Source organism: Triticum urartu, chromosome 3, assembly GCF_003073215.2.
Source record: "Triticum urartu cultivar G1812 chromosome 3, Tu2.1, whole genome shotgun sequence".
In the NCBI taxonomy this organism is placed as follows: Eukaryota; Viridiplantae; Streptophyta; class Magnoliopsida; order Poales; family Poaceae; genus Triticum; species Triticum urartu.
In genome coordinates, this window is record NC_053024.1 from 317,728,028 (window position 1) to 317,800,116 (window position 72,089).

Here is a 72,089-nt window from a genome sequence, read left to right on the forward strand (position 1 = left end):
ATGAAGAAGAAAGATTATTGAAAACTCTGAAGAAGCATCGTGCTGCTATTGGATATACTCTTGATGATCTTAAGGGCATTAGTCCCACTCTATGTCAACATAAAATAAATTTGGAAGCAGATGCCAAACCAGTTCATGATCCTCAACGACGTCTGAATCCTAAAATGAAAGAAGTGGTAAGAAAAGAAATACTCAAGCTTCTGGAGGCAGGTATAATTTATCCCGTTGCTGATAGTCAGTGGGTAAGTCCTGTCCATTGTGTCCCTAAGAAGGGAGGTATTACTGTTGTTCCTAATGATAAAGATGAATTGATTCCACAAAGAATTATCACAGGTTATAGGATGGTAATTGATTTCCGCAAATTAAATAAGGCTACTAAGAAAGATCATTACCCCTTACCTTATATCGATCAAATGCTAGAAAGATTATGCAAACATACACACTATTTCTTTCTAGATGGTTATTCTGGTTTCTCTCAAATACCTGTGTCGGCTAGAGGTCAATCAAAGACTACTTTTACATTCCCTTTTGGTACTTTTGCTTATAGACGTATGCCTTTTGGTTTATGTAATGCACCTGCTACCTTTCGAAGATGCATGATGGTTATATTCTCTGACTTTTGTGAAAAGATTTGTGAGGTTTTCATGGACAACTTTTCCGTCTATGGTTCCTCCTTTGATGATTGCTTGAGCAATCTTGATCGAGTTTTGCAGAGATGTGAAGAAACTAATCTTGTCTTGAATTGGGAAAAGTGCCACTTTATGGTTAATGAAGGTATTATCTTGGGGCACAAAGTTTCTGAAAGAGGTATTAAAGTTGATAAAGCCAAGGTTGATGCTATTGAAAAGATGCCATGTCCCAAGGACATCAAAGGTATAACAAGTTTCCTTGGTCATGCCGGTTTTTACAGGAGGTTCATTAAGGACTTCTCAAAAATCTCTCAGCCTCTGACTAATTTATTGCAAAAAGATATACCATTTGTCTTTAATGATGATTGTGTAGAAGCATTTGAAACACTTAAGAAAGCATTAGTCTCTACACATGTTGTTCAGCCACCTGATTGGAATTTACCCTTTGAAATTATGTGTGATGCTAGTGATTATGCTGTAGGTGCTGTTCTAGGGCAAAGAGTTGATAAGAAATTAAATGTTATTCATTATGCTAGTAAGACTCTAGACAATGCTCAAAGAAATTATGCTACTACTGAAAAAGAGCTTTTAGCAGTTGTATTTGCTTGTGATAAGTTCAGACCTTATATTGTTGATTCTAAAGTAACGATTCACACTGATCATGCTGCTATTAAATACCTTATGGAAAAGAAAGATGCTAAACCTAGACTTATTAGATGGGTTCTCTTGCTACAAGAATTTGATTTGCATATTGTTGATAGAAAGGGAGCTGAGAACCCCGTTGCAGACAACTTGTCTAGGTTAGAGAATGTTCTTGATGACCCACTACCCATTAATGATAACTTTCCTGATGAACAATTAAATGTTATAAGTACTTCTCATAGTACTCCATGGTATGTTGATTATGCTAATTATATTGTTGCTAAGTTTATACCACCTAGCTTCACATACCAGCAAAAGAAAAAGGTTTTCTATGATTTTAGACATTACTTTTGGGATAACCCACATCTTTATAAAGGAGGAGTAGATGGTGTTATTAGACGTTGTGTACCTGAGCATGAACGGGAACAGATCCTACGCAAGTGTCATTCCAAGTCTTATGGAGGACACCACGCTGGAAATAGAAGTGCACATAAGGTATTGCAATCTGGTTTTTATTGGCCTACTCTCTTCATGGATGCCCGTAAGTTTGTCTTGTCTTGTGATGAATGTCAAAGAATCGGTAATATTAGTAGACGTCAAGAAATGCCTATGAATTATTCACTTGTTATTGAACCATTTGATGTTTGGGGCTTTGATTATATGGGACCTTTTCCTGCCTCTAATGGATACACACATATTTTAGTTGTTGATGATTACGTTACTAAGTGGGTAGAAGCTATTCCAACTAGTAGTGCTGATCATAACACTTCTATTAAAATGCTTAAAGAAGTTATTTTTCCGAGGTTTGGAGTCCCTAGATATTTAATGACTGATGATGGTTCACACTTTATTCATGGTGCCTTCCGTAAAATGCTAGCTAAATATGATGTTAATCATAGAATTGCATCTCCTTATCACCCATAGTCTAGTGGTCAAGTAGAGTTGAGCAATAGAGAGCTCAAATTAATTTTGCAAAAGACTGTGAATAGGTCTAGAAAGAATTGGTCCAAAAAACTTGATGATGCATTATGGGCTTATAGAACTGCATATAAAAATCCTATGCGTATGTCTCCGTATAAAATGGTTTATGGAAAAGCATGTCACTTACCTCTCGAACTAGAACATAAGGCATATTGGGTTATTAAAGAGCTTAACTATGATTTCAAACTTGCCGGTGAGAAGAGGTTATTTGATATTAGCTCACTTGATGAATGGAGAACCCAAGCTTATGAAAATGCCAAGTTGTTTAAAGAAAAAGTTAAAAGATGGCATGACAAAAGGATACAAAAGCGTGAGTTTAATGTAGGTGATTATGTATTGCTATACAACTCTCGTTTAAGATTTTTTGTCGGAAAACTTCTCTCTAAATGGGAAGGCCCCTATGTTATCAAAGAGGTCTATTGTTCCGGTGCCATAAAAATCAACAACTTCGAGGGCACAAATCCGAAGGTGCTAAACGGTCAAATAATCAAACATTATATCTCAGGTAATCCCATAAATGTTGAAACCGTAACCCTGGAGGAATACATAAGGGACACTTTCCGGAACGTTTCAGACTCCGAAAAGGAATATGTATGTGGTACGGTAAGTAAACCGACTCCAAAACAATTTTTAAGGCAATATTTCTCCGTTTTGGAATATTTAGACAAATAGAAAAATAAGTAGCAGTCCGGGAAGGACACGAGGGCCCCATGAGGGTGGTGGGCGCGCCCCCTACCTCGTGAGCACCTCGTGTGCCTTCCGGACTCCATTTTCTTGCATGATACATATTTTGGACGGTAAAAATTCATTATGTAACCTCCCGAAGGTTTTGACTCCCGTATCATGCAATTCTCCTCTGTTCTTGTTTCGAGCTGTTTTTCTGACAGATCTAGGTTATCATGACGGCCCCAAGCGCCTCCAAGGACAAGTTCTTCGAGAAGGTCATCAACCCTTACCTCGCGGAGGTGCTGTGACACCCTCAAACCATTGAGTTGCGTGATGGGTTGCTGCACATCCGCGATGAAGAGGGACCAAAGGGGACCGAAAGCATGGAGACGAGGCTCGAAGTAGTGGAGCAACAAGTTTTCAAGTGCCAAAAGATGGTGGAACGGGGACTCAACTCTAGCCACATGATGATCACGGAGTTCACTAGCAACCACAAGTTGGATGCTGACAACATCAGGGGGCTATCTTCAAGCTTCATGAGAAGATCGAGCACCTCCAAGCCCAAATCTATGACCTGCAAAACCAAAACTGTGAGTATGAATATAGATTCAAAAGGATGAGTTTGGCTGCAGATTTGAGGATCCCGGAGACTCGATCATCTTTCTATGATGGAGAACCTATGCCTTGGAAGATGGACGCAAGGCCCGCATCATCTACAACACCTCCACCTTCTTCACCGACAAAGGAGATATAATCACATGGGTATGGGCACTCCCCTTGGAAACTGCCAAGCTTGGGGGAGGTGCCCCGGTATCGTATCACAATCACAACTCCTATCTTCATCATTTTTCTTAGTTCGATCCTATTAGAAGTATCTTGATCTAGTAGAATAAAGTTTATGGCATGATCTAGTTTTGAGTTTTGCTTTATGATCTCTATTTGTAATTGAGTCCGTGAGCTATATATAATAAAGATTAGTGTTGAGTCAAGGGCTTGATTTTTTTGCCATGATCTTGGGTGAATAAGAGAAAGAAGAAAAGAATAAAAAGAAACAAAAAGTTCATATTGATCTTATTGGGAGTAATGACTTCACATAGAAAGAGTATGATGATTAAAAGTTGTTGGGAGTTGGCAGACATAGCTTTGGTCATTGTTGCAATTAATAGGAAGTAATAAGGAAAGAGAGGTTTTCACATATAGATATATTATCATTGACATCTTTTATGATTGGGAGCACTCGTTAAAATATGACATGCTAAAGAGTTGATGTTGGACAAGGAAGACAACGTAATGAGTTATGCATTTCTTATATCTGAGATAAAGTAAGTTGTCATGGATCCTCTAACTTGTTGAGCTTGCCTTCCCCCTCATGCTAGCCAATTTCTCAGCACCAAGTAGAAATACTACTTGTGCTTCCAAAATCCCTAAACCAGTTTTGCCATGAGAGTCCACCATATCTACCTATGGATTGAGTAAGATCCTTCAAGTAAGTTGTCATCGGTGCAAAGCAATAAAAATTGCTCTAAATATGTATGATTGATTTGTGTGGGAGAAATAAGCTTTATACGATCTTGTGATGTGGAAGTAATAAAAGCGACGGACTGCATAATAAAGGTTCATATCACAAGGGGCAATATAAAGTGACGTTCTTTCGCATTGAGATTTTATGCATCCAACCATAAAAGCGCATGGCAACCTCTGCTTCCCTCTGCAAAGGGCCTATCCTTTATTATTATCTTCTACCTTATGCAAGAGTCATGGTGATCTTCACATTTTCTTTTTCATTTTATCCTTTGGCAAGCTCAGCATGTTGGAAAGAACATGATATATATATATATAATTGGATGTAGGGGAGCATGAACCATCATTGTTGACATTACCCTTTAGGTAAAAGGTTGTGGGGCAAAACTATAAGCCCCTATCTTTCTCTGTGTCTGATTAAAACTCCGTAACCACAAGAATTGCGTGAGTGTTAGCAATTATGGAGGACTAAATGATAGTTGCGTATGTGGACTTGCTTTTTAGCTCTGACATCAACTCTTTCCGATGTTATGATAAATTGCAATTGCTTTGATGACTGAGATTATAGTTTGTCGGAGCCCAATAAGGTTTATGATTTATACTTTTGCATTGTGAATAGATCATCACTTGAACATAAGTAATCATATGACAAAATCTATATATGTTGCTGTTATGAGAATAATCATGATGCCGTCATGTCCATATTTTATTTTTATCGATGCCTCTACCTCTAAACATGAGGACATATTTATTGTTATCGGCTTTTCGCTTGAGGACAAGCGAGGTCTAAGCTTGGGGGAGTTGATACGTCCATTTTGCATCATGCTTTTATATCAATATTTATTGCATTATGGGCTCTTATTTCACTTTATGTCACAATACATATGGCTATTCTCTCTTATTTTACAAGGTTTACATAAGGAGGGAGAATGCCAGCAGCTGGAATTCTGGGCTGGAAAAGGAGCAAATATTAGAGACCTATTCTGCGCAACTCCAAAAGTCCGGAAACTCCACGGAACGTCTTAAAATAAATAAAGAAAAATCCTCGCCAAAGATGAAGGCTAGGGGGCCCACACCCTGCTCACGAGGGTGGGGGGCGCCCCCCCCCTAGGGCGCGCCCCCTACCTCATGGGCCCCCTGGTGGCTCTCCGATGCCCATCTTCTCCTATATGAAGTCTTTCGATGAGAAAAAATAAGAAGGAACTTTTCGGGACGAGACTCCGCCGCCACGAGGCGGAACCTTGGCGGATCCAATCTAGAGTTCCGGCAGAGCTGTTCTGCCGGGGATACTTCCCTCCCAGAGGGGGAAATCATCACCATCTTCATCACCAATGCTCCTCTCATCGGGAGAGGGCAATCTCCATCAACATCTTCACCAGCACCATCTCATCTCCAAACCCTAGTTCATCTCTTGTATCCAATTCTTGTCTGAAAGTCCGGGATTGGTGCTAGTAGATTGCTAGTAGTGTTGATTACTCCTTGTAGTTGATGCTAGTTGGTTTATTTGGTGAAAGATCATATGTTCAGATCCTATATGCATATTATTACCCCTCTGATTATGAACATGAATATGCTTTGTGAGTAATTACGTTTGTTCCTGAGGACAAGGGAGAAGTCTTGCTGTTATTAGTCATGTGAATTTGGTATTCGTTTGATATTTTGATAAGATGTATGTTGTCTAGCCTCTAGTGGTTTTATGTGAACGACTACATAACACTTCACCATTATTTGGGCCTAGAGGAAGGCATTGGGAAGTAATAAGTAGATGATGGGTTGCTAGAGTGACAGAAGCTTAATCCCTAGTTTATGCGTTGCTTCGTAAGGCGCTGATTTGGATCCACATGTTTCATGCTATGGTTAGGTTTACCTTAATACTTTTGTTGTAGTCGTGGATGCTTGCAATAGAGGTTAATCATAAGTGGGATGCTTGTTCAAGTAAGAACAGCACCCAAGCACCGGTCCAGACACATATCAAATTATCAAAGTATCGAACGCGAATCATATGAACATGATGAAAACTAGCTTGACGATATTCCCATGTGTCCTCGGGAGCGCTTTTCCTTATATAAGAGTTTGTTCCGGCTTGTCTTTTGCTACAAAAAGGATTGGGCCACCTTGCTGCACTTTACTTACTTTTGTTACTTGTTGCTCGCTACAATTTATCTTATCACAAAACTATTTGTTACCACTTATTTCAGTACTTGCAGAGAATACCTTGCTGAAAACCGCTTATCATTTCCTTCTGCTCCTCGTTGGGTTCGACACTCTTACTTATTGAAAGGACTATGATAGATCCCCTATACTTGTGGGTCATCATGGCTCCACCAAGCCCATCCCGAGCAGCTCGGATATATGCATCCGCAGAGTTGAGGGCATGGAACGCCTCTGTAACATCCCAAAATTCTAAATTTTGGAATGTTATATTAAATAGATAGATTTGATTGATTGACTGAAAGTGAGTGAATTTGAAACTTTTTGAAAGTTAAATGAGGGGGAATAGAAGGACTTTCCCAAACTTTCATTTTGCATTTTGATCTCCGTGATTGAAATTCTTTTCAAATAAAAAACCCTCAAGAGAAGATGATATGACTTCTTCCATTTAATTAAGTGAAAAGGGGTTTCTGAAAAGATTTGAATTTTATTTGAAAATATTTTCAATTCATAAATTTCAAGCAACTCAGTGATTTTCATGAGAGAAGATAAAATGACTTCTTCAAAATATATGAAATATGAGTTGGAAGTTAAAAGGATCAAATTCAAAGTCCTTTTGGAAATTATTTTCAATTTGGAGTTATTTGGGTTTTATTCAAATTATTTTTCTCCAAAAATAGAATATACGGAAAATAGGGTAACATGATTCCCTACAATAGAAAATTGGAGAAAAATTAATTTGAAATCATTTTGGTTTTTAAATGATTTTATTGAGTTTTTATTGCACCAGTAGCACTCTTTGAATTATCTGAATTTGTGTGAATTTTATTTGACTCTAGAAAAATGTTCATGTTGTAGGAAATCTTTTTCTGAAAATTTTGATATATTATATGCCTATATAATATATATTTTTCTGTTTTTATTTGTTTAAGGAAATGTTTAAAAAAACTTTCCCTTTCCGACTGGGCCGGCCCAACCAACCGGGCCAGGCCGCAGCCTAGCGCCCCACCGCCTCCGCCTTCGTCTTCGAGCAGAACTCCGCTCGGAGCACCGCCGCGCCGCCGTGGGAGATCGGGACTCCTCCCAAGGTTCGCCACCCCCCCTCCTCTATATAAACCCGAGGCCCAGCCCCCTCTCTCTCCTCTCGCCGCCGTTCTCGCCCGCATCTCGCGCCGCCGCCACAGATCACCGCATCACCGCCCGCGCCCGATCCAAACCGCCGCCGCCGCTTTGGTTCGTTGCCTGCTGCCGCCGACGCCGCTACCGCTGCCTCGCGCCGCGTAGCCGCCCCGCGCCGCCTCCTGCCGCTGTTGTCGCCTCACCGGAACCGCTGCGCCGCCTTGCCTCGCTGTCGCCGGAGTTAACCGCCCCGACCGGTAAAACCGTTGCCCCGGTTTGATTCGGTTCTTTTGATTAAAACCGATTTTTCTTAATAACCTAGTTAAGTAGTGAACGTTCGTTGTTTTAGTCTTCGCAGCGAACGTTTTCGTCATATAAGTTTCTGTAGCGAACGTTCGCTATTTAGTCTTTTTCTTTTATTTTAGTTTTAGTTTTCGGCCAGGGACTCATCTATGAATTCTTTCTTCACAGTTTAGTCCCTCTGCTTCAAACGATCACTACTTTTTACCCGTTTAACCAAATCCAATGAAACCAACACCCACTTATTCATTATGATGTCCACTATCCAGCAAAACAACTTAAACTTGTTTTTGAAATTTTAAAATTTGAATTAGATCAGATTTAGATTCAAACTTCGTTTGATCATAACTTGAGTTTCGTAGCTCCGTTTGAGTTGATTCTTTTTGCAAATTAAAGCTCTTGACCCACACTTTCTGATAAGGCCAAATTGACATAATTTTGGTACTGTTAGAAATTGTTTTATGTTGCAAGAGTTATTTGGTTTTGATGTTTTCCGAATCGTCTTCTTCGTTCTTTCTGATCTATTGAGTGATTGCTTATGTGTGGTTCTATTGCTTGCGTACGATAGATTGACCGGAGTGTGACGAGTGGATCTATCAAGAGTTATGACTGCGAATCACCTTCATCAACATTGCAGGCAAGTTCACACTTTGATCATATCCCTTTCATACCCAGTTTTTATGCATTAGTTTCAACCCTCAAACATTGCATGGTTAGGATGTTATTAACATGTGGGTTGGGAAGTAGTTGATGAGGTAGAACCTATTGCCCTGTTACATTCAAACCCTTGGGAGTTACTTCTATGTGTTGCTTATATTGCTATGCTATGCTCGTAGACGTGGTTTGGGTGAGTGAAATTCATGAAAGATGTGAGATTGTTAATTAATGGTTCAACTTAAGGTGGCAACTTAAACACACATCTGGGTGGATTGAGGCACCTGCAGTACCCAGTGTTGCCTGTATTTTTGGAAATCCTGGAGTACCCGTGTGATCTTCCTATGGACCGCCGCCCAGGCTCAAAGGGATCATAAGATTATTCATGCTAGAAACTTCCGTGTGCAGCCACAAGCTATTATGGGCTCTAGCATAGTTGAGTAAGTTGCGTGAGGCTCCTGAAGAGGTGGATCAGCAGGTAGTGGGATGTAGGTTTGGTATGGTCTGCCCGGAGTAAGGGGTTAATGATTCTGAAAGACTGTGTCTCAGTCATCCGTTTCTCAAACACCATGTAGTGCGAGAAATCCAACGGAGGAGATTGGGTCTTGTGGGGAAAAGTGCGCAAACCTCTGCAGAGTGTACAAACTAATCATGGTTAGCCGTGTCCCCGGTTATGGAGATCTTGAGTATCTGGTTCTTGATTATCATATTGATCTCATCACATTACTTAAATAATTTGTTGGGTTATTGATGTTAATTTGGGATTGAGTTGGAGGAACCTTCTCAATATTTTCAACCAACTTTGTAGTTAAATAAATTATATTCCTTTGCAGTAGGGAAAATTTGGCTTTTCGCAAAACCATTATAACCATAGAGCCTTTCCACCAGCCAAATATGCATGTAGTGATAGCCTTTATTCATCATTATCCTATGGTGTGAATTTGCCAGTACATTCAATGTACTGACCCTTTGTGGCTGCAACGTCTCATGTTGCAGGATTCTTACGATGAGTAAGTGATACGTTAGGGTTAAGATTTCTACACTCAACTTTGCCGTTGGTGTTGATGGGAATCCACAACCTTGTTGTTACTTCCACTATTGGATTGAGGTAATAGTATTTACGTTATTTTATACATGTGATTTACCTCTGCTATAAATCCTCGAGTATTGTGTGTGTCAGCATACCGATCCAGGGATGACACATAAGCACAGAGACTTGACCGTCTGAGGTCGGGTCGCTACAGCCTCTACAGTAAAACTGGGATCACGCATGGCTTCTTTCCTCCGTCGATGATTCATCGCGCTCTCCACTTCGGAATTGGTGACAGATACATTATCCGAATCCTCTTGGAGATGACAATCCGGCATTTTATCCATATCAACTCTGGTCCTTACGGCAGGGTCCGGGGCCGGATTGGTCGATGCACGGCCGACGAGGTCCCCGGATGTAGTCCGGCGTATGCTCTTCCTGCAAGATGGCCCAACAGAAAACATCACAATTCGGTCCGCCCACCAGGTGCGTGTTAAGAACTATACCTCTTTGGTGAAGGCGGGAGCGCAGCAGTATCACCATTGTCCTTTCTTTTTAAAGACTCGCCCTGCGCAGGTGTCGCCTTCCTAGAAGACACCTTCGATACAGCTCAGCGAGACGAGCGTCGCCCCTTCGGAGCATGAGATAGTGCGGTGGGTGAGGTGCGATGGAAAAACTCTTTCAGAGGAGACGTCTCCTGGGTACTTACGTGGGAGGAGGGGAGAAAGCCAGGGTAGTCGGCTATAATGGCCACTTCCGTGCCGTCGTAGCTCGCCTGATAAAAAACTCCCTCCTTAGGCTCTATAAATATGTTCGGATCTTCTTCAAATCCGGGATCTAGGTCCCGATTATGATCCTCTGGCTGCAGAGCGGGGCTGTTGATCCCCTTGACGGTCTTTCTCCATTCCTATTAGAAGCAGACAGATTAAATTCGACTAGCATAACTCTGAAAAAGGGTTGAGTATCATCAAAACTTACCCAGTCGATGGGGTTTGTACATGGAAAAACCTTCCCGACACTTCAAGCGAGTGAAGTCTTCCTTCTCCCCTTTGAAAAGATCAGCTAAGATGGTGGTCAGGGCGGCAAAGTTGTCCGAACCCTTGCGTAAACAACGGGATGCATCCTCCTCCCCGTTGTAATGCCACATGGGAAAACCCCTAGATTGGAGCGGTTGAACGCATCGCGTTATTGAAATTTCCATTACCTCAATTATTGATAGACCGGAGTTGGCAAGTATTATGATCTTACTTGCTAGTCTTGAAACTTCCGCACTATCTTCTTCTTTGTTAGAATAAATCCGAGGCATACCTCGATCATCCGAGGACCAAGCAATCACACGAGCACGACACCAGGATTTGTTAACGAAGTTCACCGATATGGCTACGTCCTCGGGGCTTGACTACGGGCGCTCCTCCCTGTGACACCGTCACAATACCGCACCCGGTCGCCCTGGACACCGTCACATGCCACCGGCTTCCCCTGCGTTCTGGTGCTATTATGTTGGTATAGGTTACATCATGTGTCTACCCCCGCTATATAAGAGAGACCTAGGACACAAGTGTCCTACTAGGACACGACTCCATATCCTATCTAAACACAATACAATTACAAGTCCAACTGTAACCTACCTTGTACACTATATTTGACACAACTCTGACAAACTCCACCTTGGCGAATATTCTCCACCACCTTGAATTCGTTAATGCGTCAAACTTCCATGTACATTGGACTTGAGCTTATCCCGTGAGCACCGCTGCTACTCCAAGACTCCATGTGAATCCACCTGCAACTTGTAGTCCCTTCTTTTATTAACCACAGTCAACACTCGAGCAAAATTAAGTTCCTTGTTACTCTAGTCTGTGCTCCCAACTTCCAGAGTATCCGTCCAATGTCATCACACACTGATCACTGACATGCGTGAAAGTGAACAACTCACATATTGGGTGTCACACGTAAGAGTTACCAGAACTCAACACCATCGCTCCTTTCTTAACCACCTGTCTGAAACTTGAAGAAATTTCACCGCTGCTTATAGTCATCCTGAGTCAAATTCGTAGTTGTCTCACCACATGTATGACCACCAGAGCCCTGGACTGTCTCCATGCCTCATGCATACCGCACGCCTCGCCGCTATTACCGCGTCGAGCCTCCACTGTCCTGGTCGAGTCTCAAGGGTCGCGAACCCACACCACTCAACCCCCACTGCAGAGTACCACCGATCATCACCAACCGATGACGATCTTCATGCTTCCATTAGACCACGGGGCTCCAGTCCAAACTGCATATCACTCGCTTTTCCCGCTGAAATAGGCTTTGACTCTCTGATGTCTTACACCGTAGCCCCTCAATCAGCACCGAGTGAAGTCTTCCGTCAGACTCTAGCTCCACCTTCAACATGACTCCATGGAAGATGATCAGTCCACCCCTGTGCCTCATTGACTTCAAGCTCCATGTATACACCACCTTGAATCAATCCCGCGCCATAGTCTTGTTGAAGCCGCACAAGCCTGGGGCATGTGCACCATGTGTTTCCACGCCCAGAAGTCGGCCACCATTAGCATCACACTCCTATGTCATCGTCGCCAATCCCACCACCGTATTATGTTCCAACCGACTCACGTCGATCCCGTAAGACTGTCCAGTCTGACCCAGCCGAACTTATCTGACTGCACGACATGCTTCACACTCCATGAGCCTTGTGCGCACATCATCTGTCTTGATTTCTTTTGGGCCATCATGCCAAACAACGCGTCGCTGCATCTGTACCATACACGATCCACATACAAAGCAAATAACTCCAAAGAAATAGCACCCTAGCCTTCTTATTTGCCTGTAGCAAACCACCTTAGCTATCCCGAACTATTTTCTTCTTCCTTTGCACACGTACTTAATCAATCCAATTTGGTAGCCATCAAGTCAATGCTTCAGTGACAAGACAAACACCAAGGCAACACCCTTGACTGTAGCGGAACGAAGTCCTTTTTTCACCAAAACAAATCTCGCATTGTGCTCCTGGACTTCAGCCCCAATTGTGTCAACCCTGCTCGTGTGGCATAGCAGCCCAATGTGTGCCTCGAAGACACTGTTGTATGGGCCTCCTCCTGCCTAAGGGTCCCCTAGGCCGCTGCCTGTAACTTGTTGCTGCACCGGCCACACCTGGCTGCACACGCCCATGCTCGGGACTCCTCTTGCCGCACGCTGCACCTGGACGTGATCCAATCTCGCCGAGTCCTCCGGAACTCACGCCACCGCCAACTTCAATTGCTTTTTTGTTCGATCCGATACGCTTTCTAAGTTCCCGTAGATTTACATGCCTCCCGTCGACTTTAACCTCTTCCGAGCTTCGTTGCTCGCGATCCTTCGACTATAGGTTAAATCCAACTATCTCTTTTATGTATTCAGCATTTTCATATTTCGCTAAGAACCACGCCGCATCAGCTGCATCTCAACTCAATCCTTCCTCTAAATCAACATCCGCACCTTAAATCGAACCTTGCTCATGACACCACTTGTTAGAATAAATCTGAGGCATACCGTCGATCATCTAAGGACCAAGCAATCACACGAGCACGACACTGAGATTTGTTAACGAGGTTCACCGATATGGCTACATCCCCAGGGCTTGACTACGGGCGCTCCTCCCCGTGACACCGTCACAATACCGCACCCGGTCACCCTGGACACCGTCACATGCCGCCGGCTTCCCCCGCGTTCCGGTGCCATTATGTTGGTATAGGTTACATTGTGTGTCTACCCCCGCTATATAAGAGAGGCCTAGGATACAAGTGTCCTACTAGGACACGACTCCATATCCTATCTAAACACAATACAACTACAAGTCCAACTGCAACCTACCTTATACACTATATTCGACACAACTCTAACATTCCTCGAGGCTTCAGGGACGCCAGCTGGCGTACTTCTTTAAAGGAGCACTAGAGAATTCAGGAAGACCACGCCGGATTGGGTCCGGAAGAATGACGTCTTCAATATAAAACCACTCTGAGGGCCACTCTTCGGATGCCTTCTTTGGAGTGTCGGACGGGTATCCAGTCCTGACTATGCGCCATACTTCGGTGCCGCCAACCTCGAATATGGATTCCTTTTGGGAGCGGGGGACGAGGCAGAAAAATTTCCACCATAGCTCGAAATGGGCCTCGCAACCCAGGAACAGCTCGCAGAGAGCAACGAAACCCGCGATATGCATGATGGAGCCTGGCGTCAGATTGTGCAGTTGAAGGCCATAATACTCTAGTAGACCTCTGAGGAAAGGATGAATAGGAAATCCTATGCCTCTCAAGAGGAAGGAGACGAAGCACACCCACTCCTCTTTAGAAGGATTCAGGAAATTTTCCGCTAGGGCTTCGCCGTTGATGGAAGTTAATCCAGCCCGAACGGAGACTAGATCTGCGTGCGGAAGATATCCCTACGTCTCAAGCTCGCTCAGATGGGCGTGGGATATCGAACAACTTTCCCAGTCACCTTTTTGAGGGCCATTGGGGCGCGAGGAAGAGCTAGGAGCACTAGCCATGTTTGGGCGATTTCCTATGTCGAGTTCTAAGGATTTTCGCGGGGTGGGGAATGGTCTCTGAGATCTAATCTCTTTAAATAGGCGCCTTTCCCACATAGTCAATGGGTTATTTGTAAAAAAACACCTGGACTGTGTACATTCGTTTGACACATGGAAGCCGAGGCGACGACAGCAAAGAAATGATAGAAAATGGTATTTAATGTGCAGCCGAACTATCGTCAGTCAGGAGTACAATGGAGAACCCGCCTTGCAAAGCCGAAGACATAAGCCAGTTACTGCATCGTCATTGAAGGCAAGTTCAGGGGCTACTGAGGGAGTCCTGGATTAAGGGGTCCTCGGATGGTCCGGCTATGTGACATGGGCCGGACTAATCAGCCGTGAAGGTAAAAGATGAAGACTTTTCCCCGTGTCTGGATGGGACTCTCCTTGGCGTGGATTGCAAGCTTGGTGGCTAGTCGCATAGTTTCCTTTCTCTGTAAACCGACTTTGTACAACCCTGTCCGGTGTCTATATAAACCGGAGGGTTTAGTCCGTACAGTCAATCACAATCATACAGGTTAGACATCTAGGGTTTAGCCATTACGATCTTGAGGTAGACCAACTCTTGTAACCCCTATACTCATCAAAGTCAATCAAGTAGGAGTAGGGTATTACCTCCATTAAGAGGGCCCGAACCTGGGTAAACATCATGTCCCCTGCCTCATGTTACCTTCGATCCTCAGACACACAGTTCGGGGCCCCCTACCCGAGATCGGCCTGTTTTGACACCGACACCCCTCATATATATAGGTTGGAGGGGAGGAGAGGCAGCCAAGGGGGCACCCCAAGTAGGAGGAATCCTACTTGGCCGCCTCCCAATTCAGCCTCCCCCCTTCCATATTCATCTGGAGGGGGAAGGAACAAGGAGGAAGGAGAGAAGGAAGGGGCAGGCCGAATTGCTCCCCTTCCTTTCTCTCTTCCCCTCTTTCCTTTTCCCTTATTTCGGCCTACATGGGGCACACCGGCCCCCTAGGGGCTGGTCTGTCCCCTTCTTGGCCCATTAGGCCCATGTAGTTGCCAGGGGGATGCGCGGAACCCCTTCCGGCGACCCGATATGTACCCGGTACGCCCGGAACACTTCCGATGTCCGAATATCATTGTCCAATATATGAATCTTTACCTCTCAACCATTTCGAGACTACTCGTCATGTCCGTGATCTCATCCGGGACTCCGAACAACATTCGGTGAGCAAATAACATACCTCATATAATACAAAATCGTTATCGTACGTTAAGCGTGCGGACCCTACGGGTTCGAGAACTATGTAGACATGACCAAGACACCTCTGTGGTCAATAACCAACAACGGAACCTGGATGCTCATATTGGTTCGCACATATTCTACGAAGATATTTATCGGTCGTACCGTAATGACAACATATGTTATTCCCTTTGTCATCGGTATGTTACTTGCCCGAGATTCGATCGTGGGTATCTTAATACCTAGTTCAATCTCATTACCGGCAAGACTCTTTACTCGTTTTGTAATACATCATCTCATAACTAGATCATTAGTCACATTGATTGCAAGGCTTATCATGATGTGTATTGCCGAGAGGGCCCAGAGATACCTCTCCGATACTCGGAGTCACAAATCCTAATCTCGATCTATGACAACCCAATAAACACCTTTGGAGATACCTGTAGAGCATCTTTATAATCACCCAGTTACAATGTGACGTTTGATAGCACACAAGGTATTCCTCCGGTATCCGGGAGTTGCATAATCGCATAGTCAAAGGAATATGTATATGACATGAAGAAAGCAATAACAATAAAACTTAACGATCATTATGCTAAGCTAACGGATGGGTCTTGTCCATCACATCATTCTCCAAATGATGTGATCCCGTTCATCAAATGACAACACATGTCCATGGTTAGGAAACTTAACCATCTTTGATTAATGAGCTAGTCTAGTAGAGGCTTACTAGGGACATGGTGTTTTGTCTATGTATCCACACATGTATCAAGTTTCCGGTTAATACAATTCTAGCATGAATAATAAACATTTATCATGATATAAGGAAATATAAATAACAACTTTATTATTGCCTCTAGGGCATATTTCCTTCAGGATAGTGACCCATCAGTGACCCCCACCTTGTCCTTGTTGCCCCTTCTTCATCATCGACGACTCGATCAACGTGATCGATGACCAGAGACCGACACATCACTTCACACCCCCTAGTTGTACGACTGTGCAGAGCTACCATCGAGTGCTGAGGGTGATACCTCATAACGCACTCTTGTTGTTAACTCTGTAGTGTTGCTACTCGATCATGGCCATCGAGGGTGATTTCTCCTTCACCACTCCTGATATGACTCTGTCGTGCAACACCTCAAGTGTGAACCTCGAGGGTGATTCCTCATATGTTCACCTTGATGATTACATCGAATCGAATCCATCGAGGGTGATTCCTTGGGGATTCCCCCTTGATGTTATGGACACACAGTTACCTGGACTTTACTTGAGACCATTGTTGAAGTCGGGTCAGCCCTGAGGGGTACCCGCGAGTTGATGTAAAAGTCGAGCAGGCCCAGAGAGCACCCGCGAGATAATTACGTGGCACGACCGGGCGTTTTGGGCCCTTGCCGTAAGTCCACAAGACGGGGCGATGAGGTCACATCGACCGTGAGTCTCTGCTCGTCTTCGCGAGCTCCTAATACACTAAAGGTTTGGGTATTTGTTCTGAGTTGGCCACTAGCCTTTACGCACTAACCACCTAGCGGGAATAGTTATGGGCCTCGGGGTCGTAGTATCAGCCGAATCTTTGTCAGACGTCTGGTTCAGGATTGCGGCATGGTCGGATCGTGCTGACCATTTGAGGTGGTGCTGGTATCCACCCTACTCATAATGACCCGAAGTGCAACGGGTGATGGGCCTAAGACCCCGAAGTGCTTAGGATGTAGACCGGCGGGGACCTCTCTACTAAGCTTTGGTAGGGCTGCGACGTGTTGATCTTCGGAGGTCGGGCATTGACCCAGAAAGGTGTGTCTGGCCAGAGTAATCAAGCGTGTTGGGTAACATGGTGCACCCTTGCAGGGAAGTTATCTATTCGAATACCGTGTCCATGGTAATGGACGTTCAAACTGGTATCCTGATCTATTATAACTAGAACTAGTTACTTGAGACATGTGATGGATATGTTGGCTCCGGGATTGCTTTCTCGCAGGGAGTCGAGGAAGGATCCCTGGGCGTTAATGCTACAACATGCTTGTTAATTATAATATGCTATTCTTTACTCTTCTGAATGTTGCAAGATGCTAGTCTTTGATAGGCTAGGCTTTCCCCTCTCTTCTGGCATTCTGCAATTCAGTCCACGGATACAGCTCACTCCATTTAATACTAATGCATACTTAGTATAGATCCAATGTAAGTCTTGCGAGTACTTTGGATGAGTACTCATGATTGCTTTGCTACCTCTTTTCCCCTATACCCAGTTGCTGCGATCAGGTGGTGGATCCCAGCAGTCAAATGCTACCTAGTCGTCTACTGCTACATGGATACCACCGACGACTAGGAGTAGTTAGGAGGTCCCAGGCAGGAGGCCTTGCCTCTTCGGTCATTGTTGCTTTTGTGCTAGCCTTCTTAAGGCAGTCTTGTTTAACTTAAGTCTATACTCAGATATTGTTTCTTCCGTTGACGCTTGTGCTTCGAGCTTATGTATTCGAGCCCTCGAAGCCCCTGGCTTGTAATATAAAGCTTGTATTATTTTGATTTGTGTCTAGAGTTGTGTTGTGATATCTTCCTGTAAGTCCCTGATCTTGATCATACACGTTTGTGTGTATGATTAGTGTATGATCGAATTTGGGGTGTCACAACTCCTCTCCATGCTTAGAGTGTCGTATAGCACTATACGTTTTCGAACTTTTTGCTAACTTGTTGCCAAAGGGGGAGAAAGTGTATAGAACATAGGGCTTCGAGAGAGAGTGCCTTTTGCCTTTGCTGGGTTCATTTGCCTTGCTACTTGCTACTTTGTCTTGGTTTGGTTGTTGCTACCCATGCTACATTTGTGTTATGCTCGTGAGATACTTTGAGTGATCATGTGTTTGATCATACTACGTTTAATGTGTGCTTGCTGTTGGGGAACATAGTAATTTCAAAAAAAAATCCTACGCACACGCAAGATCATGGTGATACATAGCAATGAGAGGGAATAGTATCGTCCATGTACCCTCGTAGACCGTAAGCGGAAGCGTTATGAGAACGCGGTTGATGTAGTCGAACGTCTTCATGATCCGACCGATCCAAGTACCGAACGCACGACACCTCCGAGTTCAGCACACGTTCAGCTCGATGATGTCCCACGAACTCTGATCCAGTAGAGCTTCATGGGAGAGTTTCTTTAGCACGACGGCGTGATGACGGTGATGATATTGCTACCGACGCAGTGCTTCTCCTAAGCACCGCTACGATATGATCGAGGTGGATTATGGTGGAGGGGGGCACCGCACACGGCTAAGGGATCAATGATCAACTTGTGTGTCCTAGGGTACCCCCTACCCCCATATATAAAGGAGCAAGGGGGAGGCCGGCCGGCCCTGTAGGGCGCGCCAGGAGGAGGAGTCCTCCTCCTAGTAGGAGTAGGACTCCCCTTGCCTACTCCTACTAGGAGGAGGAAAGGAAGGGGGAAGGGGAGAAGGAAGGAGAGGGAGGAAAGGGGGGCTGCCCCCCTAGTCCAATTCGGTTTGGGCTAGGGGCGCGCGCCCTGCCTCCTCTCTTCCACCACTTGGCCCATTGAGGCCCAATACTTCTTCCTGTATTCCCGTAACTCACCGGTACTCCGAAAAATACCCGAATCACTCGGAACCTTTCCGATGTCCGAATATAGTCGTCCAATATATCGATCTTTATGTATCGACCATTTTGAGACTCCTCGTCATATCCCCGATCTCATCCGGACTCCAAACTACCTTTGGTACATCAAAGCACATAAACTCATAATACCGATCGTCACCGAACATTAAGCGTGCGGACCCTACGGGTTCGAGAACTATGTAGACATGACCAAGACACGTCTCCATTCAATAACCAATAGCGGAACCTGGATGTTCATATTGGCTCCTACATATTCTAGGAAGATCTTTATCGGTCAAACCGCATAACAACATACGTTGTTCCCTTTGTCATCGGTATGTTACTTGCCCGAGATTCGATCGTCGGTATCTCAATACCTAGTTCAATCTCGTTACCGGCAAGTCTCTTTACTCGTTTCTGTAATGCATCATCCCGCAATTAACTCATTAGTTGCATTGCTTGCCAGGCTTATAGTGATGTGCATTACCAACAGGGCCCAGAGATACCTCTCCAATAATTGGAGTGACAAATCCTAATCTCGATCTATGCCAACTAAACAAGTACCATCGGAGACACCTATAGAGCACCTTTATAGTCACCCAGTTACGTTGTGACGTTTGGTAGCACACAAAGTGTTCCTCCGGTAATCGGGAGTTGCATAATCTCATAGTCATAGGAACATGTATAAGTCATGAAGAAAGCAATAGCAGTAAACTAAAACAATCAAGTGCTAAGCTAATGGAATGGGTCAAGTAAATCATATCATTCTCCTAATGACGTGATCCCGTTTATCAAATGACAACTCATGTCTATGGTTAGGAAACTTAACCATATTTGATCAACGAGCTAGTCAAGTAGAGGCATACTAGTGACACTCTGTTTGTCTATGTATTCACACATGTATTATGTTTCCGGTTAATACAATTCTAGCATGAATAATAAACATTTATCATGAAATAAGGAAATAAGGAAATAAATAATAACTTTATTATTGCCTCTAGGGCATATTTCCTTCAGTCTCCCACTTGCACTAGAGTGAAGAATCTAGATTACACAGTAATGATTCTAACACCCATGGAGCCTTGGTACTAATCATATTTTGCTCATGAGAGTGGCTTAGTCAACGGGTCTGCAACATTGAGATCCGTACGTATCTTGCAAATTCTATGTCTCCCACCTGGACTTGATCCTGGATGGAATTGAAGCGTCTCTTGATGTGTTTGGTTCTCTTGTGAAATCTGGATTCCTTTGCCAAGGCAACTGTACTAGTATTATCACAAAAGATTTTCATTGGACCCGATGCACTAGGTATGACACCTAGATCGGATATGAACTCCTTCATCCAGACTCCTTCATTTGCTGCTTCCAAAGCAGCTATGTACTCCGCTTCACACGTAGATGTTGGAAATATGCCCTAGAGGCAATAATAAAATGGTTATTATTATATTTCCTTGTTCATGATAATTTTCTATTGTTCATGCTATAATTGTGTTATCCGGAAATCGTAATACATGTGTGAATACATAGACCACAACATGTCCCTAGTGAGCCTCTAGTTGACTAGCTCGTTGATCAATAGATGGTTACGGTTTCCTAACCATGGACATAGGATGCCATTGATAACGGGATCACATCATTAGGATAATGATATGATGGACAAGACCCAATCCTAAGCATAGCACAAGATCGTGTAGTTCGTCTGCTAAAGCTTTTCTAATGTCGAGTATCCTTTCCTTAGACCATGAGATTGTGCAACTCCCGATACCGTATGGGTACTTTGGGTGTGCCAAACGTCACAACGTAACTAGGTGGCTATAAAGGTACACTACGGTTATCCCCGAAAGTATCTGTTGGGTTGGCACGAATCGAGACTGGGATTTGTCACTCTGTATGACGAAGAGGTATCTCTGGGCCCACTCGGTAGGACATCATCCTAATGAGCTCAATGTGATCAAGGAGTTTTTCACGGGATGATGTGTTATGGGAACGAGTAAAGAGACTTGCCGTAACGAGATTGAACAAGGTATCGGTATACCGACGATCGAATCTCGGGCAAGTATCGTGCTGATAGACAAAGGGAATTGTATACGGGATTGATTGAATCCTCGACATCGTGGTTCATCCGATGAGATTATCGTGGAGCATGTGGGAGCCAACATGGGTATCCAGATCCCGCTGTTGGTTATTGACCGGAGAGTTGTCTCGGTCATGTCTACGTGTCTCCCGAACCCGTAGGGTCTACACACTTAAGGTTCGGTGACGCTAGAGTTGTAGAGATATTAGTATGTGGTTAACCGAAAGTTGTTCGGAGTCCCATATGAGATCTCGGACATCACGAGGAGTTCCAGCATGGTCCGGAGGTAAAGATTTATATATAGGAAGTCCAGTTTCGGCCACCGGGAGAGTTTCAGGGGTCACCGGTATTGTACCGGGACCATCGGAAGGGTCCTGGGGGTCCACCGGGTGGGGCCACCTATCCCGGAGGGGCCCATGGGCTGAAGTGGCGTGGGAACCAGCCCCTGGTGGGATGGTGCGCCCCACCCAAGGGCCCAAGGCGCCTAGGGTTGGAAACCCTAGGGGGCTGTTGCCCCCCGAGGGGGCATGCGCCCCCCTGGTTGGAAACCCTAAGGGGGCCGTTGCCCCCCGAGGGGCCGCCCCCTCTAGATGGGATCTCCAAGGGGGCATGCGCCCCCCCTAGCCCCTATATATAGTGGAGGGGAGGGTGGGCAGCCGCACCCTAAGCCCTGGCGCCTCCCTCTCCCTCCCATGACACCTCTTCCTCCTCCAGTAGCGCTTGGCGAAGCCCTGATGGAATCCCGCTGCTTCCACCACCACGCTGTCGTGCTGCTGGATCTCCATCAACTTCTCCTCCCCCCTTGCTGGATCAATAAGGAGGAGACGTCTCCTCTCCGTACGTGTGTTGAACGCGGAGGTGCCGTCCGTTCAGCGCTAGGATCATCGGTGAATTGGATCACGATGAGTACGACTCCATCAACCCCGTTCTCTTGAACGCTTCCGCTCGCGATCTACAAGGGTATGTAGATGCACTCCTCTCTCTCTTGTTGCTAGATGACTCCATAGATTGATCTTGGTGATGCGTAGAAAATTTTAAATTTCTGCTACGATCCCCAACAGTGGCATCATGAGCTAGGTCTATGCGTTGTTTCTATGCACGAGTAGAACACAAGTTGTTGTGGGTGTCAATTTTGTCAATTTACTTGCCATTACTAGTCTTATCTTGATTCAGCGGCATCGTGGGATGAAGCGGCTCGGACCGACCTTACACATACACTTACGTGAGACAGGTTCCACCGACTGACATGCACTAGTTGCATAAGGTGGCTAGCGGGTGTCTGTCTCTCCCACTTTAGTCAGATCAGATTCGATGAAAAGGGTCCTTGAAGCACCGCTAGGTGATGCACCTGTTTTCCCAGCAACTCAAGACGTTATGAACGCCTGGCAGTCATGTAGTGATGATTACTCCATGGTTCAGTGCGGCATGCTTTACAGCTTAGAACCGGGGCTCCAAAAGCGTTTTGAGCAGCACGGAGCATATGAGATGTTCCAAGATCTGAAAATGGTTTTCCAAGCTCATGCCCGGGTCAAGAGATATGAAGTCTCCGACAAGTTCTACAATTGTAAGATGGAGGAGAATAGTTCTGTCAGCAGGCACATACTCAAAATGTCTGGGTTGCACAACCGCTTATCCCAGCTGGGAGTTAATCTCCCGGATGATGCGGTCGTTGACAAAATCCTTCAGTCGCTCCCACCTAGCTACAAGAGCTTTGTATGAACTTCAATATGAAGGGGATGGAAAAGACCATTCCTGAGGTATATTCAATGCTGAAATCAGCGGAGGTGGAGATCAAAAAGGAACATCAAGTGTTGATGGTGAATAAAACCACTAAGTTCAAGAAAGGCAAGGGTAAGAAGAACTTCAAGAAGGACGGCAAGGGAGTTGCCGCGCCTGGTAAGCCAGTTGTCGGGAAGAAGCCAAAGCATGGACCCAAGCCTGAGACTGAGTGCTTTTATTGCAAGGGAAACGGTCACTTGAAGTGGAACTGCCCCAAGTACTTAGCGGATAAGAAGGCCAGCAATACCAAAGGTATATGTGATATACATGTTATTGATGTGTACCTAGCCAGCGCTCGTAGTAGCTCCTGGGTATTTGATACCGGTGCAGTTGCTCATATTTGTAACTCAAAATAGGAGCTGCGGAATAAGCGGAGACTGGCGAAGGACGAGGTGATGATGCACGTCGGGAATGGTTCCAAGGTCGATGTGATCGCCGTCGGCACGCTACCTCTACATTTACCTACATGATTAGTTTTAAACCTCAATAATTGTTATTTAGTACCAGCTTTGAGCATGAACATTGTATCTGGATCTCGTTTAATGCGAGATGGCTACTCATTTAAATCTGAGAATAATGGTTGTTCTATTTATATGAGAGACATGTTTTATGGTCATGCCTCGCTGGTTAATGGTTTATTCTTATTTAATCTCGAGCGTGATGTTACACATATTCATAGTGTGAATGCCAAAAGATGTAAGGTTGATAATGATAGTCCCACATACTTGTGGCACTGCCGCCTTGGTCACATTGGTGTCAAACGCATGAAGAAACTCCATGCAGATGGACTTTTGGAGTCTTGATGTCTACTACACAACCTTATTCTTGTAGACGTTGTTGGGCCTCCAAGTGCAGAGGTTTGTAGGACAGTAGCAAATTTCCCTCAAGTGGATGACCTAAGGTTTATCAATCCGTAGGAGGCGTAGGATCAAGATGGTCTCTCTCGAGCAACCCTGCAACCAAACAACAAAGAATCTCTTGTGTCCCCAACACACCCAGTACAATGGTAAATTGTATAGGTGTACTAGTTCGGCGAAGAGATGGTGATACAAGTGGCATATGGATAGTAGATAATAGTTTTTGTAATCTGAAAATATAAAAACAGCAAGGTAGCAAGTGATAAAAGTGAGCATAAATGGTATTGCAAAGATAGGAAACAAGGCCTAGGGTTCATACTTTCACTAGTGTAAGTTCCCTCAACAATACTAACATAATTGGATCACATAACTATCCCTCAACATGCAACAAAGAGTCACTCCAAAGTCACTAATAGCGGAGAACGAACGAAGAGATTATGGTAGGGTACGAAACCACCTCAAAGTTATTCTTTCCAATCAATCCGTTGGGCTATTCCTATAAGTGTCACAAACAGCCCTAGAGTTCGTACTAGAATAACACCTTAAGACACATATCAACCAAAACCCTAATGTCACCTAGATACTCCAATGTCACCTCAAGTATCCGTGGGTATGATTATACGATATGCATCACACAATCTTAGATTCATCTATTCAACCAACACATATGACCTCAAAGAGTGGCCCAAAGTTCCACCGAAGAATCACAATGAAAACGTGTGCCAACCCCTATGCATAGGTTCATGGGCGGAACCCGCAAGTTGATCACCAAAACATACATCAAGTGAATCACGTGGTATCCCATTGTCACCACAGATACGCACGGCAAGACATACATCAAGTGTTCTCAAATCTTTAAAGACTCAATCCGATAAGATAACTTCAAAGGGGAAACTCAATTCATTACAAGAGAGTAGAGGGGGAGGAGAAACATAAGATCCAACTATAATAGCAAAGCTCGCGATACATCAAGATCGTATCACCTCAAGAACACGAGAGAGAGAGAGAGAGATCAAACACATAGCTAATGGTACATACCCTCAGCCCCGAGGGAGAACTACTCCCTCCTCATCATGGAGAGCACCGGGATGATGAAGATGGCCACCGGAGAGGGATTGTCCCCTCCGGCAGGGTGCCGGAACGGGTCTAGATTGGCTTTCGGTGGCTACGGAGGCTTCTGGCGGCGGAACTCCCGATCTATTGTGCTCCTCGATAGTTTTAGGGTATATGGAGATATATGGGCGGAAGAAATACGTCAGGGGGCCACGAGGGGCCCACGAGGGTGGAGGGCGCGCCCTAGGGGGTGGGCGCGCCCCCCTACCTCATGGCCTCCTTGAAGCTTCCCTTACGTGCACTTCAAGTCTTCTGGGCTTCTTTCCTTCCAAAAATGAGTTCCGTGAAGTTTCAGGTCAATTGGACTCCGTTTGATTTTCCTTTTCTTCAAAACCCTAAAACAAGGTAAAAACAGAAACTGGCACTGGGCTCTGGGTTAATAGGTTAGTCCCTAAAATAATAAAAAAGTGTATAATAAAGCCCATAAACATCCAAAACAGTAGATAATATAGCATGGAGCAATCAAAAATTATAGATGCGTTGGAGACGTATCAGCATCCCCAAGCTTAATTCCTGCTCGTCCTCGAGTAGGTAAATGATAAAAACGGAGTTTTTGATGTGGAATGCTACTTGGCATAATTTCAATGTAATTCTTCTTAATTGTGGCATGAATATTCAGATCCATAAGATTCAAGACAAAAGTTCATACTAACATAAAAATAATAATACTTCAAGCATACTAACTAAGCAATCATGTCTTCTCAAAATAACATGGCCAAAGAAAGTTCATCCCTAAAAAAATCATATAGTTTGGTCATGCTCCATTTTCGTCACACAAGAATGCTCTCATCATGCACAACCCCGATGACAAGCCAAGCAATTGTTTCATACTTTAGTAATCTCAAACCTATAAACTTTCACGCAATATATGAGCGCGAGCCATGGACATAGCACTATGGGTGGAATAGAATATAATGAGGGGGGTTATGTGGAGAAGACAAAAAGGAGAAAGTCTCACATCAACGAGGCTAATCCATGGGCTATGGAGATGCCCATCGATTGATGTTAATGCAAGGAGTAGGGATTGCCATGCAACGAATGCACTAGAGCTATAAATGTATGAAAGCTCAACGAAAGAAACTAAGTGGGTGTGCATCCAACTTGCTTGCTCACGAAGACCTAGGGCACTTGAGGAGGCCCATTGTTGGAATATACAAGCCAAGTTCTATAATGAAAATTTCCCACTAGTATATGAAAGTGATAACATGAGAGACTCTCTATTATGAAGATTATGGTGTTACTTTGAAGCACAAGTGTGGCAAAGGATAGTAGCATTGTCCCTTCTCTCTTTTTCTCTCATTTTCATTTTTTGGGCCTTCTCTTTTTTATGGCCTTTCTCTTTTTTGGGGGCCTTCTCTTTTTTTATGGCCTTTCTCTTTTTTTATTCCTCACTTGGGACAATGCTCTAGAAAATGATGAACATCACACTTCTATTTATTTACAACTCAATGATTACAACTCGATACTAGAACAAAGTATGACTCTATATAAATGCCTCCGACGGTGTACCGGGATTGCGATGAATCAAGAGTGACATGTATGAAAAATTATGAACGGTGGCTTTGCCACAAATACGATGTCAACTACATGATCATGCAAAGCAATATGACAATGATGATGCGTGTCATAATAAACGGAACGGTGGAAAGTTGCATGGCAATATATCTCGGAATGGCTATGGAAATGCCATAATAGGTAGGTATGGTGGCTGTTTTGAGGAAGATATAAGGAGGTTTATGTGTGAAAGAGCGTATCATATCATGGGGTTTGGATGCACCGGTGAAGTTTGCACCAACTCTCAATGTGAGAAAGGGCAATGCACGGTACCGAAGAGGCTAGCAAGGATGGAAGGGTGAGAGTGCGTATAATCCACGGACTCAACATTAGTCATAAAGGACTCACATACTTATTGCAAAAATCTACAAGTCATCAAAAACCTCGGCACTATGCGCATGCTCCTAGGGGGATAGATTGGTAGGAAAGGACCATCGCTCGTCCCCGACCGCCACTCATAAGGAGGACAATCAAATAACACCTCATGTTTCAAATTTGTTACACAACGTTTACCATACGTGGATGCTACGGGACTTGCAAACTTCAACACAAGCATTTCTCAAATTCACAACTACTCAACTAGCACGACTTTGATATTATTACCTCCATATCTCAAAACAATCATCAAGCATCAAACTTCTCTTAGTATTCAAAACACTCATAAGAAAGTTTTACTAATATCGAATACCTAGCATATTAGGATTTTAAGAAAATTACCATGCTATTTAAGACTCTCAAAAATAATCTAAGTGAAGCATGAGAGTTCATCTATTTCTTCAAAATAAAACTACCACCATGCTCTAAAAGATATAAGTGAAGCACTAGAGCAAATGACAAACTACTCCGAAAGATATAAGTGAAGATCAATGAGTAGTCAAATAATTATGCAACTATGTGAAGACTCTCTCTCATTTAATAATTTCAGATCTTGATAATTTATTCAAACAGCAATCAAAGCAAAATAAAATGACATCTAAGAATAGCAAACATCATGTGAAGAAGCAAAAACTTAGGATCAACCGATACTAACCGGTAGTTGTTGAAGAAGAAAGGTGGGATGCCAACCGGGGCATCCCCAAGCTTAGATGCTTGAGACTTCTTGAAATATTATCTTGGGATTCCTTGGGCATTCCCAAGCTTGAGCTTTTGTGTCTCCTTAATTCCTCTCATATCACGGTGTCCCTAAATCTCAAAAGCTTCATCCACACAAAACTCAACAAGGACTCGTGAGATAAGTTAGCATAACACATTGCAAAAACCTTATCATACTCTACTGTAGCAAATCACTAAAATTATTTTTCAACATTGCATACTAAATGCCTCTGCATTTTTAATAGTCCTATCCTCAAATAGAATCATTAAATAAGCAAACATATGCAAACAATGCGAACATAACAGCAATATGCCTAAACAGGACAGTCTGTAAAGAATGCAGCAACATCTATACTTCCCTAGCTCCAAAAATTATGAAAGAAAATTCCAATTTTTTTTAAATTTATCAGAGCTCAATATGCAAAAGGTTTCAACATTTTATCACATTCTGACTTTTCTAGGGAATTATTGCAACAGTGGTAAACTTTCTGTTTTCAAACAGCAACATGTGGACTTCTAAAATAGGCATAGTAAAGGCTATCAATGCCACTTTTATTGAAATAAAAGATGCAAAACATTGTTCTAAATAACATAAAGCAAATCCTAACAAAATAAATTGACGCTCCAAGCAAAACACATATCATGTGGTGAATAAAAATATAGCTCCAAGTAAAGTTACCGATGAACGAAGACGACAGAGGGGATGCCTTTCGGGGCATCCCCAAGATTAGGCTCTTGGCTGTCCTTGAATATTACCTTGGGAATTCCCAAGATTAGGCTCTTGCCAATCTTTATTCCGTAGTCCATCGAATCTTTACCCAAAACTTGAAAACTTCACAACACAAAACTTAACAGAAAACTCGTAAGCTCCGTTAGTATAAGAAAGCAAATCACCATCATAAGGTACTGTAATGAACTAATTTTTTATTTATATTGGTGTTAAACCTACTGTATTCCAACTTATCTATGATTTATAAAATATTTTACTATCCATAGATTCATCAAAATAAGTAAACAACACATGAAAAACAGAATCTGTCAAAAACAGAATAGTATGTAGTAATCTGGATCAAACGTATACTTCTGGAACTCATAAAATTCTCAAATAAATTTATGGACCTGAGGAATTTATCTATTAATCATTTTCAAAAATAATTAACTAAATAGCACTCTCCAAATAAAAATGGCAGCAATTCTCGTGAGCGCTAAAGTTTCTGTTTTTTACAGCATGATCATAAAGACTTCACCCAAGTCTTCCCAAAGGTTCTACTTGGCACAAACACTAATTAAAAGCATAAAACCACATCTAAACAGAGGCTAGATGAATTATTTGTTACCAATCAGGAACAAAAATAAAGGAACTAAAGTAAAATTGGGTTGCCTCCCAACAAGCGCTATCGTTTAACGCCCCTAGCTAGGCATGATGATTTCAATGATGCTCACATAAAAGATAAGAATTGAAACATAAAGAGAGCATCATGAAGAATATTGCTAATACATTTAAGTCTAACCCACTTACTATGCATAGGGATTTTATGAGCAAACAACTTATGGGAGCAATAATCAACTAGCATAGGAAGGCAAAACAAGCATAACTTTAAAACTTTAAGCACATAGAGAGGGAACTTGATATTACTGCAATTCCTACAAGCATATATTCCTCCCTCATAATAATTTTCAGTAGCATCATGAATGAATTCAACAATATAACCAGCACCTAAAGCATTCTTTTCATGATCTATAAGCATAGAAATTTTATTACTCTCCACACAAGCAAAATTCTTCTCATTAATAGTAGTGGGAGCAAAATCAACAGAGTAACTATCATGGGATTGAAAATTAAAATCAAGATGACAAGTTTCATTGTTATTATTATTCTTTAAAGCATATGTGTCATCACAATAATCATCATAGATAGGAGGCATGCTTTCATCATAACAAATTTTCTCATCAAAACTTGGGAGACAAAAAATATCATCTTCATCAAACATAGCTTCCCCAAGCTTGTGGCTTTGCATATCATTAGCATCATGGATATTCAAGGAATTCATACTAACAACATTGCAATCATGCTCATCATTCAAATATTTAGTGCCAAACATTTTATAGATTTCTTCTTCTAGCACTTGAGCACAAATATCCTTTCCATCATACTCACGAAAGATATTAAAAAGGTGAAGCGTATGAGACAAACTCAATTCCATTTTTTATAGTTTTCTTTTATAAACTAAACTAGTGATAAAACAAGAAACTAAAAGACTCAATTGCAAGATCTAAAGATATACCTTCAAGCGCTAACCTCCCCGGCAACAGCTCCAGAAAAGAGCTTGATGTCTACTACACAACCTTGTTCTTGTAGACGTTGTTGGGCCTCCAAGTGTAGAGGTTTGTAGGACAGTAGAAAATTTTCCTCAAGTGGATGACCTAAGGTTTATCAATCCGTAGGAGACGTAGGATGAAGATGGTCTCTCTCAAGCAACCCTGCAACCAAACAACAAAGAGTCTCTTGTGTCCTCAACACACCCAGTACAATGGTAAATTGTATAGGTGCACTAGTTCGGTGAAGAGATGGTGATACAAGTGGTATATGGATAGTAGATAATAGTTTTTGTAATCTGAAAATATAAAAACGGCAAGGTAGCAAGTGATAAAAGTGAGCATAAACGGTATTGCAATGATAGGAAACAAGGCCTAGGGCTCATACTTTCACTAGTGTAAGTTCCCTCAACAATACTAACATAATTGGATCACATAACTATCCCTCAACATGCAACAAAGAGTCACTCCAAAGTCACTAATAGCGGAGAACGAACGAAGAGATTATGGTAGGTACGAAACCACCTCAAAGTTATTGACGGTGTCCTGGACTAGGGGGTACTCACCACGTCGTCTCCCGATCTGTTAGATTGGGACGAGGACCCCCATGGCCGTATACTCATGGGCCAGTTCGGACAGCTGCCGCATACATGGAAAATTCCACAAGACTTGGTGATCAAGACAAAGACTCCTCTCCACCGGCGTATTCGGCTAGGACTCTTGTTATCCTAGGCCTCTGGTGCATTATATAAACCGAGGCCAGGCTAGTTGATAGATTATATACAACAATCATACCATAGGCTAGCTTCTAGGGTTTTAGCCTCTACGATCTCGTGGTAGATCAACTCTTGTAATACTCATATCATCAATATCAATCAAGCAGGACGTAGGGTATTACCTCCATCAAGAGGGCCTGAACCTGGGTAAACATCGTGTCCCCTGCCTCCTGTTAGCAATTATCCTAGACGCACAGTTGGGACTCCCTACCCGAGATCCGCCAGTTTTGACACCGACATTGGTGCTTTCATTGAGAGTTCCGTTGTATGATCGGCAAAAGAATCAATGGCTCGCCCGCAGGTCAACTGCGACGCCGGCATCTTTGTCGCCGGCTCGACTGGTCACCTTGACTCGACCGAGGACCGTGCTCCATCTCCGATCATCATGTTCGGACGGAGGCCTTTTTCAACATCAACTCCGATCTCTATCATGATCATAGAGGAGTCATCCATGGAGCTCGAGGGCTCAACGTCAACATTGCCCTCGGGCGGCCGTGCTGTCTTTATGGACAGCGAACTTGTATTCGCCGTCACCACCTCCTCGAGTGTCGGTTTGACGATTGCTTCAGTGGAATAGTACGCAATTACGTCTACTACAGCCATGCAAAATTTCGTCAAGTTCCGATGGAGGAATCTCCGACAATCTACGATATACCGGAGCCGTGTCAAATCTGGACGGGAATCTGGACGAGTTTAGGGCGTGGTCTCCAGAGCCCAGATCGGAGGTCCTTTGGAAGATCCAATCGTTCATCTACTGCGGAATTCCCATATCTACCACCCCTCCAAATTTCATCTCGATCCGACGGTTCAAACTCCAGGAACCTTCCAATGAGTGGACCAATTTTCGGATCCGTTTTCTGCGCGAATACGGATCCGACCCGAATTCATGTTTCTTTATGAACGTGATATTGGAAAAACTTTTTAGAGGAATTCTCTTCTAGGGTATTGTGCGTTGTTTTTAAACACGTGCCCGTAAATTTTTAAGCCTCCCCTGAGGTCATCTTCATCATCATGCTGGTGTCAAACCAGTCCGGCAATATTGCTCCAAGGCTGCCGACCTGCGCTAGACACGTCGTCACTTTGTTGAGCCGAGCTCAACTTCTTCGGATCATCATCTCGGCAAGCCGAACAAGAGTCCGGCATCGCGAAGGATAAATCATCACCAACATCGCCGCCCCACAGATTACACAGAGCGGGCATACCGGCATCGCCGCACGGTCACTTCATCAAGCCGGCATCGACCACGTCACGACCTGCATCGGCAGGGCCGCACTATTGCTTCTTCAAGCTGGTGTCCATCACGCCGACCTACTTCGACTCATCGGCTGACTCGAGGCTTAGACATCTCGGCTGAACCGGGGGCTTCGCCATCTCTTCATCAACCTACTCTGGAGACTTCGATGTCACTGGCCGACCAGCTCCATCACGTTAGCTGGACCAAGGGCTTTGCCTCGGCGCCAAACCTTTGCCAGCATAGCCATACCGTCGCTTTATCGCCCATCAGGCAATGGGTGTGCGGATCGAGTCCCAATTTTCGGAATCACATTTCTTCGGATTGCTACAACAAATAAACCAGGTGCTATTAATCCTAGTATTTTTTTGCTTGTTCGAGTTCATTTTTCCCAAGGAATTATTACTCTGGTTTGTTCATCATATGTACACAGATCTATCAAATGATGGCCGCATTAACGACGGTCGCATGGTGGTTCGGTCAGTTTCCGTACATGGTCCAGCGAACGCCGCATCCGGAACTCAGACCGACCTATGAATTCAGGCTTTGCCACGCCTTTACCACATCACGCCGACGCCCTGCATTGACTTTGGCGCCAGGCCATATTTATTTTATTACTCACTTTGCATAAATTATTTATTATGCAACGATTTTTATTTATTTATTATTATTACTATTATCTCCGGTTTGCACTATTTTTTGTGCACAGGAAAATGATCCGGGTTGGGCAGTATCGTCAACTCGGCGTACTAACATACCACGTCACCTCGGCGGGACAGGGGGCTTCGTCAACACTTCATTACCCCATGCCAGGGACTTCGGCATCACTCTGCCGGCCCACATTGACCGTGCTATGTCACCACTTCGGAGTGCCGAGCTCTTTGCTCCGCCACCTTGGGACCGTCTTGGGGGATGGAACCTTGTCCCGCATCAAGCTCGGGCCGCGTCATCAATACCGAACACATTAACCAGCTAAGTTGCCTTCATGCTCAAAGTTTTAAATTTTTAACTTGTGTTCGGTTCGACCAAGCATTATACCTTTCTGAAAAAAAGTTGCTTGTAGAGAATCTCCTTGTCAAAACTTTGTTTGTGACACACAAATTCAAATATCCCGTTTACTTGGGGGCTCCCTTGATGGAGCTTTTCCTCTTGCATATGATTATACCTGTATGGCTTCGTTCCTTGTTCCTGTATTACGCCACAATATGCACCATATTGACCTAAGCAATTTGCAAGCTGGGTTGCCTGGCTCCTGTGCTTACCCCTACGTTCCCGATTGTTCGGCTAGGGAGTAAAGGGAGCACCTCTGCGATTGTCACGACCGGGTCATCCGAGCTCTGACCTCAGACTGGGTGAAGCCGAAAGCTAGCGCTCTTATTGTTTTCAATCATGGTCGGCACACAACAGAACTCATGAGTATAAAAAATCTATTGCACAAGTCTCATAGTAATAATGAGCACCGAAGAAAGGTATCGGTGGGGGTACTATTTTCTTCGAAGATGCTTCTTACACTTCGTTAGTAATATAGCATAAGTTCCCTGAGCGCGCTTTGTCTGTTATATCCTTATGGCCTGATTGCCTGGTCATCGGAAACACCGTCGATACTCTCGACAGGCGGAGTACATGACACTTTTCGGCCCTTGGCCGAGGAGGGAGAAGCCGACGGTCGGTTAAGACGCGTTTAAAGTTCGGGTGAACACAAATATGATATAAGTACTTCAGTACATACAATCATTATACATAAAATTCTTACCCAAGTCACTTGGGGGCTCTTAAAATTTATATATGAGCTATAAATGTGTTTTCTTCTTGGTCGTTGTCAAAACACAACAGAAGCACATTTTTTTCTTTCTCATCCAATTTTCGGATTGGCACCAAACACTTGATCTTGTTCGGACGTCATGTTTTTACTGACGTTTTTTGGTTTTCCAAGCTTTTTGGCACTTTTAAACTATTTGTGTGTTTCCAGCACAAGTCTCACAGTGCAATGCCAAACACCTTTGTAGATTCGGCAAAAACATTCTCGGATCTCACTATATATGCATTGGTTTCGAATTGTGTCTTTAGTCAACAGTTGGGTTGCCCGGCTCCTGCGCTTGCCTCCTACGTTCCGCTTTGTTCGGCTAGGTGTGCAAAGGGAGAACCACTGGGATTATGCTTCCAGCTCACATGGTTAAGCACCTCGGTCGAGAAAGCCGAAAACTGACTGTCACAATAAGCGTAAACTGGTCAGCAATCTGATGACGGTGTTAAATGATGGGCCATTCATAACAATGGCCGAAGTGTTTACGGCTTGACCTCGACTGTCGCCGAACACTACCGGGGGCTATTAACTGGCCTCCCAAACTAAATCCTCGATATTTTGCTCTTACATTAAAGCTGAGGTTTCATGATCATGCTTAGCATGACAACCTAAAGAAAGGAACCGATAGCGGGGCTAATTTCTTTGGAAGACATTTCTTATGTTAAACAGTAATATAACATATCTCTCTGCGTACCTTTGTTTATAAAACCGTAGGTCCAGATTGCCTTGTTTGTCGTAAATCTTTGCCCTCATAAAGGCTTTATAAAGTAGGACAAACACTCCTTAGCTACTAGCCGAGGAGGTGGAAGTCGATGGCCGGTCAACAAAGTTTTGTACAATGCGGATCCGAGCATTAAGGATGTAAAGTACTTGGATACATAGAGTCATTACACATAATTTGTGATTTTACTATGGATATCGATCCTTAATTCGGCCACCCATGCCCGCATTAAGGCTCGGGGGCTACTAGGCTTCGGGCTTATTATTTACAAATATTAAAGGGGCACATCGATCCCCTGATCTGGTGTTTCCACCCGACCAGTGTCTCGGGGGCTACTGCATTGCCTGTCCAATGCAGAAAATTTTAAGTGCAATACAGTTTCCGAGGAGATTATGATCCTCAGGTTGGTCGGCCGCACCCAACCTGAGTCTCGAGGACTGAGCACGCCGCTTTTTGTATCCCGAAGTATTCTGCTAAGCTAGTACTTGATCCTTAGGCCGATTTTGCAAATCAACCTGAGTCTCAGCGGCTACTGGGATCAGTGGTCTTACATCATCCTTCAAGTGCATCTCAGGTTTTAAACCGATACACACGTTGAGGGTTACTGGCTATATATCTCGGCAGAGAATAAATTGCACCAATCAAAAATATTGACAAAAAATTGGCCCACAATCAGGGTGGTGCACCACCTCAGAAGCAGTCCGGCATAAAGCTCGGGTGCTAGTGGTTGGCTCCATAGAGGGCATTTCCAGCATTAAGCTCGGCTAAACTCCTTCAACTTTTTTGGACCAAGATGATCTATGACATCTTGGATATAGTCCGGCGTTGGAGCTTGGACACAATCCGGCGTTGGAGCTCAGATACATTTCGGCGTTGGAGCTCGGAAGCAGTCCGGCATTGGTGCTCGGCTGCAAAAGATACCTCGAATGCAGTCCGGCGTTAGAGCTCGGATGCGAGAGGACACTGCCTCCTGGGAACAACTTCAAACCCGAGGTGTGGCATAAAAATAACAAGGCATTGATAAAGGCTGGAAACTTAAAGGGGCTCCTCGGATACCCGACGTGCAAACTCGTCGAATGCATTTCGGCGATCCTCAAGATCGAAGATGAGAAGATTTGTTGAACCAGTTTTCAAGACTGACAACCGAAGATGAAGAACAGTTCAGAAGAATCGAGGAGCGTCCCTAACATGAAGACCGGTTCAGGGGGCTACTGACGGTGTCCTGGACTAGGGGGTACTCACCACGTCGTCTCCCGATCTGTTAGATTGGGCCGAGGACCCCCATGGCCGTATACTCATGGGCCAGTTTGGACAGCTGCCGCATACATGGAAATTTCCACAAGACTTGGTGATCAAGACAAGGACTCCTCCCCACTGGCGTATTCGGCTAGGACTCTTGTTATCCTAGGCCTCTGGTGCATTATATAAACCGAGGCCAGGCTAGTCGATAGATCATATACAACAATCATACCATAGGCTAGCTTCTAGGGTTTTAGCCTCTACGATCTCGTGGTAGATCAACTCTTGTAATACTCATATCATCAATATCAATCAAGCAGGACGTAGGGTATTACCTCCATCAAGAGGGCCCGAACCTGGGTAAACATCGTGTCCCCTGCCTCCTGTTACCATCGATCCTAGACGCACAGTTCGGGACCCCCTACCCAAGATCCACCGGTTTTGACACCGACAATTATTCTTTCCAATCAATCCGCGTTGTGCTATTCCTATAAGTGTCACAAACAGCCCTAGAGTTCATACTAGAATAACACCTTAAGACACATATCAACCAAAACCCTAATGTCACCTAGTTACTCCAATGTCACCTCAAGTATCTGTGGGTATGATTATACGATATGCATCACACAATCTTAGATTCATCTATTCAACCAACACATATGACCTCAAAGAGTGCCCCAAAGTTCTACCGGAGAATCACGACGAAAACGTGTGCCAACCCCTATGCATAGGTTCATGGGCGGAACCCGCAAGTTGATCACCAAATCATACATCAAGTGAATCATGTGGTATCCCATTGTCACCACAGATACGCACGGCAAGACATACATCAAGTGTTCTCAAATCTTTAAAGACTCAATCCGATAAGATAACTTCAAAGGGGAAACTCAATTCATTACAAGAGAGTAGAGGGGGAGGAGAAACATAAGATCCAACTATAATAGCAAAGCTCGCGATACATCAAGATCGTATCACCTCAAGAACACGAGAGAGAGAGAGAGAGATCAAACACATAGCTACTGGTACATACCCTCAGCCCCGAGGGAGAACAACTCCCTCCTCGTCATGGAGAGCACTGGGATGATGACGATGGCCACCGGAGAGAGATTACCCCCTCCGGCAGGGTGCCGGAACGGGTCTAGATTGGCTTTTGGTGGCTACGGAGGCTTCTGGTGGCGGAACTCCGATCTATTGTGCTCCTCATAGTTTTAGGGTATATGGAGATATATAGGCGGAAGAAATATGTCAGGGGGCCACGAGGGGCCCACGAGGGTGGAGGGCGCGCCCTAGGGGGGTGGGCGCCCCCCCCCTACCTCGTGGCCTCCTCGAAGCTTCCCTTACATGCACTTCAAGTCTTTTGGGCTTCTTTCCTTCCAAAAATGAGTTCTGTGAAGTTTCAGGTCAATTGGACTCCATTTGATTTTCCTTTTCTTCGAAACCCTAAAACAAGGTAAAAACAAAAACTGGCACTAGGCTCTGGGTTAATAGGTTAGTCCCTAAAATAATATAAAAGTGTATAATAAAGCCCATAAACATCCAAAACAGTAGATAATATAGCATGGAGCAATCAAAAATTATAGATACGTTGGAGACGTATCAAGTATCTTGATTATGAATCATTTGACACGTGTGAACCATGCCTCATGGGCAAAATGACCAAGACTCCGTTCTCCGGAACAATGGAGTGAGCAACCAACTTATTGGAAATCATACATACTGATGTGTGCGGTCCAATGAGTGTTGAGGCTCGTGGTGGTTATTGTTATGTCCTCACCCTCACTGATGACTTAAGTAGATATGGGTATGTCTACTTGATGAAACACAAGTCTGAGACCTTTGAAAAGTTCAAGGAATTTCAGAGTGAGGTTGAGAATCAACATGACAGGAAAATAAAGTTCTTACGATCAGATCGTGGAGGGGAATATTTGAGTCACGAATTTTGCACGCACTTAAGGAAATGTGGAATTGTTTCAAAAAACGCCGCCTGGAACACCTCAGCGTAATCGTGTGTCCGAACGTTGTAATCGCACTCTATTGGATATGGTGCGATCTATGATGTCTCTGACCAATCTACCACTATCATTTTGGGGTTATTCTATAGAGACTGCCGCATTCACTTTAAATAGGGCTCCGTCGAAATCTGTTGAGACGACACCGTGTGAATTGTGGTTTGGGAAGAAACCTAAGCCGTCGTTTCTGAAAGTTTGGGGATGCGATGCTTATGTCAAGAAACTTCAACCTGAAAAGCTCGAACCCAAATCGGAAAAATGCGTCTTCATAGGATACCCTAAGGAAACTATTGGGTATACCTTCTACCTCAGATCCGAAGGCAAGATCTTTGTTTCCAAGAATGGATCCTTTCTAGAGAAAGAGTTTCTCTCGAAAGAAGTAAGTGGGAGGAAAGTAGAACTTGATGAAGTATTGCCTCTTGAACCGGAGAGTAGCGCAGCTCAAGAAAATGTTTCTATGGTGCCTGCACCGACTAGAGAGGAAGTTAATGATGATGATCATGAAACTTCAGATCAAGTTGCTACTGAACTTCGTAGGTCCACAAGGACACGTTCCGCACCAGAGTGCTACGGCAACCCTGTCCTGGAAATCATGTTGTTAGACAATGGTGAACCTTCAAACTATGAAGAAGCGATGGCGGGCCCGGATTCCGACAAATGGCTTGAAGCCATGAAATCCGAGATAGGATCCATGTATGAAAATGAAGTATGGACTTTGACTGACTTGCCCGATGATCGGCGAGCCATAGAAAATAAATGGATCTTTAAGGAGAAGATAGACGCGGATGGTAATGTAACCATCTATAAGGCTCGGCTTGTCACTAAGGGTTATCGACAAGTTCAAGGGGTTGACTACGATGAGACCTTCTCACCCGTAGTGAAGCTGAAGTCTATCCGAATCATGTTAGCAATTGCCGCATTCTGTGATTATGAGATATGGCAAATGGACGTCAAAACGACATTCCTTAATGGTTTCCTTAAGGAAGAATTGTATATGATGCAACCGGAAGGTTTTGTCGATCCTAAGAACGCTGACAAGGTATGCAAGCTCCAACGCTTGATCTATGGGCTGGTGCAAGCATCTCGGAGTTGGAACATTCGTTTTGATGAGATGATCAAAGCGTTTGGGTTTACGTAGATTTATGGAGAAGCCTGTGTTTACAAGAAAGTGAGTGGGAGCTCTGCAGCATTTCTCATATTATATGTGGATGACATACTATTGATGGGAAATGATATAGAACTCTTGGAAAGCATAAATGCCTACTTGAATAAGTGTTATTCAATGAAGGACCTTGGAGAAGCTGCTTACATATTAGGCATCAAGATCTATAGAGATAGATCGAGACGCCTCATTGGTCTTTCACAAAGCACGTACCTTGACAAGATATTGAAGAAGTTCAATATGGATCAGTCCAAGAAGGGGTTCTTGCCTGTATTGCAAGGTGTGAGATTGAGCACGGCTCAATGCCCGACCACGGCACAAGATAGAGAAAAGATGAGTGTCATCCCCTATGCCTCGGTCGTAGGGTCTATTATGTATGCCATGTTGTGTACCAGACCTGATGTAAACCTTGCCGTAAGTTTGGTGGGAAGGTACCAAAGTAATCCCAGCATGGAACACTGGAAAGCGGTCAAGAATATCCTGAAGTACCTGAAAAGGACTAAGGATATGTTTCTCGTTTATGGAGGTGACGAAGAGCTCATCGTAAAGGGTTACGTTGTTGCTAGCTTCGACACAGATCTTGATGACTCCAAGTCACAAACCGAATACGTGTATATTTTGAATGGTGGGGCAGTCAGCTGGTGCAGTTGCAAGCAAAGCGTCGTGGCGGGATCTACATGTGAAGCGGAGTACATGGCAGTCTCGGAGGCAGCACATGAAGCAATCTGGATGAAGGAGTTCATTACCGACCTAGGAGTTATTCCCAATGCGTCGGGCCCGATAACTCTCTTCTGTGACAACACTGGAGCTATTGCCCTTACCAAGGAGCCCAGGTTTCACAAGAAGACCAGGCATATCAAGCGTCACTTCAACTCCATTCGTGAAAATGTTCAAGATGGAGAGATAGAGATTTGTAAAGTGCATACGGACCTGAATGTCGCAGATCCGTTGACTAAACCTCTTCCACGTGCAAAGCATGATCAACACCAGAACTCTATGCGTGTTCGATTCATCACAATGTAACTAGGTTATTGACTCTAGTGCAAGTGGGAGACTGTTGGAAATATGCCCTAGAGGCAATAATAAAATGGTTATTATTATATTTCCTTGTTCATGATAATTGTCTATTGTTCATGCTATAATTGTGTTATCCGGAAATCGTAATACATATGTGAATACATAGACCACAACATGTCCCTAGTGAGCCTCTAGTTGACTAGCTCGTTGATCAATAGATGGTTACGGATTCCTAACCACGGACATAGGATGCCATTGATAACAGGATCACATCATTAGGATAATGATGTGATGGACAAGACCCAATCCTAAGCATAGCACAAGATCGTGTAGTTCGTCTGCTAAAGCTTTTCTAATGTCGAGTATCCTTTCCTTAGACCATGAGATTGTGCAACTCCTGGATACCGTATGGGTACTTTGGGTGTGCCAAACATCACAGCGTAACTGGGTGGCTATAAAGGTACACTACGGGTATCCCTGAAAGTATCTGTTGGGTTGGCACGAATCGAGACTGGGATTTGTCACTCCGTATGACAGAGAGGTATCTCTGGGCCCACTCGGTAGGACATCATCATAATGAGATCAATGTGTTAAAGGAGTTGTTCACGGGATGATGTGTTACGGTAAAGAGTAAAGAGACTTGCTGTAACGAGATTGAACAGGGTATCGGTATACCGACGATCGAATCTCGGGCAAGTATCGTACCGATAGACAAAGGGAATTGTATACGGGATTGATTGAACACTCGACATCATGGTTCATCCGATGAGATTATCATGGAGCATGTGGGAGCCAACATGGGTATCTAGATCCCGCTGTTGGTTATTGACCGGAGAGTTGTCTCGGTCATGTCTACATGTCTCTCGAACCCGTAGGGTCTACACACTTAAGGTTAAGTGACGCTAGAGTTGTAGAGATATTAGTATGGGGTTAACCGAAAGTTGTTCGGAGTCCCGGATGAGATCCCAGACGTCACGAGGAGTTCTGGAATGGTCCAGAGGTAAAGATTTATATATAGGAAGACCAGTTTCGGCCACCGGGAGAATTTCAGGGGTCAGCGGTATTGTACCGGAACCACCGGAAGGGTCCCGGGGGTCCACCGGGTGGGGCTACCTATCCCGGAGGGGCCCATGGGCTGAAGTGGCGTGGGTACCAGCCCACCAGCGCCCCACCCAAGGGCCCAAGGCGCCTAGGGTTGGAAACCCTAGGGGGTCGTTGCCCCCCGAGGGAGCATGCGCCCCCCTGGTTGGAAACCCTAAGGGGGCCGTTGCCCCCCGAGGGGCCGCCGCCCCCCTCTAGATGGGTTCTCCAAGGGGGCATGCGCACCCCCTAGCCCCTATATATAGTGGAGGGGAGGGAGGGCAGCCGCACCCTAGGCCCTGGCGCCTCCCTCTCCCTCCCGTGACACCTCTTCCTCCTCTAGTAGCGCTTGGTGAAGCCCTACTGGAATCCCGCTGCTTCCACCACCACGCCGTCATGCTGCTGGATCTCCATCAACTTCTCCTCCCCCGTTGCTAGATCAAGAAGGAGGAGACATCTTTGCTCCGTAAGTGTGTTGAACACGGAGGTGCCGTCCGTTCGGCGCTAGGATCATCGGTGAATTGGATCACGACGAGTACGACTCCATCAACCCCGTTCTCTTGAATGCTTCCGCTCGCGATCTACAAGGGTATGTAGATGCACTCCTCTCTCTCTCTCTCCCGTTGCTAGATGACTCCATAGATTGATCTTGGTGATGCGTAGAAAATTTTAAATTTCTGCTACGATCCCCAATAGTAGATCCCCCCAAGACGCTTCATTTAGAACTGCTCCAACTGACAGCTCCACCGTTCAATATAAACATGTATCCGGTTTGCTATTTAGAATCGTCTGGATCAGTGTCAAAGCTTGCATCGACATAACCATTTACGACGAGCTCTTTGTCACCTCCATAAATGAGAAACGTGTCCTTAGTCCTTTTCAGGTATTTCAGGATGTTCTTGACCGCTATCCAGTGATCCACTCCTGGATTACTTTGGTACCTCCCTGCTAAAATAATAGCAAGGCACACATCAGATCTGGTACACAGTATTGCATAGATGATGGATCCTATGGCTGAAGCATAGGGAACACTTTTCATTTTCTCTCTATCTTCTGCAGTGGTCGGGCATTGAGTCTTACTCAACTTCACACCTTGTAACACAGGCAAGAACCCTTTCTTAGCTTGATCCATTTTGAACTTCTTCAAAACTTTATCAAGTATGTGCTTTGTGAAAGTCCAATTAAGCGTCTTGATCTATCTCTATAGATCTTAATGCCTAATATATAAGCAGCTTCACCGAGGTCTTTCATTAAAAAACTCTTATTCAAGTATCCTTTTATGCTATCCAGAAATTCTATATCATTTCCAATAAACAATATGTCATCCACATATAATATTAGAAATGCTATAGAGCTCCCACTCACTTTCCTATAAATACAGGCTTCCCCAAAAGTCTGTATAAAACCATATGCTTTGATCACACTATCAAAACGTTTATTCCAACTCCGACAGGCTTGCACCCGTCCATAAATGGATCCCTGGAGCTTGCACACTTTGTTAGTACGCTTTGGATCGATAAAACCTTCAGGTTGCATCATATACAACTCTTCTTCCAGAAATCCATTCAGGAATGCAGTCTTTACATCTATTTGCCAAATTTCATAATCATAAAATGCGGCAATTGCTAACATGATTCAGACGGACTTAAGCATCGCTACGGGTGAGAAGGTCTCATCGTAGTCAATTCCTTGAACTTGTCGAAAACCTTCCGCAACAAGTCGAGCTCTGTAGACAGTAAAGTTACCGTCAGCGTCAGTCTTCTTCTTGAAGATCCATTTATTCTCGATGGCTTGCCGATCATCCGGCAAGTCAACCAAAGTCCACACTTTGTTCTCATACATGGATCCCATATCAGATTTCATGGCCTCAAGCCATTTTGCGGAATCTGGGCTCATCATCGCTTCCTCATAGTTCGTAGGTTCGTCATGGTCAAGTAACATGACCTCCAGAACAGGATTACTGTACCACTCTTGTGCGGATCTTACTCTGGTTGACCTATGAGGTTCGGTAGTAACTTGATCTTAAGTTTCATGATCATCATCATTGATTTCCTCACTAATTGGTGTAGGTGTCACAAGAACTGGTTTCTGTGATGTACTACTTACCAATAAGGGAGCAGGTACAATTACCTCATCAAGTTCTCCTTTCCTCCCACTCACTTCTTTCAAGAGAAACTCCTTCTCTAGACAGGATCCATTCTTAGCAACAAATGTCTTGCCTTCGGATCTGTGATAGAAGGTGTACCCAATAGTTTCCTTTGGATATCCTATGAAGACACATTTCTCCGATTTGGGTTCGAGCTTATCAGGTTGAAACTTTTCACATAAGCATCGCAGCCCCAAACTTTAAGAAACGACAACTTTGGTTTCTTGCCAAACCATAGTTCATAAGGCGGCGTCTCGACGGATTTAGATGGTGCCCTATTTAACGTGAATGCAGCTGTCTCTAAAGCATAACCCCAAAATGATAGCGGTAAATCAGTAAGAGACATCATAGATCGCACCATATCTAGTACAGTACGATTACGACGTTCGGACACACCATTACACTGTGGTGTTCTGGGTGGCGTGAGTTGCGAAACTATTCCACATTGTTTCAAATGAAGACCAAACTCGCAACTCAAATATTCTCCTCCACGATCAGACCGTATAAACTTTATTTTCTTGTTACAATGATTTTCCACTTCACTCTGAAATTCTTTGAACTTTTCAAATGTTTCAGACTTATGTTTCATCAAGTAGATATGCCTGTATCTGCTCAAATCATCTGTGAAGGTGAGAAAATAACGATACCCGTCACGAGCCTCAACATTCATCGGACCAGATACATCAGTATGTATGATTTCCAACAAATCTGTTGCTCGCTCCATAGTTCCAGAGAACGGTGTTTTAGTCATCTTGCCCATGAGGCATGGTTCGCAAGTACCAAGTGATTCATAATCAAGTGATTCCAAAAGTCCATCAGAATGGAGTTTCTTCATGTGCTTTACACCAATATGACCTAAACGGCAGTGCCACAAATAAGTTGCACTATCATTATCAACTCTGCATCTTTTGGCTTCAACATTATGAATATGTGTATCACTACTATCGAGATTCATTAAAAATAGACCACTCTTTAAGGGTGCATGATCATAAAAGATATTACTCATATAAATAGAACAACCATTATTCTCTGATTTAAATGAATAACCGTCCCGCATTAAACAAGATATAGATATAATGTTCATGCTCAACGCTGGCACCAAATAACAATTATTCAGGTCTAAAACTAATCTCTAAGGTAGATGTAGAGGTAGCGTGCCGACGGTGATCACATCGACTTTGGAACCATTTCCCACGCGCATCGTCACCTCGTCCTTATGTTGGGGAACATAGCAGAAATTCAAAATTTTCCTACGTGTCACCAAGATCTATCTATGGAGAGACTAGCAACAAGGGGAAGGAGAGTGCATCTACATACCTTGTAGATCGCTAAGCGGAAGCGTTCAAGTGAACGGGGTCGATGGAGTCGTACTCGTCGTGATTCAAATCACCGATGATCAAGTGCCGAACGGACGGCACCTCCGCGTTCAACACACGTATGGAACGGAGACGTCTCCCACGCCTTGATCCAGCAAGGAGGAGGGAGAGGTTGATGAAGATCCAGCAGCACGACGGCGTGGTGGTGGATGCAGGGCGTCACAGTAGCAGGGCTTCGCCTATACTACGAGAGAGAGACGTAACGGGGAGAGAGGGAGGCGCCAGGGGCTGGTGTCTGAAGTTCCTCCTCTCCCCCACTATATATAGGAGGGCCAAGGGGGGTGGTGCGCCAGCCTAGGAGATCCAATCTCCTAGGTGCGGCGGCCAGGGGAGGTTTCCCTCCCCCCCAAGGCACTTAGGGGTGCCTTCCACTAGGTGGGACTCCTCCCATATGGAAACCCTAGGCGCATGGGCCTATAGGGGCTGGTGCCCTTGGCCCATATAGGCCAAGGCGCACCCCCTACAGCCCATGTGGCCCCCGGGGCAGGTGGCCCCACCCTGTGGGCCCCCGGGACCCCTCCGGTGGTCCCGGTACAATACCGATAACCCCGAAACTTGTCCCGATGGCCGAAACAGCACTTCCTATATATAATCTTTACCTCCGGACCATTCCGGAACTCCTCGTGACGTCCTGGGTCTCATCCGGGACTCCGAACAACATTCGGTAACCACATACAAGCTTCCTTTATAACCCTAGCGTCATCGAACCTTAAGTGTGTAGACCCTACGGGTTCGGGAGACATGCAGACATGACCGAGACGTTCTCCGGTCAATAACCAACAGCGGGATCTGGATACCCATGTTGGCTCCCACATGTTCCACGATGATCTCATCGGATGAACCACGATGTCAAGGACTTAATCAATCCCGTATACAATTCCCTTTGTCTAGCGGTATTGTACTTGCCCGAGATTCGATCGTCGGTATCCTATACCTTGTTCAATCTCGTTACCGGCAAGTCTCTTTACTCGTTCCATAACACATCATCCCGTGATCAACTCCTTGGTCACATTGCGCATATGATGATGTCCTACCGAGTGGGCCCAGAGATACCTCTCCGTTACACGGAGTGACAAATCCCAGTCTCGATTCGTGCCAACCCAACAGACACTTTCGGAGATACCTGTAATGCACCTTTATAGCACCCAGTTACGTTGTGACGTTTGGTACACCCAAAGCACTCCTACGGTATCCGGGAGTTGCACAATCTCATGGTCTAAGGAAATGATACTTGACATTAGAAAAGCTTTAGCATACGAACTACATGATCTTGTGCTAGGCTTAGGATTGGGTCTTGTCCATCACATCATTCTCCTAATGATGTGATTCCGTTATCAACGACATCCAATGTCCATGGTAGGAAACCGTAACCATCTATTGATCAACGAGCTAGTCAACTAGAGGCTTACTAGGGACATGGTGTTGTCTATGTATCCACACATGTATCTGAGTTTCCTATCAATACAATTATAGCATGGATAATAAACGATTATCATGAACAAGGAAATATAATAATAACCAATTTATTATTGCCTCTAGGGCATATTTCCAACAGTCTCCCACTTGCACTAGAGTCAATAATCTAGTTCACATCGCCATGTGATTAACACTCACAGGTCACATCGCCATGTGACTAACACCCAAGAGTTTACTAGAGTCAGTAGTCTAGTTCACATCACTATGTGATTAACACTCAATGAGTTTTAGGTTTGATCATGTTGCTTGTGAGAGAGGTTTTAGTCAACGGGTCCGAACCTTTCAGATCCGTGTGTGCTTTACAAATCTCTATGTCATCTCCTAGATGTAGCTACCACGTTCTATTTGGAGCTATTCCAAATAACTGTTCTACTTGGAGCTATTCTAAATTGTTGCTCCATTATACGTATCGCGGTATCTCTACTCAGAGCTATCCGGATAGGTGTTAATCTTGCATCGACGTAACCCTTTACGACGAACTCTTTTACCACCTCCATAATCGAGAAAATTCCTTAGTCCACTAGTTACTAAGGATAACTTTGACCGCTGTCCTGTGATCCATTCTTGGATCACTCTTGTACCCCTTGACTGACTCATGGCAAGGCACACTTCAGGTGCGGTACACAGCATAGCATACTGTAGAGCCTATGTCTTAAGCATAGGGGACGACCTTCGTCCTTTCTCTCTATTCTGCCGTGGTCGAGCTTTAAGTCTTAACTTCATACCTTACAACTCAGGCAAGAACTCCTTCTTTGACTGATCCATCTTGAACACCTTCAAGATCATGTCAAGGTATGTGCTCATTTGAAAGTACCATTAAGCGTTTTGATCTATCCTTATAGATCTTGATGCTCAATGTCAAGTAGCTTAATCCAGGCTTTCCATTGAAAAACACTTTCCAAATAACCCTATATGCTTTCCAGAAATTCTACGTCATTTCTGATCAACAACATATATTCATCAGAAATTCTATAGTGCTCCCACTCACTTCTTTGGAAATACAAGTTTCTCATAAACTTTGTATACACCCAAAATCTTTGATCATCTCATCAAAGCATACATTCCAACTCCGAGATGCTTACTCCAGTCCTCAGAAGGATTGCTGGAGCTTTGCATACTTATTAGCATCTTTCAGGATTGACAAAACCTTCCGGTTGTATCACATACAACCTTTCCTCAAGAAAATCGTCGAGGAAACAATGTTTTGACATCCTATCTGCAAGATTTCATAAATAATGCAGTAATCGCTAATATAATTCCAACAGACTCTTAGCATCGCTACGAGTGAGAAAGTCTCATCGTAGTCAACTCCTTGAACTTGTCGGAAAACATCTTAACGACAAGTCGAGCTTTCTTAATGGTGATACTTACCATCATTGTCCGTCTTCCTTTTAAAATCCATCTGTACTCAACAGCCTTACGACCATCAACGGTTCTTCCAAAGTCTACACTTTGTTTTCATATATGGATCCTCTCTCGGATTTTATGGCCTCGAGCCATTTATCGGAATCCGGGCCCACCATCGCTTCTCCATAGCTCGTAGGTTCATTGTTGTCTAGCAACATGACTTCCAAGACAGGATTACGTACCACTCTGAAGTAGTACGCATCCTTGTCATCCACGAGGTTTGGGAGTGACTTGATCCGAAGTCTCATGATCAATATCATAAGCTTCCACTTCAATTGGTGTAGGTGCCACAGGAACAACTTCTGTGCCCTGCCACACACTAGTTGAAGAGACGGTTCAATAACCTCATCAAGTCTCCACCATCCTCCCACTCAATTCTTTCGAGAGAAACTTTTCCTCGAGAAAGGACCTGATTCTAGAAACAATCCCTTATTGCTTTCGAATCTGAGACAGGAGGTATACCCAACTGTTTCGGGTGTCCTATGAAGATGCATTTATCCGCTTTAGGTTCGAGCTTATCAGCCTGAAACTTTTTCACATAAGCGTCGCAGTCCCAAACTTTTAAGAAATGACAGCTTAGGTTTCTCTAAACCATAGTTCATACGGTGTCATCTCATCGGAATTACGTGGTGCCCTATTTAAAGTGAATGTGGTTGTCTCTAATGCCTAACCCATAAATATCGTGGTAATTCGATAAGAGACATCATGGTATGCATCATATCCAATAGGGTGCAGTTATGATGTTCGGACACACCATCACACTATGGTGTTCCAGGCTGTATTAGTTGTGAAACAATTTCCACAATGTCTTAATTCTGTGCCAAACTCGTAATTCAGATATTCATCTCTATGATCATATCATAGATATTTTATCCTCTTGTCACGACGATCTTTCAACTTCACCCTGAAATTACTTGAACCTTTCAATAATTCAGACTCGTGATTCATCAAGTAAATATACTCAACATCTACTCAAATCATCTGTGAAGTAAGAACATAACGATATCCACTACATGCCTCAGCACTCATTGGACTGCACACATCAAAATGTATTACTTCCAACAAGTTGCTTTCTAGTTCCATTTTACTGAAAACGAGGCTTTCAGTCATCTTGCCCATGTGGTATGATTTGCATGTCTCAAGTGATTCAAAATCAAGTGAGTCCAAACGGTCCATTTGCATGGAGTTTCTTCATGCATACACACCAATAGACATGGTTCGCATGTCTCAAACTTTTCAAAAATGAGTGAGTCCAAAGATCCATCAACATGGAGCTTCTTCATGCGTTTTATACCGATATGACTTACGTGGCTGTGCCACAAGTAGGTGGTACTATCATTACTATCTTTTGGCATGAACATGTGTATCACTACGATCGAGATTCAATAAACCATTCATTTTAGGTGTAAGACCATTGAAGGTATTATTCAAATAAACAGAGTAACCATTATTCTCCTTAAATGAATAACCGTATTGCGATAGACATAATCCAATCATGTCTATGCTCAACGCAAACACCAATCTCGATGGTAGAGGGAGCGTGCGATGCTTGATCATATCAACATTGAGAACACTTCCAACACATATCGTCAGCTCACCTTTAGCTAGTCTCCGTTTATTCCGTAGCTTTTATTTCGAGTTACTAACACTTAGCAACCGAACCGGTATCTAATACCCTGGTGCTACTAGGAGTACTAGTAAAGTACACATTAACACAATGTATATCCAATATACTTCTATCGACCTTGCCAGCCTTCTAATCTACCAAGTATCTAGGGTAATTCTGCTCCAGTGGCTGTTCCCTTTATTACAGAAGCACTTAGTCTCGGGTTTGGGTTCAACCTTGGGTTTCTTCACTAGAGCAGCAGCTGAATTGCCGTTTTATGAAGTATCCCTTCGTGCCCTTGCCCTTCTTGAAACTAGTGGTTTCACCAACCATCAACAATTGATGCTCCTTCTTGATTTCTACTTTTGTGGTGTCAAACATCACGAACATCTCAAGGATCATCATACATGTCCCCGATATATTATAGTTCATCACGAAGCTCTAGCAGCTTGGTGGTAATGACTTCGGAGAAACATCACTATCTTATCTGGAAGATCAACTCCCACTTGATTCAAATGATTGTTGTACTCAGACAATCCGAGCACAAGCTCAACAATTGAGCTTTTCTCCTTAGTTTGCAGGTTTAAGAAAATCGTCGGAGGTCTTATACCTCTTGACGTGGGCACGAGCCTGAAATTCCAATTTCAGCCCTCAAAACATCTCATATGTTTCGTGACGTTTCAAAAACGTCTTTGGTGCCTCAACTCTAAACCGTTTAACTGAACTATCACGTAGTTATCAAAACGTGTATGTCAGATGTTCGCAACATCCACAGACAACGTTCGAGGTTCAGCACACTGAGCGGTGCATTAAGGACATAAGCCTTCTATGAAGCAATGAGGACAATCCTCAGTTTACGGACCTAGTCCGCATAATTGCTACTATCAACTTTCAACTAATTTTTCTCTAGGAACATATCTAAACAGTAGAACTAAAGCGCGAGCTACGACATAATTTGCAAAACTTTTGACTATGTTCAGGATAATTAAGTTCATCTTATGAACTCCCACTCAGATAGACATCCCTCTAGTCATCTAAGTGATTACATGATCCGAGTCAACTAGGCCGTGTCCGATCATCACGTGAGACGGACTAGTCATCATCGGTGAACATCTTCATGTTGATCGTATCTCTATACGACTCATGCTCGACCTTTCGGTCTTCTGTGTTCCGAGGCCATGTCTGTACATGCTAGGCTCGTCAAGTTAACCCTAAGTGTTTTTGCATGTGTAAAACTGTCTTACACCCGTTGTATGTGAACGTAAGGATCTATCACACCCGATCATCACGTGGTGCTTCGAAACGACGAACTGTAGCAACGGTGCACAGTTAGGGGAGAACACTTCTTGAAATTTTAATGAGGGATCATCTTATTTACTACCGTCGTTCTAAGCAAATAAGATGTATAAACATGATAAACATCACATGCAATCAAATAGTGACATGATATGGCCAATATCATATTGCTCCTTTTGATCTCCATCTTCGGGGCTCCATGATCATCATCGTCACCGGCATGACACCATGATCTCCATCATCATGATCTCCATCATCGTGTCTTCTTGAAGTTGTCTCGTCATCGACATGCAAGTCGTGATTCCCTTGACAAGAACATGATCAATCTCATACATCACATATATCATTCATCACATCCTTTTGGCCATATCACATCACATAGCATACCCTGCAAAAACAAGTTAGACATCCTCTAATTGTTGTTTGCATGTTTTACGTGGCTGCTATGGGTTTCTAGCAAGAACGTTTCTTACCTACGCAAAGACCACAACGTGATATGCCAATTGCTATTTACCCTTCATAAGGACCCTTTTCATCGAATCCGATCCGACTAAAGTAGGAGAGACAGACACCCGCTAGCCACCTTATGCAACTAGTGCATGTCAGTCGGTGGAACCTGTCTCACGTAAGAGTACGTGTAAGGTCGGTCCGGGCCGCTTCATCCACGATGCCGCCGAATCAAGATAAGACTAGTAACGGCAAGCATATTGAACAAAATCAACGCCCACAACTACTTTGTGTTCTACTCGTGCATAGAACTACGCAATAGACCTAGCTCATGATGCCACTGTTGGGGAACGTAGCAGAAATTCAAAATTTTCCTACTGTCACCAAGATCTATCTATGGAGAAATCAGCAACGAGGGGAAGGAGAGTGCATCTAGATACCCTTGTAGATCGCTAAGCGGAAGCGTTCAAGTGAACAGGGTTGATGAAGTCGTACTCGTCATGATTCAAATCACCGATGATCAAGTGCCGAACGCACGGCACCTCCGCGTTCAACACACGTACAGCCCGGAGACGTCTCCCATGCCTTGATCCAGCAAGGGGAGAGGGAGAGGTTGATGAAGATCCAGCAACACGACGGCGTGGTGGTGGATGCAGGGCGTCACAGTAGCAGGGCTTCGCCTATACTACGAGAGAGAGACGTAACGGGGAGAGAGGGAGGCGCCAGGGGCTGGTGTGTGAAGTTCCTCCTCCCCCCCACTATATATAGGAGGGCCAAGGGGGGGTGCGCCAGCCTAGGAGATCCAATCTCCTAGGTGCGGCGCCCAAGGGAGGTTTCCCTCCCCCCCAAGGCACCTTAGGGTGCCTTCCACTAGTGGGACTCCTCCCATATGGAAACCCTAGGCGCATGGGCCTATAGGGGCTGGTGCCCTTGGCCCATATAGGCCAAGGCGCACCCCCTACAGCCCATGTGGCCCCGGGGCAGGTGGCCCCACCCGGTGGGCCCCCGGGACCCCTCCGGTGGTCCCGGTACAATACCGATAACCCGAAACTTGTCCCGATGGCCGAAACAGCACTTCCTATATATAATTCTTTACCTCCGGACCATTCCGGAACTCCTCGTGACGTCCGGGATCTCATCCGGGACTCCGAACAACATTCGGTAACCACGTGCATACTTTCCCTATAACCCTAGCGTCATCGAACCTTAAGTGTGTAGACCCTACGGGTTCGGGAGACACGCAGACATGAACGAGACGACTCTTCGGTCAATAACCAACAGCGGGATCTGGATACCCATGTTGGCTCCCACATGTTTCACGATGATCTCATCGGATGAACCACGATGTCGAGGATTCAATCAATCCCGTATTCAATTCCCTTTGTTTATCGGTGCGATACTTGCCCGGGATTCAATCGTCGGTATCCCGATACCTCATTCAATCTCGTTACCGGCAAGTCTCTTTACTCATTCCGTAACACATCATCCCGTGATCAACTCCTTGGTCACATTGTGCACATTATGATGATGTCCTACCGAGTGGGCCCAGAGATACCTCTCCGTTACACGGAGTGACAAATCCCAGTCTCGATTCGTGCCAACCCAACAGACACTTTTGGAGATACCCGCAGTGCACCTTTATAGCCACCCAGTTATGTTGTGACGTTTGGTACACCCAAAGCATTCCTACGGTGTCCGAGAGTTGCACAATCTCATGGTCTAAGGAAATGATACTTGACATTAGAAAAGCTTTAGCAAACGAACTACACGATCTTGTGCTAGGCTTAGGATTGGGTCTTGTCCATCACATCATTCTCCTAATGATGTGATCCCGTTATCAATGACATCCAATGTCCATGGTCAGGAAACCGATAACCATCTATTGATCAACGAGCTAGTCAACTAGAGGCTCACTAGGGACATGGTGTTGTCTATGTATCCACACATGTATCTGAGTTTCCTATCAATACAATTATAGCATGGATAATAAACGATTATCATGAACAAGGAAATATAATAATAACCAATTTATTATTGCCTCTAGGGCATATTTCCAACACCTTAGTCATTCTTCGCTTAATCCGTAGTCCCTGTTTCGAGTTGCAAATATTAGCAACAGAACCAGTATAAAATACCCAGGTGCTACTGTGAGCTTTAGTAAGGTACACATCAATAACATGTATATCACATATACCTTTGTTCACCTTGCCATCCTTCTTATCCGCTAAATACTTGGGGCAGTTCCGCTTCCAGTGACCAGTCCCTTTGCAGTAGAAGCACTCAGTCTCAGGCTTAGGTCCAGACTTGGGTTTCTTCTCTTAAGCAGCAACTTGTTTGCCGTTCTTCTTGAAGTTCCCTTTCTTTTTTCCTTTACCCTTTTTCTTGAAACTGGTGGTCTTGTTGACCATGAACACTTGATGCTCCTTCTTGATTTATACCTCCGCAGCTTTTAGCATTGCAACGAGCTCGAGAATCGTCTTATCCATCCCTTGCATATTATAGTTCATCACGAAGCTCTTGTAGCTTGGTGGCAGTGATTGAAGAACTCTGTCAATGACACTATCAATAGGAAGATTAACTCCCAGTTAAGTCAAGTGGTTATGGTACCCAGACATTCTGAGTATATGTTCACTGACAGAACTATTCTCCTCCATCTTGCAGCTGTAGAACTTATTGGAGACTTCATATCTCTCAATCCAGGCATTTGCTGGAAATATTAACTTCAACTCCTGGAACATCTCATATGCTCCATGACATTCAAAACATCGTTGAAGTCCCGGTTCTAAGCTGTAAAGCATGGCACACTGAACTATCGAGTAGTCATCAGCTTTGCTCTGCCAGACGTTCATAACATCTGGCGTTGCTCCTGCAGCGGGTTTGGCAGCTAGCGGTCCTTCCAGGACGTAATTCTTCTGTGTAGCAATGAGGATAATCCTCAAGTTACGGGCCCAGTCCGTGTAATTGCTACCATCATCTTTCAACTTTGCTTTCTCAAGGAACGCATTAAAATTTAACGGAACAATAGCACGGGCCATCTATCTACAATAACATAGACAAGCAAAATACTACCAGGTACTAAGTTCATGATAAATTTAAAGTTCAATTAATCATATTTAAGAACTCTCACTTAGATAGACATCCCTCTGATCATCTAAGTTGTGACACCCGGGTAATTAAGCTACAGTAACCCTCTCGTAGTGATGCCATGTCATCACCCCTTTCCTAAGCCAATTGCCACTTGGTTAAAACTCAAGTCAAATTCGAATTTAAAATGCAAGTCAATTTATCATCTCTTCAAACTTTCAAAAAAAATGTTCGTTGGGTTGAATATATTCACAAAGTAATTATCGTATAAGAATCAATATTATTTGAGTATCTAAAATGCCATTAACCTATCTAAACTTGGACCATTAGTATTTAATTTATCCTTTATAATTTAAATAAATGGCGAAACTTTTCCAAATGAATTGAAACCTTGTATGCTGCTTCAAGATCCTACTTAGTAATTATGTGCAAAGTTGCACCTATAACTAAATTCATTTAGTAGCTCAAATTAATGCAAAACAGAGATGAAACAAATGAAACAGAAAGGAATAAAAAAGAGAAAGGAAGAAAGAAAAGAAGAGGAAAGAGGAAAGAGAGATGGGGGAAGGCCCGGGTGGACTGGGAAAGGCCCAGCCCACCTCCACCTCTCCTTCCACCTCCTGCTACAGGAGGCACGGGAGCCGTGGCGGCCATCCCGCCGGCCATGGCCACGTGCCGGCCATCGGCGCCCCCACTACTGCCTATATGAGCACGCCACTCCTTCCTGAACCCTAGGCCCGTTTCTTCCCCTCCCATGCTCGCCCCCCTGTTTTTTTCATGCCCGAAACGCCCTGGACGCGCCGTTGTCGCTCACACAGCCACCGCCTCCCCCGCGCTGCACCACCGTGTCCCGGGGGATCAACGTCATCGCCTACGCCATCTACAACACCGAATCGACGCCGGGGAGCCTCGCATTGACGGGATCAAGGTCATCTTCAACCTCGGTGTCGCCACCGTCCGCCGTTCGATCCGCCACCGATGATGCATCCCCGGCCTCCACGAGACCTCCTCGAGCTTCGCAGTGAGGTCCCGGTCCTATATGTCCTCCTTCCTATCTTCCCTGCATCCCCTAGCTTTCAATTCCAGTGAACACCGGCCGTCACCGCCGCGGCAAGTAGTCGTAGCCGTCGTTTTGGTTCGCCTCAACTCACACCCGTGGTGTGGTTGGATGCAGCGCATCACATTGGTTCTATAGGAGCTCGCGCTGCTCCGTTTAGCCGCACGTAGCTCACTCCGGCACCCGCCGCTGCTGTCGCGCCCTACTCCCCTCAAACGCGTGTGCCCGCTGCCGTCGCTAACCGCGATGCTCCCACCGGCAGCTGCTGCCGCTTCTGCCGCCTGCTGTTGCTATTTAACCGTTGCTGCCATTGCCGCAAGTTGGTATCAGAGCCGACTGCCTGTAGGAATCCCTCTTCCACACTCCTTGGCCGAAGTTGAGTCTAGTCGATGAAAATTGTTTTACTAACATGGTTGTGCGGCCCATGGGCCCACGTCGCCGTTGGGTGGTATTAGAATCTTTTATTCCTCATCTATACTCTGGGACTCTGATCTCTCTTCTATTCGGGTTAAATGATTTTACTAACTCTGACTCTAGGTTCTCGTAATTACTTCCTCCCGAAGAGCCCCTCACTCAAGGTGATTGCTTGGTGCACCAGAAGATTCCGAAGATACTCTTCGATGTTCTCTTGAGACTTTGTGCCCGTCGCTTTTGCAGTTCCCTGCCACCGAAATATCCCTATGGATAAATACATACACCTACCGTCCTTACTTTTATTCCCAGTTGATCTTGTTATTACAAGATACCCCCGAAATTCTCTGTATTGTTTCGAGAATACTTTGTGCCTACTGCCCTGCAGTTCTTTGCCACTTGAATACCCCTATGAATAATTTCTCGCACTTATCGAGTATCCGTTCATTCCCAGTTGATTCATGTATTTCACAACAGTCTTCGAAATACCATTCGATCTTTCAAAAATCTCGAGCAACCTATTGCTCTTGAAATTCTTGCTTGCTTGCATTATAGTTAATCTCATAAGTCTCGTGATCTTATTGACATCCCTTGTCATTATCATTTTGAGTCTCTTGATTCAACATGTGTGTGAATGCACACAATCATCAGTTGTTCCCTGGAATTTATCCTTCCGATTCAGACGTCATTCTAGACATGAGCTGGATCTCGACCAATCAAATTTTGCCATCGATTGTACCCCTAAGTCTATTCAACTTATCCATCCCTAATCAGAGCATTGCTTCTGATCCCTTGTCTTGGAATTGATAATTCCTTTGCATTTGAACTTTGAGTTAGTCAGTTGTTTCTATAAACTAATCTCCTTGCATTCCTTCTTCCTCTGGTTGAGTATCGATGCTCACATCAGATCCCTTGAGGACCACCAGATCCTTTGTTGGATTTTGTTCGACACCGTCCTTCATATTCATTAAACATTGTGAGCTTTTCTTCGGATACACAATACCTTTGGTAAATCGTATCCCCTGCTTTTGTCAACCATGCTCTGCTCCTGAGCTTGTATTATTTACTCCTGAAGTTTGTGGTATATGTTTCTATGATGCCCCGATGGGTTGAACCTATGCCTTCCTTAATCTATGTGAACCCGAAAGATTTCATGGGTCATACTTATCTGGTATTGCACCAGGTAAAACTTTCGACAACTAATGACATTTTCGTAAAGCGAGAGGTGAATGGAAGGTTATACATTGAAGAAGTGGGAGTCGACCTTGAAATTTGTGTTCATGCCCATGGACATGATGTATATCCTATCGTGGAAGCTTCTTGTAATAATAACTATTCCATTGATATAATATCATTTGGTATCTGTGTATTGAGCCTTGGCAATCGTCGTTCCGATCATATTTTTCTCCTTGATTCCATTTCTCGGGTAGGTTTAAGTACTTGTCTTCTGCAGACCATTGCACCTGTCCAACCTGTACTTTGATCTGCCCTCGAGTATTACACTTTGGTATCTCGAGAATATCAAAGAACTGTGTTGCTTCCTATGAGTCTTCATCTTGTATCGCTTTTCACCATTTTCAGATTTCCTTCGGGTTCTGAGTTATCAGTCACTCGAGAACACCGATAATTGAATCGATTCCGCACTCCGATTCAATAACTCTAAATAATTTTGTTGCCTACGAGTTTAATAATCCTTCCAGTCATTCCTAGCCTGATTGGTTATATCATTATCGTGCTAAATTTTAACTGTGCTACCTGGTGCTTCTTCTTGGAGCACAATTTTTGACGATGAGCTAACCTTACGTCGATCTTCCTCGTCATATCATTCCGCCTTGAACAGCAAGCTTGATTTCGAGTTTGTGTCATATCTGTGGCTCCAATAATCTTTTGAAGCATCAGTCCATTTGCTTGATGCAGTCGCTGTTCAATTGCTTCTTCGTGGATCCTCTCGACAACAAATTGTCGTGATCATCATCAACATTTTGACTCCTTCCAGGATATCATTGGAATTCTTGATGATAAGTGCCATCCTCGTTCCTTGGTAATTTGACTTACTATCAACAACATCCTTACCTTCCTTTCATCATAAACTTGTTCATGTTATGGATGCAACTTGCTACCCATCTCGTATTATGATCTACCTTGAAGTATTACTGCCTTTTTGTCAAGGATGTTATGAGAATTTCACCACCTCTTGAGAATTCTTGATATCAGTGATACTTCACCATCACCATTCTTTTCTTGGTCCCCGTGTTGTTCCTAACAGGAATACTGACCGATGTACTAGTAATTTTAAAACTTCTAGCAACCATATTGCTTTGAAGTTAATGGTCAACAGTTCATTCTTAGACCATTGGTTATCGAATCGCCATTCTAACATTGTTTATGCTACCTAAGTCCGTATTTCGGGTGCACCGTCAACCAATGTTTAATCGTGTATGTTTTCCTCGAGCATACCTCATTATATCATTTGATCTCACAAAAGCTATCTCCTTGTTCACATAACTGTGGAAATCCATCTTTTGGAAATCTCGATGAATTGTCGCTGAGTTCATCAGCCACCTCCTTATTCTCCCCTTGATTTAATACTGAACTCATGATTCGGAACTTGCTTCCATAGTTCATTTATGAGAATCTTACAACGCCGTCTCGTCAATTTGTGTTGCACCTTTTTCTTCTCAGGCATCATGAGTCTGAGGTATCCTGACACCAATCAGATCTGAATCTCAGTCATATATGATGGTTGGAACATATCCCCAAGAGTTATAACATTAGTTTTTGACCCGATAAGGTGATGTCATGCCTAGCACACCTGGTCGGAGGATCGATTGTTATAATTTCCTTTTGGCAAGGTTAAACCCTTCTTCCATGATGAAATTGAAGACTTATTCTATAAGTTGTTCCTGTTAAATCCTTGGTGTATCCAAAGTTTGACCTTTGCATGAAGACCATGTCAATGCTATCTCGAAGCATGTCTGTGGTACTCCGATTTCCAACAAGAACCTTTGGAGCCCAATGCTAAATGTTTCTGACTCAATTATCCAAACACCGTTGTATGGGTAATATCATGAAATTTCTCTCTCTCTACCTAAAGAGTTTTCTACATTATATCCTGTCATGGATATCATGCTCTGCTTGTCCCTGGGAAAGGTTATACCCGTGAAATATGTGTTTAAACACATTTTTACTTTACATTGTTCTGTTTAACCTGATGATCACATTCCCCTTTTCATTGGATTGTTTGACCTTCCTGGTGTTCTATATGATCTAAGCAGTAATATTCTCCTGCTTAGGTAAACTCCTCGGTGTACAATTCTATCAGCAAGACCCTGTTACTATTGTTGATGACATTCCGGTAACCACCGATGGACGAGAACTTTGCCTATAGGTCCGCCTCGTTTCAACGAGCAGGAAAGTGGTTCTCTTCGTCCCTCACCCTTGGTACCAACATTGTTGCCAACATAACTGACAGTCTCTTCTCTGACATGCGTGGTTATCATGAAGCCTTACTTACATGATCGTGTAAGACGTCACTGCCCTTTCTACTTTTAACCCACATGGTGGGCTCATAACCCACAGTTCCACAGGATCGAAACCTGACTCTCCTGTACCCCCTGTTTCCAAAGTTATTACTCACGCGCGACTTTGTATGTAATTCACGAGCCACCTTTCAAGAGATCACCAATTTTGATATCTGAAACAATACTTATGCCCATTGCTCTGAACCCCCTTTCACACTCTGTTTCAGGCAACAAATGATTGCATATCCGCTTGAAACTTCTTATTGCACCTTCTTACCTTGCTCTTGATATTTTCTTAAGTTTTAATTCAAGAGTTACTTTCGGCCACCTTCCCCGATGTTATCGACCAAATAGTCAACCTTGCAGAGGTAAGTTCTTTCGGAATACCTACACGTTATTCTTTCGTAAGTACGATGGAGTTCCTGAAGAAAGGATGCCGACTTCATCATGATGACCTGAAGCAGAGAAATGAAGACATCAATGTAATGGGTCGATCTCTCCGAGATGAGCAACAAGAACGAGAAGATCCGTTAGAATTTTGTAACCAAATCTTTCCCCCTTACTCCATCTCTTAAATCTCGGGACGAGATTTCTTGTAGTGGAGGAGAATTGTGACACCCGGGTAATTAAGCTACAGTAACCCTCTCGTAGTGATGCCATGTCATCACCCTTTTCCTAAGCCAATTGCCACTTGGTTAAAACTCAAGTCAAATTCGAATTTAAAATGCAAGTCAATTTATCATCTCTTCAAACTTTCAAAAAAAATGTTCGTTGGGTTGAATATATTCACAAAGTAATTATCGTATAAGAACCAATATTATTTGAGTATCTAAAATGCCATTAACCTATCTAAACTTGGACCAGTAGTATTTAATTTATCCTTTATAATTTAAATAAATGGCGAAACTTTTCCAAATGAATTGAAACCTTGTATGCTGCTTCAAGATCCTACCTAGTAATTATGTGCAAAGTTGCACCTACAACTAAATTCATTTAGTAGCTCAAATTAATGCAAAACAGAGATGAAACAAATGAAACAGAAAAGAATAAAAAAAGAGAAAGGAAGAAAGAAAAGAAGAGGAAAGAGGAAACAGAGATGGGGGAAGGCCCGGGTGGACTGGGAAAGGCCCAGCCCACCTCCACCTCTCCTTCCACCTCCTGCTACAGGAGGCACGGGAGCCGTGGCGGCCATCCCGCCGGCCATGGCCACGTGCCGGCCATTGGCGCCCCCACTACCGCCTATATGAGCACGCCACTCCTTCCCGAACCCTAGGCCCGTTTCTTCCCCTCCCATGCTCGCCCCCCTGTTTTTTTTCATGCCCGAAACGCCCTGGACGCGCAGTTGTCGCTCACACGGCCACCGCCTCCCCCGCGCTGCACCACCATGTCCCAGGGGATCAACGTCATCGCCTACGCCGTCTAAAACACCGAATCGACGCCGGGGAGCCTCGCACCGACGGGATCGAGGTCATCTTCAACCTCGGTGTCGCCACCATCTGCCGTTCGATCCGCCACCGATGATGCATCCCCGGCCTCCACGAGACCTCCTCGAGCTTCGCAGTGAGGTCCCGGTCCTATATGACCTCCTTCCTCTCTTCCCTGCATCCCCTAGCTTCGATTCCGGTGAACACCGGCTGTCACTGCCGCGGTAAGTAGTCGTAGCCGTCGTTTTGGTTCGCCTCAACTCACACCCGTGGTGTGGTTGGATGCAGCGCATCACGTTGGTTCTATAGGAGCTCGCGCCGCTCCGTTTAGTGGCACGTAGCTCACTCCGGCACCCGCCGCTGCCGTCGCGCCCTACTCCCCTCGAACACGTGCGCCCGCTGCCGTCGCTAACCGCGTTGCTCCCACTGGCAGCTGCTGCCGCTTCTGCCGCCTGCTGTTGATGTTTAACCGTTGCTGCCGTTGCCGCATGCTACTGCCGCGCGAGCCAGCCCGGGGCCACGTCCCCTGCTAGCCACCCCATGGCCCCGCGTGTTACCTCGTCGCTGCGCTGTTGCCTGTTGTTACTTCAGTCGCCCGCGCTCGCGTACGCCTGCGCTCGTCCGCAGCTCACCCACCGGCCACCGCACGGTGCTGCTGCTTTGCTTCCTGCGTTGATGCTTGCCGGCGCTGCTGCTCTTTTTTTGTTGCTACTCTTACCACTGCTGCTCTTTTTCCTGCTGCTATCACGGTTTTGCTCCTTGTGCATGCTACCGCCGGCTGCTGCAGCTAGTGGCCATGGCCTTGGCCGAGTGTGTTGTTGGTGTGTGTGAGCGTGTGTATCGTGTGTGTGGCCGGCCCAAATCCAAATTGTTTACTGCTAATTAGATTTGGTAGGGTTAGTTTATATGTTAATTAGCCTAATGTGTCCACAGGTGGTCTTCACACACTAAATAACCCTTTAGTTAAAAGGCCAGTAAATGACATGTGGGCCCTTGTTAGTTTAATCTTTAGTTAACCAATGTTCCTATTACATGTGGGCCACCAATCCTATGTTGACTAGTCAAATTGATTGGATCAACCCCACTGTTGTATGGCAGAGCACAGGGTGACAAAAGCTTTTCTATTTAAATTTTCGAATTAAATAATTCAAATAAATCTAAGAAAGTTTGAAAATTAATATAAAATAATATGTAGCTCAGATGAAAATACTTTGTACATGAAAGATGCTCAGAACGACGAGACGAATTTGAATACGCAGTCTGTTCGGCCGTCACACATTTCGAGCATAGCGAACATGCAACTTTTCCCCTCCGGTTCATCTGCCTGAAAACGCGAAACACCGGAAATACTTTCCCGGATGTTTTCCCCCTTTGCCGTAATCACCTAGTACTGCGTTAGGTCACCTCTAGCACCGCGTATTGTCATGTTATGCCTTGTGATGCTTTGATTGCACTGTTATTTATTGTGTTCCTCTCCGTTACCTCTTTCCGGTAGACCCCAAGACCGCTGCCGGTACCCCTGTTGTCGACTACGGTGTTGACGACCCCTCCTTGTCAGAGCAACCAGGCAAGCCCCTCCTTGATCACCAGATATCGCCTACTCTTCTCTATACCGCTTGCATTAGAGTAGTGAAGCATGTTACTGCTTTCTGTTAATCCTATCCTGATGCATAGCCTGTCTTTGCTACTACTGTTGTTACCTTTACCTGCAATCCTAAATGCTTAGTATAGGATGCTAGTATTCCATCAGTGGCCCTACATTTTTGTCTGTCTGCCATGCTATACTATCGGACCGTGATCATTCGGGAGGTGATCACGGGTATATACTATATACTTTATACATGATACATGTGGTGACTAAAGTCGGGTAGGCTCGTGGAGCACCCGCGAGTGATTCATGGATTGGGGGCTGAAAGGACCTTTGTCCCAACGGCCCTCTGTGTGGATCTTTGTGGCGAAGCGACAGGGCAGGTTGAGACCACGTAGGAGAGAGGTGGGCCTGGCCCTGGTCGGCGTTCGCGGTTATTTCAAGATAACACATTTAACGAGATCTTGGTATTTGATCTGAGTCTGGCCACTAGCCTATACGCACTAACCATCTACGCAGGGATAGTTATGGGCACTCGACGTCGTGGTATTAGCCGAAGCCTTCGTGACGTCAGCGACTGAGCGGCGTGCGCCGGATTGGACTGGAACGCTTGCTAGGCTAGGTCTGCTTCTGGCCGCCCTTGCAACATGCAGGTGTGCAATGGGCGATGGGCCCAGACCCCTGCGCCATAGGATTTAGACCGGTGTGCTGACCTCTCTGTTGTGCCTAGGTAGGGCTGCGACGTGTTGATCTTTCGAGGCCGGGTATGACCCAGAAAAGTGCATCCGGACAAAGGGGATTGAGCATGTTGGGAAATGTGGTGCACCCCTGCAGGGAAGTTAATCTATTCGAATAGCCGTGATCTTCGGTAACAGGACGACTTGGAGTTGTACCTTGACCTTATGACAACTAGAACCGGATACTTAATAAAACACACCCTTCCAAGTGCCAGTTATAACCGGTGATCGCTCTCTCACAGGGCGACGAGAGGAGGATCATCGGTTAGGATTATGCTACATGATGCTACTTGGTGAACTTACCATCTACTCTCTTCTCTTGCTGCAAGATGGAGGTTACCAGAAGCGTAGTCTTCGCTAGGACTAGCTATCCCCCTCTTATTCCGCCATTCTGCAGTTCAGTCCACATATAATACCCTTATTCCATTTGATACCAATGCATACATATGTAGTGTAGCTCCTTGCTTGCGAGTACATTGGATGAGTACTCACGGTTGCTTTGCTCCCCCTTTTTTCCATTTTCTATACCCGATTGCTGCGACCAGACGTTGGAGCCCAGGAGCCAGAAGCCACCGTCGACGACGATTACTACTACTCGGGAGGTGCCTACTACTACGTGCAGCCCGCTGACGACGACCAGGAATAGTTTAGGAGGATCCCAGGCAGAAGGCATGCGCCTCTTTCGATCTGTACCCCAATTTGTGCTAGCCATCTTATGGCAACTTGTTTAACTTATGTCTGTACCCAGATATTGTTGCTTCCGCTGACTCGTCTATGATCAAGCTCTTGTATTCGAGCCTTCGAGGCCCCTGGCTTGTAATATGATGCTTGTATGACTTATTTTATTTGTAGAGTTGTGTTGTGATATCTTCTCGTGAGTCCCTGGTCTTGATCGTACACGTTTGCGTGTATGATTAGTGTACGATTGAATGGGGGACGTCACATAAGTGATCACGTGATCCATATCAACTAAACCATGACCGATCATCACGTGAAATGAAGTAGTTTTCAATGGTGAACATCACTATGTTGGTCACATCTACTATTTGATTCACGCTCGACCTTTCGGTCTCAGTGTTCCGAGGCCATATATGCATATGCTAGGCTCGTCAAGTTTAACCTGAGTATTTCTGCGTGTGCAAAACTAGCTTGCACCCGTTGTATGTGAACATAGAGCTCATCACACCCGATCATCACGTGGTGTCTCGACACGACGAACTTTGGCAACGATGCATACTCAAGGAGAACACTTATACCTTGAAATTTAGTGAGAGATCATCTTATAATGCTACCGTCAATCAAGTAGAATAAGATGCATAAAGGATAAACATCACATGCAATCAATATAAGTGATATGATATGGTCATCATCATCTTGTGCCTATGATGTCCATCTCCAAAGCACCGTCATGATCACCATCGTCACCGACTTGACACCTTGATCTCCATCGAAGCATCGTTGTCGTCATGCCAAAAATTGCCTCCACGACTATCGCTACCGTTCATTGATAAAGTAAAGCAATTACATGGCGATTGAATTTCATACAATAAAGCGACAACCATATGGCTCCTGCCAGTTGTCGATAACTGTGTTACAAAACATGATCATCTCATACAATAAAATTTAGCATCATGTCCTGACCATATCACATCACATCATGCCCTGCAAAAACAAGTTAGACGTCCTCTACTTTGTTGTTGCACGTTTTACGTGGCTGCTACGGGCTGAGCAAAAACCTTTCTTACCTACGCATCAAAACCACAATGATATTTCGCCAAGTTAGTGATGTTTGAACCTTCAACAAAGACCGGGCGTAGTCACACTCGGTTCAACTAAAGTTGGAGAAACTGACACCCACCAGCCACTTGTGTGCAAAGCACGTTGGTAGAACCAGTCTCGCGTAAGCATGCGCGTAATGTTGGTCTGGGCCGCTTCATCCAACAATACCGCCGAACTAAAGTATCACATGCTGGTAAGCAGTATGACTTGTATCGCCCACAACTCACTTGTGTTCTACTCGTGCATAAAACATCTACGCATAAACCTGGCTCGGATGCCACTGTTGGGGAACATAGTAATTTCAAAAAAAATCCTACGCACACGCAAGATCATGGTGATGCATAGCAACGAGAGGGAAGAGTATCATCCACGTACCCTCGTAGACCGTAAGCGGAAGCGTTATGAGAACATGGTTGATGTAGTCGAACATCTTCACGATCCGACCGATCCAAGTACCGAACACACGGCACCTCCGAGTTCAGCACACGTTCAGCTTGATGACGTCCCATGAACTCCGATCCAGCAGAGCTTCACGGGAGAGTTTCGTCAGTATGACGACATGATGACGGTGATGATGTTCCTACCGACGCAGGGCTTCTCCTAAGCACCGCTAAGATATGATCGAGGTGGATTGTGGTGGAGGGGGTGTAACACCCACGATGCGGCTATATCTCCCACGTGTCAGAGCACTACTTAGAGGCATAACCGCATTGTAGGAATGTCGCAAGAGGGGTAATCTTTACACATCTCATGTACTGAATAAGAAAGAGATAAATAGTTGGCTTACAATCGCCACTTCACACAATACATAAATATAGCATTACATCATCCAGAATACAATCAAGGTCCGACTACGGAACCAAAATAAAGACAACCCCAAATGCATAAGATCCCTGATCGCCCCAAGTGGGCTCCACTACTGATCGTCTGGAAAGGAAACATAGTAACGTCCTAAATCCTCGTCGAACTCCCACTTGAGTTCGATCGCGTCCCCTGTACTGGCATCATCGGCACCTGCATCTGGTTTTGAAAGTAATCTGTGAGTCACAGGGACTCAGAAATCTCACACCAGCGAGATCAAGACTATTTAAGCTTATGGGTAGGAAAGGGAAGTGAGGTGGAGCTGCAGCAAGCACTAGCATATATGGTGGCTAACATACGCAAATAAGAGCGAGAAAAGAAGCAACGCAACGGTCGTGAAGTTAGAAGTGATCAAGAAGTGATCATGAAACTACTTACGTTCAAGCATAACATAAGAACCGTGTTCACTTCCCGGACTCTGTTGGAAAGAGACCATCACGGCTACACACGCGGTTGATGTATTTTAGTTAAGGAAAGTGTCAAGTTCTCTACAACCGGACATTAACAAATTCCCATCTTCCCATAACCGCGGGCACGGCTTTCGAAAGTTCAAACCCTGCAGGGGTGTCCCAACTTAGCCCATCACAAGCTCGCGGTCAACGAAGGATATTCCTTCTCCCAGGAAGACCCGATCAGACTTGGAATCCCGGTTACAAGACATTTCGACAATGGTAAAACAAGAGCAGCAAGACCGCCCGATGCGCCGACATCCCGATAGGAGCTGCAGATATCTCGTTCTTAGGGCAACACCGGATGAGCGCTCCGTACAACTAAAACAAACCCTCAAGTTTCTCCGAGGTGGCGCTGCAAAGGACTCTAGTTCGGACCAAAACTTAGACAAGCACTGGCCCGGGGGGGCTTAAAATAAAGATGACCCTCGAGAGAGCGACTCCCAAGGGAAAAAAATAGGTGGTGGTGAGGCAAATGGTAAAACCAAGGTTGGGCCTTGCTGGAGGAGTTTTATTCAAAGCGAACTGTCAAGGGGTTCCCATAACACCCAACCGTGTAAGGAACGCAAAATCAAGGAACATAACACCGGTATGACGGAAACTAGGGCGGCAAGAGTGGAACAAAACACCAGGCATAAGGCCGAGCCTTCCACCCTTTACCAAGTATATAGATGCATTAATTAAATAAGAGATATTGTGATATCCCAACAAAATCCATGTTCCAACAAGGAACAAACTTCATCTTCACCTACAACTAACAACGCTATAAGAGGGGCTGAGCAAAGCGGTAACATACCCAAACAACGGTTTGCTAGGAAAGGTGGGTTAGAGGCTTGACATGGCAATATGGGAGGCATGATATAGCAAGTGGTAGGTATCGCAGCATAGCAATAGAACAAACAACTAGCAAGCAAAGATAGAAGTGATTTCGAGGATATGGTCATTGATACGTCTCCAACGTATCTATAATTTTTGATTGCTCCATGCTATATTATCTACTGTTTTGGACTATATTGGGCTTTATTTTCCACTTTTATATTATTTTTGGGACTAACCTATTAACCGGAGGCCCAACCCAGAATTGCTGTTTTTTGCCTATTTAAGTGTTTCGGAGAAACATAATATTAAACGGAGTCCAAACGGAATAAAATCTTCGGGAACGTGATTTTCTCACCGAACGTGATCCAGGAGACTTGGACCCTACTGCAAGGGATCAAAGAGGAGGTCACGAGGGTGGGGGGCACCCCCCCCTAGGGCGCGCCCCCTGCCTCGTGGTCCCCTCGGTGCTCCACCAACGTACTCCTTCCTCCTATATATACCTACGTACCCCAAACGATCAGAACAGGAGCCAAAAACCTAATTCCACCGCCACAACTTTTTGTATCCACGAGATCCCATCTTGGGGCCTGTTCCGGACCTCCACCGGAAGAGGGCCGTCATCACGGAGGGCTTCTACATCATCCTAGCCCCTCCGATGAAGTGTGAGTAGTTTACCTCAGACCTTCGGGTCCATAGTTAGTAGCTAGATGGCTTCTTCTCTCTCTTTGAATCTCAATACAAAGTTCTCCCCCTCTCTCATGGAGATCTATTCGATGTAATCTTATTTTTGCGGTGTGTTTGTTGAGATCGATGAATTGTGGGTTCATGATCAAGTCTATCTATGAATAATATTTGAATCTTCTCTGAATTCTTTAATGTATGATTGGTTATCTTTGCAAGTCTCTTCGAATTATCCGTTTGGTTTGGCCAACTAGATTGGTAGTTCTTGCCATGGGAGAAGTGCTTAGCTTTGGGTTCGATCTTGCGGTGTCCTTTCCCAGTGACAGAAGGGGCAGCAAGGCACGTATTGCGTCATTGCCATCGAGGATAACAAGATGGGGTTTATTTCATATTGCATGAATTTATGTCTCTACATCATGTCATCTTGCTTAAGGCGTTACTCTGTTTTTAACTTAATACTCTATATGCATGCTGGATAGCGGTCGATGAGTGGAGTAATAGTAGTAGATGCAGAATCGTTTCGGTCTACTTGTCACGGGCGTGATGCCTATATACATGATCATGCCTAGATATTCTCATAACTATACTCAATTCTGTCAATTGCTCAACAGTAATTTGTTCACCCACCGTAGAATACTTATGCTCTTGAGAGAAGCCACTAGTGAAACCTATGGCCCCCGGGTCTATTCTCATCATATCAATCTCCATCACTTTAATCTTGCTTTGCTTTTTTACTTTGCCTTTACTTTTACTTTGCATCTTTATATCAAAAATACCAAAAATATTATATCTATCAGATCTCACTCTCGTAAGTGACTGTGAAGGGATTGACAACCCCTAATCGCGTTGGTTGCGAGTAGCTATCGTTTTGTGCAGGTACGAGGGACTTGAGCGTGGCCTCCTACTGGATTGATACCTTGGTTCTCAAAAACTGAGGGAAATACTTACGCTATTCTACTGCATCATCCCTTCCTCTTCGGGGAAAACCAACGCAAGCTCAAGACATAGCAAGAAGGATTTCTGGCGCCGTTGCCGGGGAGTCTACGCAAAAAGTCAACATACCAAGTACCCATCACAATCCTTATCTCTCGCATTACATTATTTGCCATTTGCCTCTCGTTTTCCTCTCCCCCAATTCACCCTTGCCATTTTATTCGCCCTCTCTCTCTCTATCCTCCCTCTCTGTTTGCCTCTTTTGTTTGCTCGTGTGCTAGTTTGCTTGCTTGTCGTTATGTCTGAAATTGGGGAAGTTATCGCCAATATGGGCGATAACAATATCATGGAAAATTCGGATGCTCCTGCTAAAGAACCTACCATCTTTCATACAAAAAAATTCCGTGTTGGTAGTGGTAATAGTATTGGAAAAGGAGTTATTCAAGATTTATTTACTTGTGCCGGTGCTTTACCTTCTATGGGTAGTTCTATCCTTCACAGAACTAGTAGTCTTGCGGACGCTATTGCCATGCTTGTAGTTGAACTTGAAAGACAATTCATGCACATGCATCCTTCCATACAAAGGATTTTTCTGAAATTTTCTAATATTGAGCATTCTTCTATTAAGCGTGCCGCTACTATCATTTTGGCTCATGAGTTTAGATTCATAATAAGAGAAGCCAAAGAAATCTTTGCGCATTATAGGGTGGACGCTTGCCGTCCTCCCATAGATGCTATCCTCTTTGATCAAGAAGAAATAATGCGTTTTCAATCTCTAGATTATGTTGCTTTCAATGAAAATCTTAGAAGAAGGGTTCCTACCAATGTTTTAGTTGATAAAATTTCTGAAATTAATGATGATTTGGCTATTCGAAATAATGAGCTAGGATATTCTCTTGAATATAGGCTTACAAAGTTCTGTCAAAGGAATGCTTATAATGATGAATTGGTTGTGCATTATGAAGGACCAAAGGAGGAACCTATACCTCCCAAGGTTGATCTTGGGGACTTTTGTCCCGTTAAATTTAGTCCTTTTGATTACTTTTGCTTGCCTCAAAGAAAACTTGCTGCCGAACGTAGAGAATATGAAATGAGTTTCACCAATCTATCTTATTACTATGGCAATACCTAGATCTATCCTCGCTTTTATGCCTAGCTAGGGGCGTTAAACGATAGCGCTTGTTGGGAGGCAACCCAATTTTATTTTTATTCCTTGCTTTTTGCTCCTGTTTAGTAATAAATAAATTATGTAGCCTCTGTTTTGGTTATGTTTTTTGTGTTTAATCAGTGTTTGTGCCAAGTAGAACCGTTGGGAAGACTTGGGGAAAGTCTTGTTGAACTTGCTGTAAAAAACAGAAACTTTAGCGCTCACGAGAACTGCTGTAATTTTTATTTGAAGAGTGATATTTAGTTAATTATTTTTGAAGATGATTAATAGATAAATTCCTCACGTCCAGAAATTTATTTTAGAATTTTTGGGGTTCCAGATCTTGCGCTAGCTACAGATTACTACAGACTGTTCTGTTTTTGACAGATTCTGTTTTTCGTGTGTTGTTTGCTTATTTTGATGAATCTATGGCTAGTAAAATAGTTTATAATCCATAGAGAAGTGGGAATACAGTAGGTTTAACACCAATATAAATAAATAATAAGTTCATTACAGTACCTTGAAGTGGTCTTTTGTTTTCTTTCGCTAACGGAGCTCACGAGTTTTCTATTTTGAATTTTGTGTTGTGAAGTTTTAAAGTTTTGAGTAAGGATTTGATGGATTATGGAACAAGGAGTGGCAAGAGCCTAAGCTTGGGGATGCCCATGGCACCCCCAAGATAATCCAAGGACACCAAAAAGTCAAAGCTTGGGGATGCCCCGGAAGGCATCCCCTGTTTTCGTCCACTTCCATCGGTAATTTACTTGGAGCTATATTTTTATTCACCAACATGATATGTGTTTTGCTTGGAGCGTCTTGTATTATTTGTGTCTTTGTTTGTTAGTATGCCACAATCATCCTTGCTGTACACACATTTTGAGAGAGCCATACATGAATTAAAATTTGATAGAATACTCTATATACTTCACTTATATCTTTTGAGCTAAGTAGTTTTGCTCTATATGCTTCACTTATATCTTTTGAGCGTTATAATTTTGCTCTATGTGCTTCACTTAGATCTTTTAGAGCATGGTGGTGGATTTGTTTTAAAGAAACTATTGATCTCTCATGCTTCACTTAAATTATTTTGAGAGTCTTAATAGCATGGTAATTTGCTTAATAATAATATGCTTGGTATTCAAGATTTGTGAAACTTTCTTTTGAGTGTGTTGAATACTAAGAAAAGATTGAAGCATGATAATTGTTTTGAGATATGGAGGTGATAATATTAAAGTCATGCTAGTTGAGTAGTTGTGAATTTAAAGAATACTTGTGTTGAAGTTTGTGATTCCCGTAGCATGCACGTATGTTGAACCGTTATGTGATGAAGTCAGAGCATGATTTATTTATTGATTGTCTTCCTTATGAGTGGCGGTCGGGGACGAGCGATGGTCTTTTCCTACCAATCTATCCCCCTAGGAGCATGCACGTAGTACTTTTCTTTGATAACTTCTAGATTTTTGCAATAAGTATATGAGTTCTTTATGACTAATGTTGAGTCCATGGATCATACGCACTCTCACCCTTCCACCTTTGCTAGCCTCTCTAATACCGCGCACCTTTCGCCGGTATAATACACCTACCATATACCTTCCTCAAAACAGACACCATACCTACCTATTATGGCATTTCTATAGCCATTCCGAGATATATTGCCATGCAACTTCCCATCATCTAGTTCATCATGACACATTCATCATTGTCATATTGCTTAGCATGATCATGTAGTTGACATAGTATTTCTGGCAAAGCCACCATTCATAATTTTTTCATACTTGTCACTCTTGATTCATTGCATATCCCGGTACACCGACGGAGGCATCCATATAGAGTCATACATTGTTTTAGTATCGAGTTGTAATCAATGAGTTGTAAATAAATAGAAGTGTGATGATCATCATTTAATAGAGCATTGTCCCAAAGAAAAAAAGAAAGGCCAAAGAAAAAAAGAAGGCCCAAAAAAAGAAAATAAATAAAAAGGGGCAATGCTACTATCCTTTTTCCACACTTGTGCTTCAAAGTAGCACCATGTTCTTCATATAGAGAGTCTCATATGTTGTCACTTTCATATACTAGTGGGAATTTTACATTATAGAACTTGGCTTGTATATTCCAATGATGGGCTTTCTCAAATTGCCCTAAGTCTTTGTGAGCAAGCAAGTTGGATGCACACCCACTAGTTTCTTTTGTTGAGCTTTCATACATTTATAGCTCTAGTGCATCCGTTGCATGGCAATCCCTACTCACTCACATTGATATCTATTGATGGGCATCTCCATAGCCCATTGATATGCTTAGTTGATGAGAGACTATCTTCCCCTCCTTTTTGTCTTCTCCACAACCACCATTCTATTCCACCTACAGTGCTATATACATGGCTCACGCTCATGTATTGCGTGAAGATTGAAAAAGTTTTGAAAAATTTAGAGTATGAAACAATTGCTTGGCTTGTCATCGGGGTTGTGCATGATTTAAATATTTTGTGTGGTGAAGACGGAGCATAGCCAGACTATATAATTTTGTAGGGATAACTTTCTTTGGCCTTGTTATTTTGAGAAGACATAATTGCTTTGTTAGTATGTTTGAAGTATTATTATTTTTATGTCAATATAAACTTTTGTCTTGAATCTGTCTAATCTGAACATTCATACCACAATTAAGAAGATTTACATTGAAATTATGCCAAGTAGCACTCCGCATCAAAAATTCTCTTTTTATCATTTACATACTCGAGGACGAGCAGGAATTAAGCTTGGGGATGCCTGATACTCTCCAACGTATCTATAATTTTTGATTGCTCCATGCTATATTATCTACTGTTTTGAACTATATTGGGCTTTATTTTCCACTTTTATATTATTTTTGGGACTAACCTATTAACCGGAGGCCCAGCCCAGAATTGATGTTTTTTGCCTATTTCAGTGTTTCGGAGAAACATAATATCAAACGGAGTCCA